At 44.6% G+C, this 70,710-nt stretch overlaps 3 protein-coding genes across 4 annotated transcripts; 2 read left to right on the top strand and 1 right to left on the bottom strand.

Moving 5' to 3' along the window:
• Positions 1-2,337: 2,337 nt before the first annotated feature.
• MON1B (MON1 homolog B, secretory trafficking associated) lies at positions 2,338-17,692 on the top strand. 2 transcript variants are annotated; one of them, XM_065925060.1, is made up of 6 exons: positions 2,338-2,486; positions 2,901-3,058; positions 6,242-6,562; positions 7,098-7,917; positions 8,292-8,439; positions 11,110-17,692. In XM_065925060.1, the coding sequence occupies exons 2-6, from the start codon at positions 2,911-2,913 to the stop codon at positions 11,317-11,319; spliced, it is 1,647 nt and encodes a 548-aa protein (XP_065781132.1). In that variant the 5' UTR covers positions 2,338-2,486; positions 2,901-2,910; the 3' UTR covers positions 11,320-17,692. The 2 variants fall into 2 exon arrangements, with proteins under 2 accessions (XP_065781132.1, XP_065781133.1); XM_065925061.1 differs by lacking the exon at positions 2,338-2,486 and adding an exon at positions 2,615-2,684.
• Positions 12,670-24,670, top strand: SYCE1L (synaptonemal complex central element protein 1 like). The gene is made up of 11 exons (XM_065919326.1): positions 12,670-12,730; positions 18,467-18,529; positions 20,170-20,229; positions 20,423-20,497; positions 21,050-21,097; positions 21,349-21,403; positions 22,932-22,995; positions 23,823-23,892; positions 23,978-24,065; positions 24,196-24,280; positions 24,456-24,670. The coding sequence occupies exons 1-11, from the start codon at positions 12,670-12,672 to the stop codon at positions 24,555-24,557; spliced, it is 771 nt and encodes a 256-aa protein (XP_065775398.1). The 3' UTR covers positions 24,558-24,670.
• A 1,511-nt stretch (positions 24,671-26,181) lies between these two features.
• Positions 26,182-27,000, bottom strand: LOC136160864 (peptidyl-prolyl cis-trans isomerase A-like). Its single transcript, XM_065925062.1, has 2 exons — positions 26,897-27,000; positions 26,182-26,829 (listed from the first exon to the last, which is right to left on the bottom strand). Exons 1-2 carry the CDS (start codon positions 26,963-26,965, stop codon positions 26,404-26,406), a joined length of 495 nt encoding a protein of 164 aa, XP_065781134.1. The 5' UTR covers positions 26,966-27,000; the 3' UTR covers positions 26,182-26,403.
• Positions 27,001-70,710: the final 43,710 nt, after the last annotated feature.

The following is a 70,710-nucleotide window of genomic DNA, read 5'->3' on the forward strand; positions in this document are numbered from 1 at the left end:
CTTTCCATAGATCAAAGCAGTAGACATGAAGAATAAGTAGTTAACAGGTGACCAGATCTCTTCCCTAGCTTCCCCTTCAGTAGTCTGAACACACTGTGAACAAGATTAACATCTAGGGGAAGATCACGAGGAGTCCACAAGCCTGCACACAGTGCAAGACTCTTACTCCCTACCTCAGTGATGAACTGAGATTACTTCCGTTTCCCTTTCAAAACTTTCAGGGCTGAAGAGAATCTTCGGAAGTGGCTTCCTGGGGACGCTGAGTCCACCTTCTCCCCAGATTGCTGCCATTCTGATTAAAAGCATTTTTTTCTCTCCACCAACATTTGTGAGCATTGATTTTGTAAGGAGTGAGCAGCAGGACCTGATTCACTGGGTCACTACTTTGGGGAAACCTTGGCTAGGGACCTTAGAAACTTAATACTGGACAAAGGACTCTTACTCCAATATGTGGACAGTTTGCTCACAGCTAGCTCTACATATGAGAAAGGTCTACAAAACACCATCAGAACTCTGAACTCTTTGGCCAATTCTGGATATAAGGTCTCCCAGAAAGAGGCCCAGACATGTCAGCAACAAGTTACCTATGCAGGCCTTTTCCTTTCCTAAGGACAGTGGGACCTTTCGCCCAACAGACAACGGGCAGTTCAGACTGAAGAACACCCAAGACCCACAGGCACCTGAGGGTCTTCCTGGGAATGGCAGGATTCTCTCAGATTTGGGTCCCAAATTATGGGCTCAGAGGAACACTCTTCTATGAGGCTTGAAATGGACATGATCTTGAGTTCCTTATTTGGACTAAAGAGTACCAGACAGCCTTTGAAACAACAAAAACAAAGTTAGCCTCAGCCTGACCTTTCAAATTGTATGTCTAGAAGAGACAAGGCCTGAGTCTTGGGGGTGTTAATTCAAGTCTGGGGAATGACCCCCTGCCTACTTCTCAAAACAACTAGCATAGACTGTTAAGGGGTGGCTCCCTTTCCTTCCAGCTGACAGGCTTCAGGAAGCTGAGAAGTTTACCCTGGGGCAATCCACCACTGTGAATGTCCCTCCTCACATCCATTCTTTACTGGAACGAAGAGGGAGCTATTGGCTGACTTCTGAGAGAATTCAGGAGTATTCTCTTAGACAATCCCAATTTAAGACTTTACAGAGGTCACTTCAGCCTGAAATCCAGCCACATTGTTCCTGATTGATGCTTCACACTCCTCAATGCACAACTGCCTACACGTCATTGAGCTAGTGTACTGTAGCAGATGGAACTTAAGGGACCAACCCTCCACTGAGCCTCATGTGGGACTGATCAGGGACGGAAGCAGCTTCATGGACCAGAAATCATCGCTCTGACAAAATCCCTCCTAAGCACTGAAGACAAGGGAGTAAATATACACACACACTCTCACTGTGCATCTCCCTGGTGCACACTCAGGGCAATCTGGAAAGAATAGGGGATCCTCAGTCAAACCGTTAAGACAGAAAGCATGCTTCTGAAATCCTGTCACTATTAGAAGCGGTCCATAAGCCCTCCCAAGTGGCCATAAGGCCACCAAAAGGGTAAAACTCATACAACAGAGGGCGACTGGTTAGCTGCCCAAGCTGCAAAAAAGCCAGCAAAGGTGATGATCAAGCTTTGATGAGGTCAAGGAGGAATCAGGAGTCTGCCAAAGGCACGCCCACAAGCGCCCGGGTTAGGCCTGGGCTCCTAACCTGCATAGTCTCGCCCACAGAGCCCCATCCTCGGAAGTGAGGTCACCTCCGCCTTTCGCGGGGTTTGGGCAGGGCCTGGTCAGCCAACACATTGCCTTCGCAAACTCACCCCTCTGCGCCACGAGCTTCCCTTTTTCCAGAGGCCGCCAAGCCCTTAGGCTGCCTGAATCCCGACACCCACCAAAACTTCCTGCCTCTGAGAGGTCCGCCTTTCGCCTTAGCAACCGAACCCCTTAAGGTGGTCAGCCTGCGCACGGCACTCCGATTGCGGGCGGCCCCTGTCCGTCAAGCATTTTCTCTCTGTCCAGTGTCCACTCCACCATCCTGCCCCTGCCTTTCCTGGAGGATAACGGAGGATGAAATTTCCTCCATTCTGGCGCTCCCCATCTATCAAGACTTAGGCTGCGAGCTTCCTCCAGCGCAGAGAGGAATAGGCCCCAGCCTTCCATTGGGTCCGGAAAAATGTCAGTCAAGGGATGGGCGGGTCCAACAGCGACCTGACGCAAGGTTTCTATGGAGACACTGCTCAGACGGAATGGGGCGGGACGACCTGAGGGGACCGGCTTCGCTATATTGGGCCACAGGCGAGGCAGTCCGCCTTCCGTACTCCGGATTGGCTGAGCATGAGCCGCGCCCTCCCTCACGCCGGCGGCTTTCGCACGAGAAGTGGGTCCATTTCACCCCAGTTGTAGCCACACGTGCCCTCGCGGTGGGAGTGAGTGCAGTCCGGGCCGGCTAGATCCGTCTTAGACCCAGGAACAGCGCGGGCCTCTTCAACGGTAAGGGAACTCGAGTGGGCGTCGGGAAGGAGGGGTCCGGCGCCCGGAGGGCGACTAAAGCTCCGCAACCGGAAGTACCTTCCGAGCGGCGTCGCACCCGGAAGTGTGGCAGGACGGCAGCCACACCCGGAAGTGTGGTGCTTCCGGGGCTACGGGAACTAATGGTACCTGGCCAATTGAGATGCAGAGTTAAAACAGGTGTTTGTATATCTTTATTTGCTGAGGCGGTAGAGCCTTCCTTTGCGGGAAGTGTTAGAGGCTGCAAGTATGTGGTCGTGTTTTTGAATGTTTCATCCTGTTAAAACGCCAGGGGAGAACGAGCCCCAGGAGTGTGTGCAAGGAAGGCCAGGCTGAGTAAAAGCTTTAAAGAAGTTTCTTTTGCTGCCGGTTACCCTCCATCCCCCCCCCCCACAGGGATGTGCAGATGGAGGCCGGAGGAGACACTGCTGCCCCAGCCCCTGGGGATGCGGAGGACTTGGAGGAGATGCGGTTCCCCGGTGAGGAGGCTGAAGACGGTGGAGGGGTTCACAAGAACTTACCCGATCCTGGAAATGCAAGCTTGGAGGAAGGAGGTATACATTCCCTTCACTAGGGTATTGGAAGGAATTCCTCGGAGGTGTTATTCTTGGGGAAGTTTCTTGGGGTCCCAAAGAGGGGTCTTTGGGACTCGGGGAAGTAGTTTAAACCATACTTTGGGTTAGTGGGAAGTCATTGTGGGCTCAAGTTGTAGTTTAAATAATTGAGGAGTGAAAAGGAAATAAGTGTCAAGGGATGTTCGCTGGGGAGGTGGTGTGAACATAGGCCATTGAAGAATCAGAAAGGGATCAATTGGGGTTAGAGAGGGACCCTGGGAGTTTATGCTGTTTAGATCAAAGATGACCAAAAGAAAGTTAATATGGTCAGGGAAAGTGAAAGTCACTCAGTCGTGCCCGACTCTTTGCGACCCCAAGAACCATACATACAGTCCATGGAATTCTCCAAGCCAGAATACTGGAGTGCATAGCCTTCTGCTGGAGTCCAGCCCCAGTGGGTCCAGGAGTACCCAAGGGATGAGTGGCGTCGGCAAGGAAGGAGACAGACACACACAGAAGGTTGTGTGGAAGAAAAAGCCTTTTTTAATTTTAGGACAGCTCAGTTTTTATAGAATGAACATTATGTCCCCCTTAAGTCGCCACATATTACATCAGATATTGGTTTTGTGCTTCTGTCAATATTTTTCTTCCCCATGTTTTTCTCCTATGTATTCATCTAGAACATTTCCGATTACAGGGTTTTTTCTTGAATGTCCCGTACATTAGTCTTCTTGCCTCAATCGCCTAACATTTTCACTCTAACAAAAACAGTGTTCCACAAAATTCAGGTATATTATGAATTCTTCGGACAATAAAACAATACATGGGAAGGGCTACACAGACATGTTTGACATTTCTGAGAATAGTACCATATGAAAGCCCTGATATTTTTCTTTACCTGAAACTACAAAACCTCAGTCTACAATGATTAACTATGAAGCAGCAAAACACCTCTATTAATGGTGAGGTAATGGCAGTGAAGCTGGTTAATATAAATCTTCTATTGAAATCCTATGTAACACATTTCCTAACTCTGCAAAAATAGCCATAATATTCCATGTTATTTAAAGGAAGGGAAACAATGGACAAATCGCAAGGAAATAGCAATAATGAAGACCCTCTCAACCAAGGAGCAGGTAAACTGAAGCAGTACATCTTCTAAATCTAAATGCCTCTACTCTTTTCTATTCTAGAACATTATAATCTTTTAAGCAAGCAGCCAAACTATTCCTGTGGCCTTTTCCTTTTTGACTTGTTGTTTATGGTCGTATCCTGAGCCAGAGCAATCATGAGCATTTCTAAATAGGCTTGGACTTTTCCAGGGAGGCCTGATCACTATATATTACATTTCCAAAAATTAATCGAAAGCCCAACAACAGTAAGACAGAAAGAGGAAAGGGACATACCGGGCCCCCAGGACAACCCCAAGGGGAAGAGCTGCCTTGCAGGTTCCTCTCTCATCCTGTGACCTTGTCATGGATTGGGCGCATCCCGGCGGCTTCTGACAGCCCTTCCCTTCTCCAGGGGATCTTCCCAACCCAGGGATCGAACCGAGATCTCCCGCGTTGCAGGTGGATTCTTTACCAGCTGAGCCACAAGGGAAGCCCTAATATGGTCAAAGGGGGACTATTTAGAAGTTAGTCTGTTGGGCTTTAAAGTTAGTTTGGGGGCTTTAAATTACTGAAGTGGGAAAGGGGATCTGTGGAAGCCAGTGGACACTCAAGAGTATTTACATCTTTGAGGAGTTGATGGCAATTGTTGGAGGGAATCTTTAAGGAGCCAGATCTTAGTGGATTTAACGGTGATCATTGTTGGGGAGACAGTGGACATCAGTGAGACAATTAGAGAGTCAGAGGACCAGTAGGAAGATCTTTAAAGACCCCAGTGTATATGTAGTGGTATAAAGTGGAGGATTAGCAGAAATCATTGGGGAATGAGTGCTCATTGACAGCTTTGGAATTAGTGGATGTTGATGGGGTCGTTGGGAAGGATCATTGAACATTACTGAAAATCAGTAAGGGTGGTTGTCTTTGAGAACTTGGGAAGTATTTGCATGTATTGGGAGGAGGTAATTGGGGACTGTCGTTGAGAGAGCGAGGGAATATGAGGTCATTGGGATTTTATGGGAAAAGTATTGATACATAGTTGCCAGTGGATAATACGGGTTTTCAGTGGGGATCAGTGGACATTGACTAAAATAAATGGGAGGGTAGTCAGTAGAGGGCAGTGAAATTGTGGATTTCACTGTTGAATGTTAATGATGGTCATGGGGAAGGGCAATAGAGGTCATTAAAGTCCTCTGTGTTAGTGTATATTTTTACGGTGATTATTGTAGGGAGGGGGTGGATATCAGTGAGGATAAAGGGGAGTCATATCAATGAGAATAAAGGTCAGGCAAGTCAGTAGAGGTCATTGGAAGCCTTGGCTGTTAGTGGAGGTCAATGGTGGTCATTGTTGGGAATGCAGTGGACATGGAGTAGATTAAATTGTGGGTTGGGGCAGTCATTGAAGGTCTTTGAAGATCTAGGTGTTAGTTATGTTAATGTGGGGTCACTGGAATGTTACTGAGCAGCAGTGGGAACAAATAGGAAGTTGGGGGAGTGCTAAAGATCTGGATATTAGTGGATAATCATGGCAGTCTTTGGGAGAATTAGTGGTCTTCCCCAAGAATATAAATGGGTGACCAGGAGAGTCAATAGTGTCCTTAGGATCAGTGGACATCAGTGAGAATAAATAAGGGGTTAGGGTAGTGAGGGTGCATAACTGCTGACACAGCTGTTAGTAGGTATAATGGAGGCCGTTAAGTAATGAGCAGATATCAGGAGAGTAAATGAGGGGTCAGATTAAATGGGGGTTCACTGAAGATGAAGATATTGATGATTATTCACAGGTGTTGGGGTGCTTTGCAAACTTGGGAATGACAGTTATTGAAAGGGGAATAATTATTTGGTAGGGAAATAGAGGGTTCAGTAATGAAAGTTAGATGGGCTTATTGGAGTTTTTGCAGGGGAGGTCATTGAAACCTAAGTGTTAGTAGATGTCATTGAGGGGCAGAGGAGACACCTGGAGGTGTGTGTCAGTGGCAGGGATCACTGCAGGGCTGCTAGGGATTTGGTAATTCTGTGGACACAAGGGGTTTGGGGGGGTCCGCAGGTAGATGACTTACTGGAGGCTCCCTTTCAGGATCCAAGACCAAGGACCAGTCACCTAGCCTGCTGCTCCAGTCAGAGGCTCCATCATGCACCTGTGGGCTCTGGAGCCCCGCAGCCTCCGAGGGCAGTCCTCTGGGCTGCCCTGAGACTGGCTTAGGGGGCCCGGGCGGGGACCCGAGCGATGAGGACTGGCGCAGCAAACGGAAGCACGTGTTTGTGCTGAGTGAGGCCGGCAAACCCATCTACTCGAGGTACGGCAGCGTGGAAGCCCTGTCGACCACCATGGGTGTGATGACAGCCCTGGTGTCCTTCGTGCAGAGCGCAGGAGATGCCATTCGCGCCATCTATGCTGGTGAGCACAGGGGCAGGAAGCAGGCAGGCGACAGTGACTGGGACCTTGGCTGTCTGGCAGGAGGTCTGTCTGGCTGGCTGCCTGCCTAGGGGACTATGGAGCTAGTTAGGAGTGCGTCAGTGTGTGTGGAAGCTGGCCAGGCATCTGTCCAGGGGGTCTATCTGTCCTTTTACCCTGCTGAGTTCTGATTGATCAACTCACTGGGATGTAAGTAACTGGCTGGATACTTCCTTGTTGCCTGAGAGCCTGAGGGTGGGGGCTGTGTGAGTTGGATGTTTTTCTACCTCTGTTAGTTTTCCTTTCTCCATCTTCCCCACCGCATGCTATATGCCTGATTATTGACCATCCCATCATATCTCTGCAAATGTCCCAACTCCCCCAGTTTGTCCTTACCCTAGTCCTGGTGCCCCTGGAGTGACAGAGTGGGCTTGGACCAATTGTGTGTGCCTTTCAGGGGGAAGGGTGGAAGAGCCCCACGTGACCCCCTTGTGTCACCACTGACCCATCTCCCTCGACCGTCCCTTGCCTCCCCCAGAGGACCACAAGCTGGTGTTCCTACAGCAGGGCCCGCTGCTGCTGGTGGCCATGTCAAGGACTCCTCAGTCAGCCGCCCAGCTGCGTGGGGAGCTGCTGGCTGTGCACGCACAGATCGTGAGCACCCTGACGCGCGCCAGTGTGGCCCGCATCTTTGCGCGCAAGCAGAACTACGATCTCCGCCGCCTGCTGGCCGGCTCGGAGCGCACCCTGGACCGACTTCTGGACAGCGTGGAGCGGGACCCGGGGGCCCTGCTGCTGGGCGCCGTGCGCTGCGTGCCTCTGGCTCGCCCGCTGCGGGATGCGCTGGGCGCGCTGCTCCGACGCTGCACGGCGCCCGGCCTGGCCCTCTCGGTCCTGGCGGTGGGCGGTCGCCTGGTGACAGCCGCCCAGGAGCGGACGGTGCTGGCCGAGTGCCGGCTGGACCCCGCCGACCTGCAGTTGCTTCTGGACTGGGTGGGGGCGCCGGCCTTCGCCGCGGGCGAGGCCTGGGCGCCCGTGTGCCTGCCTCGCTTCAATCCTGATGGTTTCTTCTACGCCTACGTGGCCCGCCTGGACGCCATGCCCGTCTGCCTGCTGCTGCTGGGCACCGACCCCGAGGCCTTCCATGACATGGCCACCTGTCGGCGCCTGGTCGAAGAAGGCATGCACTCGCTTGGAGCCATGCGTGCCCTCAGGGAGGCTGCCAGCTTCTCGAATGCTGCATCGGCCAGTGCCTCGGCCTACAGTGTGCAGGCTGTGGGTGCTCCCGGCCTCCGGCACTTCCTCTATAAGCCGCTGGACATCCCTGACCATCACCGCCAGCTGCCCCAGTTTACCAGGTGGGCTCTGCCCCTGTGGGCAATTGGCTGGGTGGGGAGGCTTATCTAACTAGAAGGTTCAGCCACTCAACAGACAGGACTCTGGAGACAGAACCGGCCGTGCTGTCTAGAAATGCAGTAGAATGGGTCTCTGCCTGATGTGGGAGTCCCAGCCTCCAGCCTCCAGAAGTCCCCTGTCCTGATGGAGAGGAACTCCCCAGGACTCCAGGAATCCCCATGTTTGATGGGAAGGTTAGGCCCTAAGAAACCTCTAGACTAATGGGGGAGGAGGCTCAGCTCCCTAACTTTTATTGAACTCCCTAGACAGAGGGGAGATGGGCCAGCCAAGAGAGCTCTAGACTGACCCAATCCCCCACTCTCCTTCGTCACTGCAGCCCCGAGCTGGAGGCCCCCTACAGCAGAGAGGAGGAGCGACAGCGCCTGTCTGACCTGTACCACCGCCTGCACGCCCGGCTGCACAGCACCTCCCGGCCACTGCGCCTCATCTACCACGTGGCTGAGAAGGAGACCCTTCTGGCCTGGGTGAGTTGAGCAGGGCTCTGAAGGAGTTGATTCCCGCACTGCAAGCCTTCTTTCCCTCCACTGTGTCCCCTCCAGCCACAGCAGCCTCCTTCAAGCACACCACAGCTTTGCCTGGGCTGTGGTTTTATATCCAACACTGTCCCTGTCGCTCCGCCTGTCTTTGTTTTTAAATATTTACTTGGCTGTGCTGGGTCTTTGCTGTGGCATGCAGAATCTTTCTTTAGTTGTGGCCTGTGGGATCTAGTTCCCTGCCCCGGGACCGAATCTGGGTCCCCAGCATGGGCAGCACAGAGTCTTAGCGACTGGACCACCGGGGAAGTTTCCCACATGTCTCTGAATCCCATCAGCCTCCGTGTCTGAAACCTCTTAGACTCATCCTCCTGTTGACCATTCCCTCATTAACCACCAGTAGAGTGCCTTCCCCTCTCAGGGTCCCATTAACTATGATCACTTTGCCTGTCAGTTTCACATCAGTCCCGCCCTCTGTGGCCGTGGGAGCCGGTTGAGCTTTGACTCTGTGTGTCCCCAGCACTTGAGCACTGTAGGCTTGGTTCCATTCTGTGCCTTCCACTTGGGGTATCCTTCCCTGGGGTCTCTTCAGGGCTGCTGTCCACACTTCTACTAAAAGTCAGCTATGCAGGGGGGTTGGTCAATGTGACTCCGTTGGAGATGGCACTTCCCTTAGATTCTGACATTTAGTGCACATTTTTAACCTCATCTGTTGCATGTCTATTATGTATCAGGCATTATTCTAGGCTGAGAATTTTATTAAAAAGGTTTTTTTTGGTTTTCATTTTCAAGCAACTTTAAACTCACAAAGAAGTTGCAAAAAATTATGTGAAGTAGGTCTTTGACCTAGTTTCTCCAGATGTTAACATAATCAGAGGAACTCATCAAAATCAGGGAATTAACATCAGTACAATCACAACTTATCCACTGGCTTCATTCAAACTTCACCAGTCGTCCCACTCATGTCCTTTCACTGGCCTAGGATCCAATCCAGGAGCACATGTTCAGATTGATTGTGTCATCCTAGTCTCATTTATTCTGGAACATTCCCTTGGTCTTTTTTTGTCTTTCACGACCTGGGGATTTTTAGAAGTACCAGCCAGTTAGTTTGTAGAATGCCTGTCAAGTTGTTTTCTTCTAATAATGTTGTGTCAGGTCACACATCTTGAGCAAGCCTCTCACAGGAGTGATGTTGTGTCCTCTGTGTCGGATCAGGAGGACCACAACATCACTGTGTCCCACTGTTGACACGACTTCTGTTCACTTCATTAAGGTGGTATCTGCCGGGTTTCTCCACTTTGTAGTCAGCCTTATCACCATTTGTAATTAGTCAGTATCTTGTGGTGATTAGGTCAGTGTTCTCTTTTTCACCATATTTTCATCCACTAATTTTAATATCCATTAATGATTTTTGCCTGTGACAGCTGTTTCTCTGGCATTTACCATATGGTGATTTTTCTCATTTCATCCTAACATCTATGTTTATTGGTCGAGATTCTGCCGTATGGAAGAGCTTTCCCTGCTCCTGTTTATTTGTTGAATTTTAAATTGCATATCATGGATTTTTCTTGAATTCAGTGAGCGAGAATCTTTTCCTGTCTTTTATTTTTGTGCTCAAACTCTCTCTTATTTAGTCAGTGGAAGCCCTAGATTAGGCAGACTGGCCCCTATATATTTTTACTTTTTTTTTCTTTAAATAAATTTTTTGACTGCTCTGTGTGGGCATGTGGGATCTTAGTTCCCAGACCAGGGATCAAACCCATGTTCCCTGTGGTGGAGTATGAACCACTGGACCACCAGGAAGTCCTCCCCCTGTGTCTTTTTGACACATCTGTATCACTGCTTAAGTACTTCTTACTTTCTGGCCCAAGATAGTCCAAGCTTATTTTGTACTTTCTCTGTGCCTGTCCTGAAATCCACCATCTGTCCAGGGGGTCCTTGAACCTTTTAGTAGACGATGGTATTTCAACGCCAGGATCGGGTAGTCCCAGGATTTTAAATCGGGTGGTCAGGAAGTACCATCTAAGTGCAAGGGGAGGTCACAGGGCATGTGGGTATCACGAGGAACAGCACACCTGGCAGAGGGAAAGGACTGTGCGAGTGCCATGAGGTGAGGTGAGCCCGACTGTGTCTGAGGAACAGCAGGCAGGGGCTACAGTGGCTGGAACAGGAGTGAGGGGGAGAATGAAGAGGTGCTGTGGAAAGGTGCTGGTGACGGGATCCGGTTAAGCCTCTCAGGTTGGTATGAAGATTAAGTTGAATTAATCCTCATATTACACCCAGCCTACAGATGATAAAAACATAACTGTGTGGAACTTAAAACAGGACTTTGTATTCAACAATTACTCATTACATGTTAAGCACTGTTGTCACTGTCTCCAGTCCACAGATGAGTGAACTGAGGTCCAGAGAGTGTACACACACACACACACACACACCCACACACACCCCACCCAGCTGAAGCCACTAGATCCAGCTGATCCCCCGGCCCAGTCATGATACAGTAGCATCTGCTTACCTGCTTTCGCCCAGTGACTATGTTGGAGCTGCTACCAGGTGCATTTTCCAAACAAGAGGCAGGTATGGGGCTAGGGTAGGATGGACAGCACTGAACTTGGCCAGCCCGGGACCATCTGACTATCCCTCCTCTCAACCCCGCAGGTGACCTCCAAATTTGAACTGTATACCTGCCTCAGCCCCCTGGTGACCAAGGCAGGCACCATCCTCGCAGTGACCAAACTCCTGCGTTGGGTGAAGAAGGAGGAGGATCGGCTCTTCATTCGTTATCCACCCAAGTACTCCACACCCCCAGCAGCCCCCGTGGCTTCCACGGACCAAGCTTCCCACAATGGCTTGTTTACTGGTCCTTGAGAGGCAGAGCTCCCAGACTGGGCAGTGTTGAGAACCACCACCTTGGGCTTTTACCTTCTGTCTTCACCCTGGAAATGGGGCAGGGTTGGGGGGTTGGTGGCGGTAGTATGTCTGTGTGTGCTCATTCAGTCACGTCCAATTCTTTTGCAACCCCACAGATGGTAGCCCACCAGGCTCCTCTGTCCATGGCGTTTCCCAGGCAAGAATACCCAGGTGGGTTGCCGTGTCCTATGGCTGGTCCCTGTCTCCCTGGGCAGTGCAGCAGGATCTGGGGGGCTGCCCACCAAAGACACATGGGTGGCAGTGTGATTGCACACAGGTGAGCAGGCTGCCTCCCCAGCCCCCTCATGCCCCTCCACCTCTGGGGAAATCCTTAAGACTCCCTCTCCCCCTCCCTCTGCCTTCATCTCCTCCACTTGGATGGTGTTCCAGCCTCTGTCAGGGACTGTCTCCTCCTTTCCTGGACATCACATGCTCAGTCCTGCGTCAGGGGCCTGCCTCCTCCCTGGGATCTCAGCCCAGAGTGTCTAGGGCTGGCCAAGGTCTCCCTTGGTGGCCCACGGCAGTTCTGGAATTGGAAATGTAGGACCAAGTCTGTGCCCTGAAATGACCTGAGGATATTTTAAAAGAAAAGAGAACTGCACATAAAAGGCCTAAAACCGATATCCACAAGGACATTCCTTTGCCCTTCATGTGCTTCATCTTTACCCAGTAAAAAATGACCCCATGAGTGCTGGCTGCTGCTAATATTAAGGAGAAGGTGACCTCCAGCGTCTACCTGCCAATGTAACCCGGGGCAAAGTACCTGACTTCACACAGTGACTGAGATCCAGAATTTTTATGGATTCACTTAGCTTCCACGGCCCATTCTATTCATTCATGAGCTGGAGAAAACTAACTGCTCATAAGCTGTTAAATGAGGATTTGTGAACGAAAGGGGACTGCACCACTTGCCTACCACCGCACAGCACCTGCACAGTCGTCCCAGACTTTCACAAACCACACAGCCCAAGCAAAGATGAGAGGGAGACAGCAAGACCTGCCTTTAATTTCTACGTGTGTGTGCAACATTCAACACCCCAACAACCAAGACCATAGTCCTGCCTTGGGTTTTGCTAAGCTGGAGCTTGGAACCTCGTGCTGCACGCGTGCGCTGTCGCTCAGAGATCTCTGGGTGGCCCACTTCGCTGAGCTGATCACCCGTCGCTCTTCAACTGATGCGTCAACCGATGCGCAGAGGCGCACTGGATGCGTGCGCGCTGTACCACCTTTCTGCCCTCGCGTGGTATTGTTTTTTTTTTTTTTTAAACCAATCACCAAAGCGCACGCGTATCAGCTGCGTGCTGGAAAATGGCGGGGAAGCTGGAGCTTCGGGAAGTGAAATCGCCGGAAGTCGTGGAGGACGGTGAAGGTAGTGAGGGCAAGGGGCCTCTGGCATCCAGGGTCGAAGGGAGGGAACCTTCGTCCCCTTGCCCTAGTGCAGTGCGTAGTCACTCTGTCGTGTCTGAGTTTGCAACCCCATGGACTGTCGCCCTCCAGACTCCTTCGTTCAGGGGATTTCCAGGCAAGAATACTGGAGTGGGTTGCCTTCTCTAAGGGATCGTCCCGACCCAGGGAGGAAACTGGGATCAGCATTGCAGGTGAATGCTTTGCCGTCTGAGCCACCAGGGAAGCCCATTGTCTCTTTACAATAATGAAATACTGGTACCAGTACTACAAAAAAAAAAAAAAAAAAAAAAATTAAAAACTGCTGTACCGCAAAGTGGAGATAAATAATAACATGTATAGCCTCAGCATCTAGATTAACTTGTCAATTTTATTGGTTATACGTGTGTTAAATAGATTGAATACATCAGTATTCATCTTTTCAAACAATTAAGGGGCGGATGATCTCACAAAACCCACTCAACTGCTGCCATATCTAAGAAAACTTAACAGTAATTCCAATATCATTTCACACCCTCCCAGCACATGCTACACTTTGCATGGACTCTTAAATCTTAATTGTGGATGGCCACTCTCAAGAGAGCTGCTGTTCTCCCGGGCATTTTGTTAATAATGACGCCCCCACCCCAGTGAGGGGAAAGATAAAATTGTTCTAGAGGGAGTTGGAAATTGCAGTCTAGGCAAAAGAAGAAAATTGTCTTAAGACAATGATCCCCCGCTATGCCACTAGCACTTTTTTTTTAACTATAAACATTTTCAAAATGTACCTAAGCACAGAAAATATAATGAATGCCCATGTACCATTCACTGTGTATTAAGAGTTGTCAACGCTTTGCCCTCCTTTCATCTATCTCTGACCTTCCTACACACTCTTTAGACCACCTTACCGATAATAAACACTTTGGATTACATCTTTCCAAACATATCTGTGCAGATGACAACAATGATTATGTACTTGAATATTGTCTGTCCTAGGATGTGAGCTTTTTGAGAACAGACCATTCATTACCATTTCCCCAGCACCTAAAACAGTGCCTACTTGGCAAAAGTAGGTGCTCAGTAATTTTCTTTTTTTATTGTATGAATAATGAAATAACACTGCGAGTTCTCTTAGATTATGGCCTCATGTTGAGTGCAAGCTTTCAACAAGAAGATGCCAATAAATTGCCCTTATTGCACTTAGTATAGCTGCCACCGTGGGGGGAAAAACTCTAGTATTTTTAAATTTTTTTTAAAAAAGGAAGTTATGATTAACTTCACCAGCAATGGAGAAAATTGAAAAGCATATCAAGTTGCCATTTCTAAACCATCCAAATTGGCTTTAGAACAGGAAAAATACCTGCTATTTATTATTCTGGCAGAACAGGACTTCTTTTGCCTTGATAGTAGAAGTGGCCAGCAAAGGCTTTGCTGGAGGCAGTTTGTCAGAATACGCAAAGCATCTAAAACGCTATTTCTGATCTTTGGTCGCCATGCTTGAGAATCATGGAATATACAGATGTGTGGACCAGGCAGGGTCATTGGAATGTTGTTGATGGCAGCAAAACGCAGAAACAATCATGGAAATGACTAACTTTAAGTATACACAGGCATTATGGAATGCCTATGTGGTGGACATTTTTTTTTTAAGAGGCAGGAAAAAATAAATTTCAATTTGATTCATTACACTTAATTTTAAAAGAAGATTATATGAATTCCCTGACAGTCCAGTGAATTAGGACTCAGCACTTTAACTGTTGTGGCTACAGTTCAATTCTTAGTTGGGGAACTAAGATCCTCCAAGCCGTGCAGCACGGCCAAAAAAAAAAAGGGTGAACACCGTGATTCGTTAACACAGAGTAAGCTTCATAGGGATCATATTCTTATGAGGGAAAGCAAGTTGGAATTAAGAAAAAGAGGCAGTTCAGTTATACGATTATAGCTCTATTTGTGTTACATAGAAAAATGTTTGAAGGCTAAAGGCCTAACTGGTGACTCTGAACAAGGGACTTGAATTTTGGAGGTTGTACAGAAGTGAAAGCATTTTTTTTAATTTTAAAGGAAAATGCCAGTAGTACTGAATAACTTTAAAATATAAGAGGAAAAACTGTTGATTGGCATCTGGGGATTGTACATTAATATTGGTCAAGTTATTAACATCTCTATTTTGATGGTTATACTGGTAGAGTTCCCTTATAAATTAGAAATATGTACTGGAATATTAATAAATAGTGGGTTATGATGCCTGCAATTTGTGTGCAGAAATGCTCCCAAATGTGGAATCTGATATAGGGGCAAATAGCACTGTGGCCTATTTCTGCAGTTTTCATGTACGTCTGAAATTATTTCAAAATAAAAGGTTTCAAAGGGGCTCATACTCCATAGGCTATTTTGTTTTGTCACGTTGATTTTTTAAAATTTTTGTCAAGATGTTACTTGAACTATTTAAGAGATTTACTGATCACTCATGATCTTACTGTGTGACTAGGACTAGAGATGCTGTGGAGAGAAAAAATGGAGCTTTCACAGAAATGGTTGAACAAGCCAGCTGTTAAGAGACATATGGGGACAATCCTGGGAAACCACATGTGTTGTGGGCATTTGATGATAAATGATCCCGTGATTAATGATAATTGTTAATCTTGGTGAGACTCTAGAACTGCAGGCATCTAAGAAAATGTCTTCTAGTAGTTGAGACTGTTTTTTTGAGACTCTTAATTAATTTCATCTAGGGATGAAATGTCATGAAGTCTGGGACCTACTTGAAAATATTTTAGCACACACATACACACACACAATAGCTGAAGCAAATATCAGTGGATATTAATGATTGTTAGATCTGGGCAATGAGTAAACCAGAGTTCATCATGGTATCCTATCTAATTTTATGTGCATTTGGAAATCCTCATAATATTAAAAACAAGTAATCACAAACACCTCCCTTTATTATTAAAGTAGATTTAATTTTTTTGTTGTTGTTTTATTCCAAATACAAAGAGTATATGAAGAACTTAAAAGTATCCAGAGGAGACATACCAACCAGTGAAACCAGAATAAGACAATAAGATTTAGAGTTAAGAAGAGAAGGGAGTTGCATTTAATTTCACATATCTCTGTAGTGCTTGAATGTTTTTAGAATGTTATTTGGGTAAGTGAAAATTAAAGCAATAGATGCGGTAGTTCTTACCAAGCTCTAAGTGTCTTCCCCAAACTTGGAGTGACTTGGATAAGGGACTGTTGGTGAGAGGAGACTTTTACTTTTTACTCCTTGTTCTTCTACAGTTGTTTATTAAGTAATTTAAAAATTCAAATGCAAAATTAAATGAATACATCTAATATAAGGAAAAAGGATGTAAAGAAAGTGAACATAATACCAAATATTTCAGCAAAATTTAATAAGCTCAGGTTAACAGCCCCTGATTTACAGCGTGAGTTTTAATGGCTGCAAAGAATTTTAGCCTATGAAGGTGCTGTAATCAACTAAGGTATCTTTAAGTTGCCTCCATATTTTAAGATTATGGACAGTGAAACAGTCTTGCCCACCATCCTTAATTATTTCCTAAAATAGATGCCTTGAGGTGGAATTTCTGATCCAGAGGAGTTGAGTAAGTTTTTGGTATTTACTACCAGAAAGTTTGAAATGAAATACTGTTTTTGCCTATACGATTGGCAAAAGTGACAAAGGTTGAAAAAATATTTGAATGATAAGAGTGTGAGGAAGGAGTCTTCCATGGGCCTCTAGGGGGAGGGCAACTTTAAAATATCAGATTTAGTAACATACATGCCCCTTGATCCATCCAGTAGTCTTCTAGGAATTCATTCATTAACATTCCCATGCATGCATAAAGAAGAATGTACCAGGATCTTACATTAGATTGAATTGTGTCCCCTTAAAATTCATGTCCACTCGAACTTCAATATGTGACCTTATTTGGAAACATTTGAGACTGTGTTAAGCGTCGTGCAGAATAAAGGTGTACCCTAATCTAAAAACTGGTGTCATTATAAGAAGAGGGAAATTTGGACATACAAAGATAGAATTTAAGGTGAAAGACACAAAAGAAAGACCCACGTAGAGGTACTGTTATGGCTTCTCAAGAAAACTAATACAGATAGTCACTGTGGCATTATTTGTAACAGCAAAAGCAGCAATCTAAGTGTCCATTAATAGGGGGCAACTTTAAAAGATCATTAGTATATATATATTATCAAATAGAAAAATGCAGGGTCTTCTCCGGCGATCTACTGGCTAAGTCTGCATTTTCCCAACACAGGGGGCCTGGGTTCAGTCGATCCCTAGACAGGGAACTAGATCCCATGTGCCGCAGCTAAGAGTTGACATGCTGCAACTGAAGATCCTGCATGCCACAACTTTTTAAAGCAGATGCCACATGCCATAACTAAAGATTGCAAATGCTGCAATGAAGATTGAAGATCCTGCGTGCCACAAGAACTGATGCAGTCAAACAAATATTTTTTAAATAAAAAGGAAAGATATAAACTGTGAAATGCCATTTAGGACATGACACAATCTTTATCAGAAAAGTGGGCATATGCTTGTATGTGATTTGAATGATCACTGAGTACACATAAATAACCTGTCATACAGGTGGCCTTGCAGAGGGTAGCTGAGGAACTTAGGTCTTGAGGGAGGGACTTTGCACTGTATACCAAAGTGGGTAAGCATTTCTTCATTTACTCTTTGGCTGTCATATGTGTTTTGTGAGCTTCTTTTCATCTTCTCTGCTTAATTTTTCTTGGAGAGCAAGCAATGAGTCACTGGGAGTTGCCCCTTTCTCACTGATTTTACAGGAGTTTAAGATGTTGGTGTTTTTGCTCTTTTTGTTGTTGTTATAAGTAACTCAGGCTCACTTTAAAAAGTACCTAGAAATATATGTGGCAAAATTACGTTTGAATCAAGACCTAAATAAAGTCTGTTTTCATTAGAGTTGTTTGCTATATGTCTCATCTCTTAATCTATAGTTTCCTCTTCCCCTCTTTTCCTTCTTTGCAGTTTATTTGTTGAAGAAACCAGGTTGTCCTGGGTGTGGGATTTCCCAGCATCTGGATGACGCTGACTTCATCCCCATTGTGTCATTTAACATGTTTTCCTGTTCCTCATATTTCCTCTGAATTGGTATTTAGAAACGGAAACCTGATAGTATTCCTTTTTCTTTTTTCTTGGTTGGGGTCAGGGACAGGGAGCAGAGTCCTTCACAGGTGGTGGTGTGTTCTTTCATCAGGAGACTTACAATATCAAGGTATCTTTTGCGGGTGTTAGCAGCCATGTCCTAAATCTGTTGCTTCTTTCAGAATTTGCAAATTGTGGCCTACAGTTATTGGAAAGAAATTCATATGAAATCATTCTGTCCTGTCGCATTGCCTGCAACTTCATGCTGGTTGAGAACAGCAGCAACAAAAGTGTGTCATCTTCTCTCACCCCTGCGTTTTGCTAAGGGTGGTGTTCCGCGACCTCCTGGGGAGAACTGACCCGTAGAGATTCTGATTCACCCACCGCACTCGGCCTCAGAGACAAGAGACAGGGGTCCTGTAGGGACCCTGCTCTGGCTGGAGAGCTGCCCCTCGGCCGATCCTTGGTTCAGCCAGGGGTGCTCTCAGAACCTGCTGAGACTTTCTTCCTCCCTTCCCAGACAAGCGTGGCCCTTTCCTCAGTCGCCTGTTACTCTCACTGCACGCTGTAATTCTGGTTTTCATTCTACAGGTCAGACCGAGTCTTCAGAGAAGACAAAAGACTTGCTGGAAATGGTGAAAAAGCTGCAGAAAGGTCATGTGTCTCCTTGTGTCTGAGGCTTAGCCCAAAGAGGTTTTAAGACAGGAAGATGTGGCCCAATCTCCAACCCCTCAACTCACAACCTTGGGAAATTATCCCATTGCACTTTCTCCCTCTTATACTGCTTCTTTCAACCTAAAGCACAGCTTCGAAATTCAAGACATATAAGCTACTCCCCAGCACACAAATGCATGTATGCATATACACACACACACACAGCCATCCATTTCCCTGACCCATAGGCCAGCAGCAACTATTTTTAAATTCTCTGGTATTTTTCTGGAGATTTAAAAAAATTCCATTTTGGGTGTATATTCTTTATCCTTTTTTATATGCAAATGGAAGCTGGCAGCACAAACAGCTTTGCACCTGGCTTTGCTTGTTGATGGGAGACTGGGAGCCAGCCTGCATCCAGTACCTACATCAGGGCTGGGGCAGAGTACTGACTGGGTTTGAGGTTGGATCTCCCTCTCCCCTCGTCCATCAGCAGCTTAAAATACTACAATCCACTGGTCTGTTCCAAATAAATGAACACCTTCCCTCCCCTGACTCTGTGGCTACAGCATTGCAGTTGCTGCCCAGGCTAAAATTAGGTGGAGGAATTGGGGATTTTGAAAATGCAGAGTGACCCTAACCATCCCCGGTAAAATGAAGACCTTGGGGAGTCATGTCCTAATCAGCACTTCGGAGAGCACTCAGTCTCCAAGAAGTCACAGGAGCTGGGGATGGTAGCCTCCAAAAAATCCAGAAACTGAACTTCAGGATGTCTCGGGGTGGTAGTGACACCCAGCAAAGGTTGGGCAGATTTTCCCCTTAACTCTGTGCTTTCAACCTTGAAGCCAGAGAGGACGAGGAGGGCTTCCGCATTCGGAGCACTGGAATTTGGACTGTGTGAAGTTAGAGATGACTCCCTAAAGAGACAGTGATCTCCCTGTCATTGGAGAATTTGATAGCTGTCAAAATGCAAGTGGCATCTTCCTCATATTTCAACATCAGAGTCCAGATATGCAGAAGCGACAACCCACCCTGCCAGGCTTTCCATGTGGTGGGGCATTAGTTTTCAGGAGGTGTCTACTGTCTCCCACCTCATTCACAAGCCTCTGCCATGGCCCAGAAGGCCCTGAGCCATCTGCTGCCCCCACATCTCCACCTTGCCTTCTGTTACCCGTCCGCTAGCTCACTAGACTCACACCAGCCATCCCAGACCCCTTGGCCGTATGTTTTAGGCATATGTCTCAGTCACTGCAGGGGCTCTGCATACATGGTCCTTCTGGCTGGCATGTTCCCCCTTCCATGTTCCCTACGCCCCGTACCCCAGAAACACAGGGTTCCTTCCTCCACATCATTTGGGGCCTTTCCATATCTCAAGAGGCATCTTCTTTCACTCTTCAGCCCTTTGTTCCACTTTTATTTCCTTTCGCAGCATTCACTGCCACCAGCATTGACATCTTGAATCTTTGCTCAGTGTCCATCTCTCCCACCCAGAACGCAGGCCCTGCAAGGGTTTCTCTCGCGTGCTCCATAAATGCTGATCGACAGCAGCAGAGACACAGTGCCAATACCCACCCCACTCCTTCTGCCCAGGACAGCCAGGCACCTGCTGTCTCTGGCTCAGTCTTTCTTTCCTTCTGCAGAAGGAAGCCTGGAGCCACAGGTTGAAGACCTGATTAACCGGATTCATGAGCTTCAGCAAGGTAAACTCCGGGATCTAAGATGGCCCGCTGGCCAAGAGGGGCATGGGCTGAGGAAGCCTCCACTGCATCACCTGTAAGATCCAGGCCCCTCTAGATTGTCTGAAGGTGGGTATGCCGTGTCCCAGTCTACGGGAGAATACAGCAAGGCTGGAGGCCACCCTCATACCCTGTCTTCTTCCTTTCTCTGGCCCAGCGAAGGAGAAATCCAGCGAGGAACTGGGAGAAGCCCAAGCTCTTTGGGAGGCCCTGCGTCAGGACCTGGACTCCTGTAAGTGAGACCAGCAGAAGGGCGCAGAGAGCTCGTGGCCAGTGCTGACCTCAGGGTCTTTGCACAGGCTGCTCCTCACCCCTGAGGCTTTCGTCCTACATAACCCACAATGCCTCGCACTATTTTGAGTCACCTTTCAGCTCTCAGTTGAAACTTCACCCCAACAGGTCTCCCTTGACAGCCCCCTCTAAACATCGAATACCACATCATCTCACACACCCCCCACAGCTTGATTTATTTCTTCACAGCCTTTATTCCTGCTTGTCATGGTGTACTTTTGCATTTCTAATCCTCTCCACATTCTATTGTGCACATGCTACACAAGGGAGCCCTGCGGTCCTTCACCCCTTCACAGGGTGTGTGGGCTCCCAGAGGGAAAAACTGGACCAAGATGGTCCCCAGCAGGAGGTGGGTGCAGGGCCTATGAGCAGACACCGCCCTCCCCTGAGGGGGCTGGACCTTCTGTGTGACCTGGGGCCTTCCCCTGCATGAAGTTGCAGTCTGGGCAGAGGATGAGGCCCCGGAGACTCAGAGTGTCCCTGTGTTTTCCAGTGAGTGGAGAGAAAGTGCACCTGGAGGAGGTTCTGAGCAGAAAGCAAGGTATTTACCAGCTGCTTCATCCTCATCATTCTACCCAGTCCCCCTACAAAAGCCCGAAGTTCTCAGGCAGCCAGAGGAATCCCCCTGAGATCAGAGGCGGAGTGCTTCCCTCTCTGCTCAGATCTGCCCCTCAGCCGCCGTCTGACTTGGAGTAAACACTGAAGTCCCCTCAGTGCCCCCAGTGCCCAGCGTGCTGAGGCCCCTTCTGCCCCATCTGACTCCTCAGAGCCCCCTGGTCCCTTTCCCCCCAGAGGCACTGCGGACCCTCCAGCTGCATTGCCAAAGGAAGGCGGAGGAGGCACAGAGGTAAGAGGTCCCACCCAGCTCTCCCCACCTCATTTCCTAGCCTGAGGGAGGAGGGGGCAAGAGCTAGGGAAAAGAAATCTTGAACACACACTCATTTTCCCTTTGTATAAAATCGAGTGAGCCTTGCCTCCTCATCTTTGATAAGTGGTGGCATTAAGATGAACTCATTTAATCATTCATTGTTAGTTTATCAAGTGGATACTAAATTCCATCCACTGGTATTATTTTAGGTCTTCCTCTATGGTTTATCCAGCTCTTCTGTCACCCTTTCATTTGTTTATCTGTCTGCTCATGTATGCCCCCAGCCACCCATTTACACACCCATCCATCTACCGACCCATCCATCCACTCTCCCATACATCCAACCAACTATCCAACTCTTCAGCCAGTCAGACAGTCATTAATCTCTCCAGCCTTCCATCTAATCATCTTTCATCCATCCAACTATTCTTTCTTTTCTCCACCTTTCCAGTCATCCATGTAGCCATTCATTTCTTTACTCAGCCATCTATCCATCCAGCTATCCATCCTTCTGTCAGTCTTTCCTATATCTCTCCATCCATCGATTATCCTTCCACTCATCATTTCTCTAACCAGACATCATCTCTCCAGCCTATCACTCACCTATTTAATTCACTGTCCAGCCATCTATCCATCTATCTCTCCATCCTTTGAACCTTTGCTTAACACATTCTTGTGACCAGGGGTCTCACACCCTTGGGCATCAAGATTTTAATAACGTGGGAAAACCTGATGACAGATAGTTAAAGTGTATATATGCTTAATCACACCACACCTACCACGGTCTGAGGAGCAGATAGTGTTCAGTTATCAACCAGTCCTCACAATGACAGTCCCACCATTTTACATGTGAGGAAACAGACCCACAGAGGTTGAATAACTTGTATAAGATTATAGTGGAATAGCAGATCCAGGCTTCAACCCTGGACTTTAGAATGTGTGAAACTAAACCAATGTACCCATCACAGGGATTTCTTGGAAAGGCACGGTTTGATGGGAGACAGAATGGACAGGGTGAGAGTGTCAAGAAAGGCTTACAAGGTTCCCATTTGATTAAAAAAAAGGAGAATGTTAAGGTTCTGAACAGACTCCCAACCCCACTCCGGCTAGAAGGCTTGGTGGCTCATTCAGAGACTGTAACTGAGGGTTTTCTTTCCTTTCCCAGGAACTACTTGTTGACGGAGCACACAGAGCAAATTTCTATCCAAAACTCTCAGGTCACAGAGAGTCAAGGACAGAGGAAGCTGGGGTAACCCTGGGGTGACCCTGGGTCTAGGGCTTGGAGTGGCCTGGTGTGGGGGATGGGAGTGGGGCTTGCCTGAGGGAGAGCTTGTTGGAAGGCAAGCTTGTTGCAAGGCAAGCTGTTGGAAGCAAGCCTTGGAGGATAAAACCCATGAAGGGGCTCCTAGCAGAGGGAGCCCCAGGCCCAGATCTGAAGCCCCAGACTGGGCCAGACTGGGTGTCAGTCCTACCCTGTGCTTGCTTATTCCTGGATGTCGGCCCCTAGGTTGCCCATGGAAGAACAGCTGGAGGATTTGATAGGCCCGCACAAGGACCTCTGGGAATTCCAAGTGAGCCATTATCATTGCCTCTGTTGGAGCCCCTCCTCCCCTGGCTCCAGCATCTCTGCTGATGGGCCCAGGGTCCTCCTACTGCTCAGGCCCAATGCCAAGGGGTGGTCCTCGACTCCTTTCTTCCAGTCACCCACTCAGCTCAGTCCACCCAGCCGCCTCTCACCATCCCCCACTGCCGCACTCAGCCTCCGTTGCCCAGACTGTTGCCCTGGCCTTTGCTAACCTCACACCCCTCCTGCTCGCCTGGAGCACTCATCCTGCAATGGCAAATGGGAACCCCGATCCAGACACGGCCAGGCCATCCCTTCGTTCAGCCAGTGCCTCTGGATGTGTCCAGTGGCACTCCAGAGGGGCCAAGTCTTTGCGGTCCCCAAGCTGGTTAGGGGCATGGGGAGGCATGCCCAGAGTCTAAAACAAGTCGATAGATCCTGTAATGCCAGTGGGGAAGTCCTCTGTGAGCAGGTGTCATCTGAACCCAGACACGCATTAATAAGCGAGGAAGCCATGCAGGTGTCAGAGTGCAGATGTCCCTGGGAGGGAACCGTGCCTGGTGTATTTGAGGAAGAGCAAACCGTGGGGCTGGAGGATGAAAGAGTGGGAAGAGGTGAGGTTTAAGAGGCACACGGGGACCTGGGGAGTGACTGAGGGGGAGAGGGTCTCTACCCGAGCCACCCCCGGCCCCAGCAGAAGCTGCACACCAAATGAATGGGTAGCTGAATGAAGGCATGAACCCACTAATTCGGATGAGGACTTTTTGAGAGGAGCGGAGGAGGAGGGGGCCAGGAGAAGAGCTGCAGGGACAGGGCTCCTCTCTCTCCTCGCAGATGCTAAAGCGGCGACTGGCCTGGGAGATCCGTGCCCTGCAGAGCAGCCAGGAGCAGCTGCTCACCGAAGGTGGGACCTGGGCCCGGGGCGGGGGCGGGGCCGGGGCGGCCCGCGGGAGCCCCGGCACCGCCCACGACGCCCCGCCCGCCCCCAGAGAGGCAGGCGCAGGCCCGGCTGGAGGACGTGGAGCGGCGGCTGCTCGCGCCGCCCAAGGCCCCCGCCGCCCGGGCGGTGATCGGCGGGTGAGAGCGCCGGGGAGGCGCGGAAGGGCCGAGGCCCGCCCCCAGCGCCGTCTCCCCGGAGGGTGGGGCTCCCCCCGCTCCCGGGCCTCCCGGCGGGCCCCGAAGGATCCTCAGCGCCCCTTCCCCGCAGGCTGAAGGCGGAGCCAGAGAAACTCGCGGGGGAGGCCCCCGCCCAGACCCAGAGCACCCCAGAGGACCGGGCCGGCGCTGAAGAGGTAGAGAGCCGGCAGGCGCGCCGAGACAGAGCGGGCGGCGCGCGCCCGGGGTCCCTGCGGGAGGCGCGCGTGCGGACGCAGGGCGTCCTCGGGGGTGGGGACCGGGCCCGCCCCAGCAGGCCTGCCCCCCGCTCCCCCTCCCAGCAGGCCTGACTCCCGACCCCCGCCCCAGCAGGCCAGCCCCCAGCTCCCCAGTGAGGGCGACCTGGCGCGGCCGACGGAGCTGGTCCCGACGCTCCACCCGGCCCCACCTTCCTTCAAGCTCGCCCGGGAATAAAGACCACGTTTGCGGACCGTGCTCCTCCTCCGCGGGCTCAGTCTGTGCGCCGGGGTCTTTGAGGGTCGGGGTCGGGGTCGTGCCCCGCTCCTCTCTCCGCCTGAGGGGATGGGGCGGCCAGGCAGCCGGGGCGGGGCCTCGACGGACTCCGCCCACCAGCCACCTTGACGGGCTCGGGCCGCCTCAGCTCTGCAAAGGCTCGGGACGGCTCAGTGTCTGCCTGAGTGTCAAGGCCACTCCATTTCCATGGCTTCATCTCGGATTCCTGAATTTTACCAGTAAGGGCTAAGATGTGTGCTTAGTCTGTCCGACTCTGCAACCCCATGAGCTGGAGCCCACCAGGCTCCTCTGTCCATGGGATTTTCCAGGCAAGCCAGGGGATCTTCCCCAACCACGGATCCAGGGAGTCTTGTGCGTCTCCTTCTTTAGCAGTCGGATTCTTTACCACTGTGCCACGTGGGGTGTTCAGAGCACAATCCCAGCCTGCAGAGCCCCTGCATTCCCCCACAGCTTCCTCCCAGACCTCACCTTTCACTTCCTCACATGTGCGCTTCTAGCCGCAAAGATGATTTTCCACCCTTCTCCCAGCACTTTGTCATCTCAGGGCCTCTGCCCTGCTGTGTCCTCGTCTGGGGTGCCCTTTCCCCAGTCTTCTCAGACCGCAGAGCCCGTTAAGGATATCAGCTGTTCAGGAGGCTCGCCTCGGGGACCCAGTTGCTACTTAGCAAGCACGTGTGGGTTTAATAAGCATTTGCTAAACATCTGCTTGTGCACCAGGCACTGCTGTAGGCCCTGGATTTTAAATAGCAGGTGGGGAAGATCTCAGTGAGGAAGTGGGCCAGATGAGGGAGGGTGCCCTGGGCAGCAGGGACTGCGTGCGCTCCGGCTGAGTGTTTGGGGAGAGTGGGGGTAGCTGAGTTTGCTCTGTTGGAGGAACATCTGGAGGAGGCCAGTGTGGTGACGCAGAGGGAAGTGAAGAGGGATGGGAGATACTGTCAGAATCCCTGGGGAGCCAGTTCAGCTGGCTCTCATCTCTCTAGTTTGTTCTGATCACAAGACATGGTGCCCAGCAAACGTCAGTAAATGTTGGTGATCACTTATGACGATGGTGAGTCATTATATCCCAACCCACCTATGTCACACAAGTGGGGACAAAATGGTGATAAACTTGGTCAACTCCTCCTTCCAAAATCACCCCTGAACCCCCAGTTAAGCGAAATTGCCCCTCGTGTGAATACAGTGCGATACACGGAGGTGGTTTGTACGTGGGACTTCCTCTCTCAGATTGAACTCTGAAAGTGGAGACTAACTCGACCCAATTGGAGGAAACTCACATCTCAAAAGGCACAGAGAAAAATTCAAGTTCCACCACAAATGGCTTTTCTTTGCTAAGTTCAAAGATTTTACAAATATCAGCAAGGTTTCTGAGATCAATAGGGAATGTTTGGGACTTGGTAAGAAAGAATAGGTGGGCTTTGAATTGTTTCTGGAGCCACATGTCTGATGTTGTGAAGACCAGATTTGTAAGAAAAGTACAGTTTTTAATTCCTCAAAGGATTGGGCCCTCCTGAATGATATGGAAGTTGCCCTACTCACCCAACTACATTATCCTCAGTTTGCTTCCTTTTTTTTTTTTTGATAATTGTTTAGTTTTTATTTCATAATCATAAATTTAACTTTGCAATCCAGCTAAACTTGGAGGGGGATAAGGAAAATATGGAACCCAAAGAACTGTAGCGAGAGCACAAAGATTATGGGATATTTCGAGCAGATGGGGGTGAAGGTGTGCTCTCCTGGGCTACAGAAGGAACGGTCTGGTGGTTAAGTAAAACACAAGTCAAATTTATTAGATTTGTCCACAGTCAGCAATGGTGATCTTCTTGCTGGTCTTGCTATTCCTGGACCCAAAGCGCTCCATGGCTTCCACAATATTCATGCCCTCTTTCACCTTGCCAAAGACCACATGCTTGCCATCCAACCACTCAGTCTTGGCAGTGCAGATGAAAAACTGGGAACCGTTTGTGTTGGGGCCAGCATTTGCCATGGACAAGATGCCAGGACCTGTATGCTTCAGGATGAAATTCTCATCGTCAAATTTCTCGCCATAGATGGACTTGCCACCAGTACCATTATGGCGTGTGAAGTCACCACCCTGGCACATAAATCCCGGAATTATTCTGTGAAAGCAGGAACCTTTATAACCAAATCCTTTCTCCCCAGTGCTCAGAGCACGGAAGTTTTCTGCTGTCTTTGGAACTTTGTCTGCAAACAGCTCCAATCTGTTAACATAGCTTTACGGATTGGATGAGCAGTCACTTCTTGGTTTCCAGGTCCCTTACCTCAAAAGAGACGCGGCCCAAAGGCTCGCCGCCGACAGCGATGTCGAAGAAGACGGTGGGGTTGACCATGGCTAGACAGCAAGGAAGGCTCTGAGGTGGCGGCGTCTGCGCTCAGTTTGCTTCTTTATATCAGGGAGAAGATTTTCAACTAAGATGGAAGTCAGAAGATTACCTTGTCCTAGATTTAGAGCTTTGTGTCATGGGAATGTTTTAGTAACCCTTCCACGAAGGCTTCAGAAGGTTTTTCCCTGCTCTGGGTACATGGTTTCATTTTAGCTTAAAGGAGAAAGCCTTGGGGGAAAAAAACTCCTATCAGGCTCTGAATATCAGCTTCCAACATGGTCAACTTCTGACCATTCTTTAAAAAGAATTCTCTCAAATACCTTGTCAGATTTCAGCCGAGACAAAAAGCAAATAGTCTTGGCAGTATTGCACAGTTGCTTGGATATGTAGGCTTGGAAAATTCTCCACCTTCTTCCCTTCTAGGTTCTTTGGCTAGCCTAGTAATTAAATTGATGTGAGAGAGTAATAGGAGAAACACATTTATGGAGCCCCATAAAGATATGAAAACTTAAAAGACAGACAGGTAACAATATCCTATGTAACACCAGAGTTAAGGAGAGGGGTAGGGGTCTGATGATACAAAGGGGAGGAAGGTAATTCACAGGAAAGCAGAGATGTTGCAAAAACAAGATTGCCTGGTTAGCATGTAAGTTTCTTAGGTAAAACTGAAACCACACACCTCAGATGGAACTCAAACCAAGCCAAAACTCAGATTAGGTCTTGAGACTCCAGGCTAGGATTCAAACTCACTGTCTTTCAATTGAAATCCCACACCGGTCTTAAGACAAGCTCGAGTTCTTTATGTCTCATTGCAGAAAGAATTCAATGAGAGGCAAAGTGATAGATAAGAAATGAATTTATTTAGAGAGATACACATTCCACAGACAGAATGTAGTCTATCTCAAAGGTCGAGAGTGGCCCCAAAATACGGGGTGGTTAGTTTCTGTGGCCTGGGTAATTTCATAGGCTAATAAGTGGGAGGATTATTCCAACAATTTGGGGGAAGGGACGGGGATTTCCAGGAATTGGGCCACCACTCTTTGGCTTTTTATGATCAGCGTCCGAATGGTCATGGGACCTGTGGCTGTATCATTCAGCATATGCTAATATTTACGATGAACACATAATAAGGCTCAAAGTCCACTGAAAGTCACATCTTCCACTATCTTGTACCTCACTGGTTCTGAACAGTTTATGTTGTATCCTCACCAGCTTTGTCATTCTTTTGAAAGTTGTTCCCAGCCCCTTCCCTCCTGTTTCAAGATGCCATCTTTGATAATACTTTTCTTTGTGGTACAGGCCTTCTTTCCAATGTAAATTAGGCAGTGGAAGGGAAGGTAAAGAGCTTTTCCTGAGTCTACTGAGCTCTTGGTTGCCTTTAGCTAAATAATCCTCATGTGTAACTGACATATTTTGGGGTGGCAAAATCCATTCCCCTTCAGCTGCAAGAGACATTCCTAAGGAGAGTGCAGAAGATACTACCCTCCCAAGACCCAAATCATTCCCAAAACACAGCTGAGAGAGAGATGTAGATAGTTGCCTTGAAAGCTGGCAACAATCAGTAGAACTTTAGTTGCCACTGGCGTTTCTTTCTGCATTTCTACCCTGCATTTCTTTCTGGTCACATCTTGGGGCCCCCAACTTGATTGTTCCAAGGCTAAGGTCTCAGGACACAAAATCAGACAAACAAGAAAAGCAAAAGCTGTTCTGGGAGAGAAAGGTTCAACAACCAATGGGTACTAACAAAATGAAGGATAAAAATCATGATCATTTCAATAGACACAGAAAAAGCACTTGACAAATTTCAACATCCATTTATGATAAAAATTCTCAACAGAGTGGGTATAGATTGAGTGTACCTCAATATAGTGAAGTCCATATATGACAAAACAACAGCTAAAATTATACTCAGTGTACAAAGCTGAAAGCTTTTCCTTTAAGATCAGGAACAAGACAACAATGCCGACTCTAGGCACTTTTATTCAACACAGTATTGAAAATCTTGGCTAGAGCAATTAGTCAGGAAGAAGAAATAAAAAGTAATGAAGTTGAAAAGGAAGAGGTAAAATTATTATTGTGAACAACATGATTTTGTATATGGAAAACCCTAAAGACTCTACCAGAAAACCATTAGAACTAATATACATATTTAGTAAAGTTGCAGGGTTAAGAAAAATCAATGTATAAAACCTGTTGTGTTCTTAAATACTACCAACAAACTATTAGAGAAATCAAGAAAATAATCTCGTTTATAATTGCATCAGAAAGAAGAAAATGCATAGGAATAGATTTAACCAAGGCAGGTGGCAAAAGATCCATACACTGAGAACTGTGAGACATTGATGAAAGAAGCTGAAGAAGACACAAATGTATTGGAAAAAATAATATTGTAAAAATGTCCATGATACCCCAAATGATCTACAGATTCAATGCAATCCTCATTGAAATCTCAGTGGCATTCTCACAGAAATATTTAGAACACATAATACTAAAATCTGTATGGAACCACAAAATATCCTGAACATTGAGATATTGAGCCAAAGCAATACTGAGGAAGAGGAACAATGCTAGATGCATCATACTTTCTGACTTCAAACTGTATTACAAAGCTGTAGTAATCATGGCACTGGCATAAAAACAGACACATAGATCAGTGAAACGGAATAAAGAGCTCAGAGATAGACCCAAGACTGTATATTAGTTAATTTACGACAAGAATATACAGTGGGGAAGGGACAGTCTCTTTAGCATTATGTTAGGAAAACTGGGCCACTATTTCATACCATACACAAGAGTTAACTCAAAATGGATTAAAGATTTGAATGTAATACCAGAAGCCATGAAATTCCTAGAAGACAACATAGGCAGTAAGGTGCTTGACATTGTCTTTGTGATGTTTTTTTGGATCTGATTGCAAAGGCAGTGACAACCACCACCACAACAACAAACATAAATGAATGCAACTTCATTAAGCCAAAGAACTTCTGCACAGTGGAAGAAACCATCAACAAAATAAAAAGGCAGCCTATCAAATGGGAGAAGACATTTGTAAATCATATATCCAGTAAGGGGTTACTATCCAAAATAGATATAGAGCTCTTGGAACTCAATAACAATCCAACTAAAAAATAAAGTGCACAATAATTGTAATGCAATTGAATCATCCCAAAACCATCCCGCTCCTCCCTCATCAGTGGAAGAACTGTTTTCCATGAAACCAGTCCCTGGTGCCAAAAAGGTTGGGGACCGCTGCTTCAGGGCATCTTGTAAATGGATAAACTTACCTAAGTTAAAAGTTCCCCACCGATTATCTTTGATAGGTTTGCCCCACCTTAAGTCAGATCCACTCTGATGCCAGACACTCTCCTTCCTGCGTCAGAGCAGGCAGCCTCCAGCAGGTTTCCTGACCCAGAGCAGAAAAAGAAATGCTCAGATGGCCTGGAAGCTCAAGAAGCAAAAGCTGCAGATCCAGGACCAAGTGGACTCGCCCAGCACTTCCAGGGACAGCGAGAGAACAGCAGGTACCCGCCCTGGTTGCTCTGGGATCCTGGCAGCTGTCAGGGGAGGGGAGTCTGTTTGGGGTGTTGTAAAACCTTTAGAGTTTGAGCAAAAATTGATTTGAATCAGGCAGTATCTTGAATCAGTCAAGTAGGTGGAAAGAAACTTTGAGAAGCTGTACAAAATGAAAGAGTTTTATAGACAGAAGGGAGCGGGAACAGGGAGGTTTTATTCGTCAAAAAAAGCTAGTTGGTTATTGCACAATTATTTCCTTTAGGGCAGCAATCCCCAACCTTTTTGGCACCAGGGACTGGTTTTGTGGAAGACGGTTTTTCCATGGATGGTGGGGCGGGGCGTTGGTGGTTCAGGCGGTAATGCCAGCGATGGGGAGCCGCTCACCTCCCACTGGGTGGCCCAGTTCCTAACAGACCATGGAGGAGCCTGGTAGGCTACAGTCCATGAGGTCGTGAAGAGTCAGGTAGGACTGAGTGACTTCACTTTCAGTTTTCACTTTCATGCACTGGAGAAGGAAATGGCAACCCACTCTAGTATTCTTGCCTGGAGAGTCCCAGGGATGGAAGCCTGGTGGGCTACCATCTATGGGGTCACACAGAGTCGGACACGACTGACATGATTTAGCAGCAGCAGCATGTTAATGTACCCCAGACTCTGTCTTCAAGTTGGTTCCGCCAAATGGCTCAACCTATTTGACAAACTGGTGTGTTATACTCAGATACTGTTCCCCTAATCAATGTAAACGAAACTATTTGTATGGTAATCTGTCCTTCTACAAGATTCAAGTCAATCATTTTATGGCCTGGGATGAATTATCTGGTGCCATTCTGAGTTTTAAGACAGTCTTTTCTTTTCACTAACAGACTGCTAATGACTATATAACATCCAGCTGAAGACTAGCAGGGGGGTACTCTCTCTGCCCCCTTCCGATGCCTGTGTCAGAAGCTTTCTCTATCTCCTTGATACTTTAATAAAACTTTATTACACAAAAGCTCTGAGCAATCCATCCTCGTCTCTGGCCCCGGATTGAATTTGTCTCCTCTGGAGGCCAAGAATCCCGGCGTCTTATCCTTCAGCAACAACCTTTCACCCTGACTGGTGCTGGTCAGGGGGTTTCTGGTGGACTTACTGAAGATGCTGTCTCTGGGAAAGCTGAAGCTGTCTCGGTTTGGTGACACGGGACTTAGGATAAGTGACTCTCTTCTGGGCCTGATGTCTTGTTTTTAAGAAAGGCTCGGGGCATTGTTTATATCTTTGTTGAAAACGTGGGGTGGAGGTGACATCCCGGGCTTTGAAATGGCAGATGCAAGTTTAGTCTCTGGGTCCTCTTTGGCGCGCGGGTTCCCAGGGTTTCTGCAGACTTTGCGAGAAATCCAGCTGGTTGGTTTTGCTTTGTGTCCACACCTGAAGTCAGTTGTTAACCGTCAACATCGAAAATACTGCTTTCATTAAAAAGAAGCTCACATCAACCGTTGCAACTCTTTCTGTTGAACGAAGCCGCAAAGATTCTTGTGCTTCTGGGCACATAAAAGCATCTTGCTGGAAGGCTGGGCTCCACTGGGAGTGAGATTTTGTTTCCTTTGCCTTCTCACTTCCTTAGAAAATTTAGGAGTAGCTTCTGAATAGATACAGCGGGCAGCAGATGTTTGTCATAAAAATGAATTTTAATTCTCATGTTCAAGCCAAGGCAGCAGTGCCTGGGAGCTGACTCTAGGTGCGAGCTAACTCCCTGTTGCACGACCCTAGATGGCTTTGCTTTTTATACACTTGCTTAATGTGTTAGTGAAATAAATAGAAGGAAAGAAAAAAAGAGGAAAGGGGAGGGGGAGAAGGAGTAGGGAGAGGGAAGGAAGGATGGAAGACCCTGAGTTCTCCTTTCTTAAGGAAGGATTATTCAGTAAACAGTGAACTGGCTAGACGGACCATGAGGGGGTTGTGCATTTCTCACGGTCTCAGACCCCATCCTGTGTCTAGGTGTAATGAGGTCTTTAGGGGGACGTGGCAGAAGTTACAAAACCAAAGCAGCGTCCGAGAGGGACCTCCATCCTGGGTTCTGAGCTAGGAAAGGAGCTGTGTGTTACCAGATATGCGAATTTGAGGAGGAGCAGAGGTTGTTAAGGATAACTTCAGAACTTCAACCACTTGTAACTTTTTACAGAGTAATTCTTAACACTATAGACTTTATATATATCATGATCTCATTGAAGTCTCAAAATAATAGTGTAAATAGGTACATGTGGCAACCACAATGAGGTTCCCCTTGTAGTAGGGAGAATTCTAGCCGGAGCCAATGATCCAAGGCTGCTTGAAATCCATCCAGATTGGGGGCGGGGCCTGTAACCATAGAGACACACATGGGGCGGGGCCTACTTGAGGTGGGAAGGTGTGGAAGGGGGCCCAGATGATCCCAGGGAGGGTGAGTATCCCTGAGCCTCTCAGCTGAGCCCCTGGAAGGCACTGGGTGCTTCCTGGTGAAAGAGACTCAGATCCTGAGAGGGGTTCAGCACTGTTAGGGTTCACAAGGGGCTCATAGCTATAGTTAAAATATGGCCCATTGTGGCGACCCGACAAGCAAGGGATGAAGTCACGGCGGCCCCCTGGCCCTGGTGGGCCTCCTGTTTCTTCTTTAAGGTGGTATCCTGTTTCTCTCTGCTGGTGCCAGTTTCTTAAGACTGTGACCACCCGACCGTGAGACCCCTTCCACTACGTGACCACAAGACGCCAGCTGCGGGCTAAAGATAAACTGAGGCCCCTCCCTCCGGGGCACAATTCCCCATCGATAGGGTATAAGAAGGGTTGGCTGTAAAAGGAGAGCGCTGGTTTCTCTCTAAAGCCAGTCACTTTATCTCTCTCTTCCTGTACTAAATCTTTGTCTGCCTGACTGCCCGGCTTGCTCTCTTTTTGTCCACGCTCACCTTACAAGCACAGTGGCTTAGAAGCTCAAGGGGCCACAATGACAAGGAAGGAGGCTGCTTCCATCCCCTGGGGGTGACAGCCAGTGAGGAGGCCTCTCAGTTTCATTTACATTATTAAATGCTCTCCATCAGGTTCAGAAACATTTCTTGCAAAAGTCATACTGGTAAATACTTATGGCTTTGCAGCCATGTATAGTCTGCCTCTGGCACGTTTTCTTTCTTGCTTTCATGCTTTTGCTCTCCCTCCCTCGTTTCCTTCCTTGCATACTTTAAAATGTAAAAAAAAAATCACTCTTAAAGACTGAACCAAAACAGGTTCTGGGTGGTTTGCTAGCTCCCGGTCTTAAATAATCAGTAGAACAATAATTTTAGGCCTGAATTGGTGTTTGCCATGTTTTGTATCAGGCTTCCTTGATAGCTCAGTTGGTAAAGAATCCGCCTACAATGCAGGAGACCTGGGTTCAATCCTTGGGTTGTGAAGATCCCCTGGAGAAGGGAAAGGATACCCACTCCAGCATTCCGGCCTGGAGAATTCCATGGACTATATAGTCCATGGGGTCACAAAGAGTCGGACACGACTGTGACTTTCACTTTCATGTTGCGTAGTGTTAACAATCCACCGTGATTGATTTCAAGCTTCGATGTGAAGGCTCTTCACTGTCAGAAAGGCCTGCAGAAGCAAGGGGTGATGTGTCCCACGCAGAGACATGACGAGTAAATAACCAGAAAACAGGGCTGACAGTGATATGTGGTTCTGTAAACAGGAAGGGTGGAGTTCTGAGCATCTGTTGCCCTTGTTTTTAATGTAATTTGTGAATATCTATAATTTAATTTTTAATGAAGACTGTGTTTAACAACCAGCTCCTGTAATTCCTGAAAACTCGACAACTGGCTCTCCCGGGCTGGCTCTGACCACCCCCAGCACAGCGCTGCTCATGCCCTTGGGGGCGGGAGGTCTGTGTTCCCTCCTGTCACTGGGACGTGACCCCCCAGTGGGATCGTGGGCCTCCTTTCACGTTGAGGATGTGCTGTGTCCTCACTGATGGAGAGCGAAGCGGAGCCTGAGCTCGGACGCAGGTGGGTCAGGCGCGGTGTCTCTGGAGTCTGCTGCAGGCACCAGGGGACGTCACTTCTCCCTTGCTTCCCCTTCTGTTTAGAGTTCCGTTACAACAGTCGTCTCTGTGTTCTAACTGAATGTTAGAATTCCCTTGTCTGAGCGAGGTAACTGACGCTCGGATAAAACGATCTTCCTGACATCACAGGGCTGAACGTCTCTGACTCAGCACTGAAACCGCGTCTTGAAGGCCAAGCCCGCTGTGGTTCCATGAGATGCTGTTGCAGCTGCAGTCAGTCTCACTAGGCTGTTCAGGCCCCCAGCACTGGATTGAGCAGATACGAGGCTGCTCTGGACTGACTGACTGCAGCCTTGTCTCTGGAAGCGTTTCACCAGTGAGAGGTGTGGTCTGGAGAAGGCGCCCGTGAGGGGTGAGAGCGGGGCCCCACCTGGGCCGTCAGGGGGACGGAGGTGGCCGGGGCGCCTCCCGCATCTGAGACTTTATTGAGCACAAACACGTGACACGTTCCTGCACTGAGAGCTACGGGAATTGCAGACCTAGAGAGGGGAAGGGGTCCAGGATCCGATACTCGCATGTCCCACATGGATCAGCTTTAAGGTCCTCATATCAGCGTACTTCAGGACCACTTCTCATGGTGATAGTCTTGCAAGATCCCAGGTGCCCCAGGACCCAATTCATTCACAGCTCAGACTGACGCATAGACATGCTCTGTGAGAAATCATTAAGTCCTTTTAAAACAAGTACATAATAAAATATTAATGTCAGTATTTTCTTATGCAGTTAAGCAATTGAAAACACTGGGATGTATCATTTAACATGGCTTTCCCTTGAATAAATGTTCTTTCCCTCTTGTAGGACTATGTTTATTCATCAAAGGTAATAGTAATCTTTCCCCTCAAAATAACTTCTCTCAGCCTTTAAAAATGTCGTACATCCTCTTTATATTTTGTCTTGGTCATCTTAAATTAATCCTTAATCTCAGGGCTTCACAGGTGGCTCAGTAGTAAAGAATCCACCTGTCCATGTAGGAGACACAGAAGATGTGGGTTCGATCCCTGGGTGAGGAAGCTCCCCTGGAGGAGGAAATGGCACCCACTCCAGTATTCTTGCCTGGGAAATTCTATGAACAGAGGAGCCTGGTGGGCTACAGTCCATGGGGTCGCAGAGTCGGACAGAACTGAGCACCCATACTAACCTCAGGGTAGGTGAATTTAATTTTCACTGTTGCTTCTTTAAGCTCTAATCAGCTACAGGCAATTGGTTTGAGGATTCCCTTTATTAAATATTGTGATTGTATTCTGCTTGCTCTGTTGGGAGGGCAGGTGGCTGTATATTGCAGTGACATACACTCAGGGGCACTTCAGCTTCCTGTTTTCCCTTTTGGAAGAACTTATTGTCTTCAGGATGTTTTATCGTGTTGTCAGTTTTCCCAGCTTAAACGTGCGTGGGTCACGTTTCTCTTGGCTTCACTGTGTCTTGGGCCCTTGGCTCCTTATTTATGGAGAGCGTCCCAGCCTTTGCCGCCTCCTCCACACCACGGCCCCTGCCCCATCATCTAACAGCGCAGGTGCTGTTGTCCTCCTCCTGCCCCCCCTGGGTGAGTGCTGGCATCTGGAAGGACCCCTGTGTCACCACTGGTGGAGACACAGAAGTTCCAGCATGCACCACCCCCCTCTGCCCCCTGCACCCTGATGGATCCCCTGAGGCTGATTCCTCCCGTCACTTCCCGGCATGAATGCAGGGCTGTGGTCCAGAGTGTGCCGTGTGGTTTCTTCATCTGGGAATGTCTGAAATGCTTGGGGGACACCAGCTGGCACTGAGGAGTCAGGTCCTACTGGGCTAGACTGCGACCGGTGAGACAGGAGATGACCAGGAGCTGGGGGTCCGTGGCCTCTCTTTGTCCGCTGATGCTGGACACAGTCCAGAGGTGGCTGCTAGCTGGGCCTCCATCTGTGTCTTTGTGAAGCAATGGCCTCTGAGTAATGCAAGACTTGCCCTCTGCTTCCAGACATTCCCTGCCTCTCTTCTCCTTCCCCTCACTTTTTCATCCAGGGAATTACATCTCCTCTTAAAACCTTTGCTTTATCTGAATTTTTTTGTTGTTGTTGTTTTAAATTCTTGAGCCTTGATTTGAGTTTTACAAGGCATCTGAGCAAAGACAACAGAGGATCATTGGCAAATGACCTCTCAGGTTTCCTTGTGAACATGGCACAAATGAAAAATAAGTCCATCCTTGTGTGATTCCAGTTCAATTTATAGCATGTTGACGTTAAGTAGGAATCCACATGGAAGAGCAGAAATAAATTCGGTGGTTCTTACCAAGGCCTCAGAGACCCTGCCACATACAGTCCCTTGCTACCTCCTGGACCCACTTTTCAGCCTCTCTCCCTCTGTCCACTCAGCTCCAGTTTCCCCCTCAAGGCTGACAATACTTGTGCCTCAGGGCCTTTGCACTTGCTCTTTCCTCTTCTTTCTTGATGACTAATGACTTATGTGTCAGCTTTAACCCTTAAGTATTTCATATGTTTGATCTTATTATCAAGAATACTGTTTTTATGTTTAATTTTGATGTCATAGATATGTGGGTTTATTTCTGGGCGCTCTGTTCTGGTCATTTAACCTCTGTGTTTGTTTTTGTACCAGTACTGTAGTGTTTTGATTACTGTGTAGTATAGTCTAAAGTCAGGGCACCTGATTCTCCCAGTTCTGTAGTTCTTTTCTCAAGATTGTTTTGGTTATTCAGGCTCTTTTGTGTTTCTTTACACATTTTTAAATTATTCCATCTATATCTGTGAAAAAATGCCCTTAGTATTTTGATAGACATTGCTTTGAATCTGTAAATTGCCTTAGGTAGCATTGTTAGTTCGTAGAGACAAAGAAATATAACATTATTTCAGCATATCGATCCTATATCAACTTTGCCAAACAGAGTTTTCAGAAATTTTTGTGGGTGTGTATTCTGTAGAATTCTCTATGTAGAAGTGAATTTGAGATAATGTGTATTGTGCTATTTTTGGTCCAATGTTCTATAATTGTCAAGGTCAAGGTGATTAATAATGTTGCTTGTCTTTTACATTTTCCTGATTTTCTGTGTACTTTTTCTGTATTGAAAAAGGATTGTTTGAATATTTGACTATAATTTGAGTTTGTTTCCTTTGTGGTTCTATTATCTGTGCATTTTCAGGGCCTTTTATCAAGTGAATAAAGATTTAGGGTTATATACTCTTCATGAGCTTTTCATTATGACTGCTTTTTGATTACAAAATGACCCTCTTTTTCCCTGGTGTATTCTTTTCTCTAAGACTTAAATTATCTGATATCTTTTTCTGTACTTTTAGTTTCAAATTATCTGTCTTTATATTTACTGTGAGCTTCTTGTAGGCACCCTACAGGTGAATGTTGGTTCTTTGTCCAGTTGCCTAGTCTGTCTTAAATAGCCTGTTCAGACTGTCTCCATTTAGTGTGATTATTTTTATGGTTGGGTTTAAATTCACCATTTTGCTCTTCTTAAAAATCAGTATCATTTGCTTATGTTTCCCTCTTTTTGTAATTTCTTTGGGAAATGGTGTATTTCTTTTTTCCTGGTTATCTTTATTAGTCACATGGTTTGTTTTGTTATCTTAAGTGTTATTTAGGGTAAATAATCCTAAACAAATCCTAAAAGATGATGCTGTGAAAGTGCTGCACTCAATATGTCAGCAAATTTGGAAGACTCAGCAGTGGCCACAGGACTGGAAAAGGTCAGTTTTCATTCCAATCCTTAAGAAAGGCAATCCCAAAGAATGCTCAAACTACTGCACAATTGCACTCATCTCACGCTAGCAAAGTAATGCTCAAAATTCCCCAAGCAGGCTTCAACAATATGTGAGCCATGAACTTCCAGATGTTTAAGTTGGTTTTAGAAAAGGCAGAGGAACCAGAGATTAAATTGCCAGCATTCACTGGATCGTCAAAAAAGCAAGAGAGTTCCAGAAAAACATCTATTTCTGCTTTATTGACTATGCCAAAGCCTTTGACTGTGTGGATCACAGTAAACTGTGGAAAATTCTTCAACAGATGGGAATATCAGACCACCTGACCTGCCTCTTGAGAAATCTGTATGCAGGTCAGGAAGCAACAGTTAGAACTGGACATGGAACAACAGACTGATTCCAAATAAGAAAAGGAGTACGTCAAGACTGTATATTGTCACGCTGCTTATTTAACTTATATGCAGAGTACGTCATGAGAAACACTGGGCTGGAAGAAGCACAAGCTGGAATCAAGACTGCCTGGGGAAATATCAATAACCTCAGATATGCAGATGACACCACCCTTATGGCAGAAAGTGAAGAAGAATTAAAGAGCCTCTTGATGAAAGTGAAAGAGGAGAGTGAAAAAGTTGGCTTAAAGCTCAACATTCAGAAAACTAAGATCATGGCATCTGGTTCCATCACTTCATAGCAAATAGATGGGGAGACAGTGGAAACAGTGGCAGACTTTTATTTTCTTGGGCTCCAAAATCACTGCAGATGGTGACTGCAGCCATGAAATTAAAAGACGCTTACACCTTGGAAGAAAAGTTATGACCAACCTAGACAGCATGTTAAAAAGCAGAGACATTACTTTGCCATCAACAGTCCATCTAGTCAAGGCTATGGGTTTTTCAGTAGTCATGTATGGATGTGAGAGTTGGACTATAAAGAAAGCTGAGTGGCAAAGAATTGATGCTTTTAAATTGTGGTGTTGGATAAGACTCTTGAGAGTCCCTTGGACTGCAAGGAGTTCAAACCAGTCCATCCTAAAGGAAATCAGTCCTGAATATTCATTGGAAGGACTGATGCTGAAGCTCCAATACTTTGGCCACCTGATGCAAAGAACTGACTCACTGGGAAAGACCCTGATGCTGGGAAAGATTGAAGGCGCTAGGAGAAGGGGATGACAGAGGATGAGATGGCTGGATGGCATCACCAACTCAATAGACATGGGTTTGAGTAAGCTTTGGGAGTTGGTGATGGACAGGGAGGCCTGGCATGCTGCAGTCTATTGGGTTGCAAACAGTTGAACACGACTGAGCAATTGAACTGAACTGGGGTAAATAATAAAGCTTTTCAAGTTATCTCGATCCAAGTGATATTATACTTCTTTGCATAACAGGTGGTTATACTGGAGTTCTACCCTTTTAGAGATAAAGAAAGCTGAAATTCCAGAGAAGTGATGTGACTTGTCGGTGGCTAGAAACTTCAGTTAGGGGCTAAAATAGGAATTCTAGTTTACTGACTTCAGACCTGGTGCAACACTAGCGTGAGTGTCAGTGCATTTTCTTTGGAGAATACCAAGTCACCACAGTTACAAATTATACTTATAAGTACCAATGTGGAAAATTTGGGAATTATTCTTTATTAGGAAAATACATGTTTTAAACATCCAATAAAAAAGCCCTAACAGTTCCCTTCAGACCATTTGGATAGGTGTCGCACAGAACCACTAGGTAAATACTCAGAGATAAAACAAGCCAGTTTTTAGTTGAGACCCTGGAGCAGAATTTGGTTTCCTTTGGCTCTTCACATTAGTCACTCTGGGAGAGTGATTCACATCCCATAAATCATGTTCTGACTGTGACCGGGAGGGTTGTCTGAAATTGTATTTACTCATCTTATTCTCTGTGCCAGTTCTGAGGAATATCTGAGACTGTCATCCCGATAGGTACCTCTTGTCTAGGCCTGGTTATGTAAAAACTGAATTTCTTGCATTTGTAACATTATAATTACACAGGTCATCTGTTAATATGTTTGATTTCAGAAGATCAGATTTTATGTTCCATTGAGCCTCAAAGGAACAAAGAAAGAGTCTCTTAATAATACAAATGAAGCTTCCCTTGTGGCTCAGATGGTTAAGGATCCACCTACAATGAGGGAAACCTGGGTTTAATCTCGGGTTGGGAAGATCCCCTGGAGGAGGGCATGGCAACCCACTCTGGTATTGTTGCCTGGAAAATCCCCATGGACAGAGGAGCCTGGAGGGCTATGGTCAATGGGGTCACAAACAGTTGGACATGGCTAAGCGACTAAACACAGCACAGGAATAATATGAATATATTAATGTTACTTTTAAACATAAGTGTGACATAAACAAGAACCAATATTTACTAAAATTCAAAATAATTATCTCAGATATATTTTCCTTAGTATAATTGGATTTATGGGCAACTTTATTCCAAGTGTTATATATTTATGTACATGTAATACATATATATATATATAAGATTCAAATGAAGTGCTCTTCTGGTATTTATGCACCATTATTTTTTGTTACTATTCATGAGCTCTAAATAGCATATACTTACTTTTTGAACCTAGAAAACAGGTCATAAATGTAATCAGTTGTTATAACTAGTTTGATTTCTGGTTGAAGATATAAAGAGTAGAATTCTTGGGCTGAAACAAACTTTATCAGACTAGGAATTGATGTAGGATGTGTGTGTGTGTGTGTGTGTGTGTGTGTGTGTGTGTGTGTATGTACGTGCTTTCATTCATTTTTCAGAACTTGTTTTTTATTTTTTTCAGAACTTGTTTTTTTAAAGAATATCAGTGATGCCAAAATGCCTGGATCTCGCTCATATAAGAATGTTATCTGTATATTTCTTATATACATATATATATATATTTCTTAAAACTTTTAGAGTAACATTTATATAGCCAGAAGAATTCTTAGGCTTAGTAAGGCACTTGACGATCTCTATTCGGAAGCTGAAGTTCTCACTGTATCGGGGGAAGAAAGAGGAATAACCAGGGTCGGGGGGTTTCCCAAGCCCACAGCAACAGCTGTGTGTGCACCGACGGATGGTCATCACAAACAGGCCTCCGAGGGCAGCGTGAAGAAGGGTTTCTGTGCTGGGGTGTGAGAGCAGACAGTGGAAAGGTGAACGTGGAATGCGAGGACTGACAGACGGAGGCACTTAGCCTGCTCCAGTCACTCTTGACAGCTGTGCCACTTCCAGACCAAATGCAGCTCTTTTCAGGCTTTCCCATACGGTTTAATAAAAACAAGTTCCTCAGCATTCTGCACTGCAGTCATCTATTGGAAGAGATGTTTAGCTGGCAGTTTCACTCTCTCATTTCTTTAAAAGAGACATGTTCTTAGTGTTCCTTTCATCTCAGTTACAGGAAATCACTTTATTTCCTACTCCCTACCATCCTAGACTCGATGATGGCAGGTTATTGCCCTGCGTGTCCACTGCATATGGTCATGATGAGTCCCATCCTGGACATGGCCTGACTTCATTTCCTAAAATGTGCTTGAGATCACTGGGGTGAATAATAACACAAAAATTCTGTAAAGCTGGATTCAATGGTTTACTCAGGAGAATCAAGACTGTAGGATCAAGTTTTGTAAAGGATTAGTATAAAAAGATTTGGTTTGATTAATGAGATGTTCATTTATTTGGAAATATTTCTGAATGCCCTCCTAGTCCCAGGTACTGTATTATGCTTGGTAAATTGAAAAAAAAATGACACTGTCCTTGGAACTCAAACTGGGAGGGAATCAATAAATAAGAGGACAAATAAAAATTTAAATTCTGTATTATAATACAATTATATTTGATATGTGCTATGACAGAGAATAATTTAATTTGGCTCCTATTCAGAAGTCCCCCAAGAATTAGTATTTAAACCAAGACTCAGTGATAGATATCCTCGGTGGTTCAGTGGGTAAAGAATCTACCTGCCCACGCAGGAGGTCCAGCTTCGCTCTCTGGGTTGGAAAGATCCCTTGGAGAAGGAAATGGCAGCCCACTCCAGTATTCTTACCTGAAAAATCCCTTGGATTGAGGAGCCTGATGGACTATAGTCAATGGCGTCTCAAAGAGTCAGACACGACTCAGTGACTAAACAACGATAGATACTACCAGTCCACCCTGTGAAAATTTGGTGACATCATTTTGGAGAAATGAAGTAACATGAGCAGAAGTCTTGAAGATGGATAAAACTGAGCATATTTGAGAAAGGGCAAAGGGAGCCAGTAGCTGGGGAGAAGGCAGAACTGAAGACAGGAAAGATGTACTGAGTTGACCAAACAATTTATTTGCATATTGGGTTTTCCATAATGTCTATGGAAAAACCCAAATGAGCTTTTTGGCCAGTCCGGTAGTTTGGGTTACTTAGGACCTCATAAATCATATTAAGGTGTTCAGAGTTTAGATAAAAATAGTTCAATATTTTAGTTCCATTTCTTCTTTACTAATTGGTATTGTTAATTAGTATAAATTGTTGAACAAACATAAATTATTTAATAATATATTAATTACTTTATACCTACTTTAATCCTGAAAACAAATGATCTGAGATCGTCCAATGGAAAAGTATAGGTATTGGATAGGCTGATGTGTTGAAAGAAATGATAATGACTTTAAAATGACAAGTAGACTAAGGTTAGCTGGTAGAAGCAGATTTGGAACCCAATTCATGTTTAATATTTAACACAGTTCTGTCAAGCATCAGTGGAGTGAAAAATGAATCCTGGATATACTGATGTATCATGATAAAATGTGACAAACATACTGTATGACAGAAGATTCAGGAATGGATAATATAATGGAAATGGAACAGTTTTCTAGTTTGGATGTCTATACTTCTTAAAGAAGATGGAAATGAGTGGAAACTTAAAATATCGTAAATGCTGTAACCCACTTATGTATCAATAATGTTAAAAGTAAGAGCTGGACCAAAACTCTCTGCCATTATGTGGAGCATCTTCGTTACAACAGTAGCTGGGAAAGGCATGAAGGACAGGTCAGTATTGTGCATAGAGCTGTCATCTAAAGCAGTTTTCTGTAATGATTTGTCTGCCATACTTTCAACCTCAAAATGTATTTTCTTTCATTTTGAGTTGCCTTTTCATGTCTTCCAGTCCCTTTGGCCCTTCCAGCTTTTGAGTTCTTTCGATAGACTGCTGTCTAATAAATCCCTCACACAGTAATTCACCATTTAAAAAATAATTGCTAGAGCACCTGTCATGTAGGACATATAGTAAGATACTGCCCTTCCTCTCCAAATGATGAAACTGGATCAGTAGGAAGAAATATTTACGTTAGTAACCAAATGCAGGAAAAAAGTTGTAGCTGGTGCTAGAGAAATTAAAAACATCTGAGGAGGGAATTCAGAAGAGAAAGTGACAACATTTAGTTGGGAGGGGGCAAGAACACAATTACGGAGGCAGCAGAAGCTGAAATGATACTTTGAAGAGTGGGCGTTATTGTGCATGTCAGGAAATGGGTCCTGGTAAAAGAGACGCACGCATGCGCACTTCCTGAAACCCATGTGATGCCACCAACAGATGTTTTGGTCAAAGGCCTTTGTTTCCTAGCTTGATCACTTACTTTGGTTCATCCTGTTGGCTTGGTCAAAAGGTTTGTTTGAGTTATCCCATAACATCTTATGGAAACTTTTTGGCCAACCCAAAACTTAGCACCAAATGACTATTGGTTATTATCAGAAATAAACCCACCTAGTAAGATAAAAATATGTATTCAGATAAGGTTCACATGTGTTTGTTTTATTGTGGGAGCCAGGTTCCCTGCGATACTCTTGTGTAGTTCACCACATGTTGCACCAAGCTTGGTCTGCGGGACAAACATGACGCAGAAGAGAGGATGGAAAACAGCTTCTGAGGTGAGGTTGTGAGATACTGCTGCTCCTGGTCTGGTGGTTTTCTTGCTCCCTCTTGGGTCGCTCACTCAAGGAAGAGCCGGCTGCCGTGTGATGAGTTGCCCTGTGGAGAGGCCTGGTACTGAGGACCTGAGGCCTCCAGCCAGCAGGAGATGCTGAAACTCCAGGGAAGCCTTGGGAAGAGCAGGGCCTAGTGGCCATCTTGATGGCCACCCCATGAGAGTTGATACACCTGGTGGCTTAGATGGTAAAGAATCCGCCTGCAATGCAGGAGACCCGGGTTCAGTCCCTGGGTTGGGAAGATCCCCTGGAGAAAGGAATGGGAACCCACTGCAGTATTCTTGCCTGGGGAATCCCATGGACAGAGGAACCTGACCTGCTACAGTCCATGAGGTCCCAAAGAGTTGGACACGACTGAGCAACTCACACTTTCACTTTGTTTCTTTCCCTTCTGAGACCCTGAGCCAGAGCCAGCTAAAGTGCTTCTGGATTCTCAACTTCAGGAAATGTTAGTGAATGGCTTTAAACTATTAGTGAATGGTTTTAATGGTTTCCCTCCTGGCTCAGTCTGTAAAGAATATGCCTGCAATGTTGTGAAGTAATTAGCCTCCAACTAATAAAAATAAAAAAATTAAAAAAAAGAATATGCTTGCAATGCAGAAGACCTGGGTTCCATTTCTGGGTCAGAAAGAGCCTTTTGAGAAGTAATCGGGCTTCCCTGGTGACTCAAATGGTAAAGAATCTTCCTGCAATTCAGGAGACCCGGATTTGATCCTTGGATTGGGAAGATGCCCTGGAGAAGGGAATGGCTACTCATTCCAGTATTCTTGCCTGGAGAATTCCATGGACCGAGGAGGTTGGCAGGCTACAGTCCTTGGGGTTGCAAAGAGTCGGACACTACTGAGCCAATTCCACTTTACACTTTAAGCTGCTGAGTTTGAAGGTAATTTGGTTAAGAATGAATAGGCAGCTAATAAAATCCCCACCATGTGGAATAATATCTGATATATAATGAAAGATTTTCAATAAAGGAGACAATATATTTAACATATAAATAAATGGAGTGTTACTTTTTATACCGGGGACTTTAAAAATTAAACAGAAATATATAAGCCTTTATGTAGAATTCAAATTAGAGTATTTTATGTTTCAGCTGATTTTTTAAATTAATTTTTACTGGTATATAGTTGCATTGCAATGTGTGTTAGTTTTACTGTATAGCAAATTGAATCAGCTATGCATATTCATATATCTGCTCTTTTTTGGATTTATTTCCCATTTCGGTCACTACAGAGCACTGAGTAGTATTCCCTGTGATATAAAGTATGTTCTCCTTTGTTGTCTATTTTATACATATTTTCAATAGTGTATACATGGCAATCCTGATCTCCCAATTCTTGTCCCCTGTCTGCCTTGATATCCATGTGTATTTTCCATGTCTGTGTCTGTATTTGTAGATAAGTTCATCTATACCATTTTCCTTGATTTCACATATATATTATCTTTGTTTTTTTCTGACTCATCACTCTGTATGACAGTCCATATGACCCAATTTCTTTTTATGGCTGAATAATGATCCATTTTATATATGTACCACATCTTGTTTAGCCATTCCTCTGTTGAGGAATGGTTGCTTCCTTGTCCATGTCCTGGCTATTGTTAAATAATGCTGCAATGAATATTGGGGTTCATGTGTCTTTTTGAATTATGATTTTCTCTGGGTACATGTCCATTAGCGGAGTTGCTATGTTATATGGTAGTTCTATTTTTAGTTTTATAAGGCACCTCCATACTGTTCTTCAAAGTGACTGTGTCAATTTACATTCCCACCAACAGTGTAGAAGGGTTCCCTTTTCTCCAAACCATGTCTGGCATTCTCCACAAACCCTACTTGTTGTTTGTAGATTTTTTGATGACAGCCATTCTGGCTGGTGTGAGGTGATACCTTATTGTAGTTTTGATCTGAATTTGTCTAATAGTGATGTTGAGCATCTTTCCATGTGTTTGGCCATCAGTATGTCTTCTTTGAGAAATGTCTAGTAATCTTCCACCCATTTTTTGATTGAATTTTTTTTCTTTTTTTTTGATATTGAGCTGCATGAGCTGTTTATTTGGAGTTTTGTCTGTTGCTTCATTTGCAAATATTTTCTCCATTTCCAAGGGTTGTCTTTTCATCTTGTGTATGATTTCTTTTGCTGTGCAGAAGCTTTCAAATTTAATTAGGTCCCATTTATTTATTTTTGTTTTTATTTTCATTACCTGGGTCAGGAAGATCCCCTGAAGTAGGAAATACTGGCAACCCACTCCAGTATTCTTACCTGGAAAATTCCATGGACAGAGGAACCTGTCAGGCTACAGTCCACGGGGTTGCAAAGAGTAAGACAGGACTGAACATGCATGCACATACAAAAAGATCTTGCTGTGATTTATGTCAGAGTGTCTTTTCCTATATTTTTCTCTTCAGTTTTATAGTGTCTGATCTTACATTTAGGTCTTTAATCCGTTTTGAGTTTATTTTTGTGTATGGTGTTAGAGAGTGTGTTTTAATTTTATTCTTTTACTTGCATTTGTCCAGTTTTCACAGCACCACTTTTTGAAGAGACTTTTTTCTCCAGTGTTTGTTCTTGCCTCCTTTGTCATAGATGAGGTGACCATAGGTGCTTTGGCTTATCTCTAGGTTTTCTTTCCTGTTTCATTGATCTGTATTTCTGTTTTTATGCCAATATCATACTGTCTTGTTTACTGTAGTTTTGTAGTGTAGCCCGAAATCGAGGAGCCTGATTCCTCCATCCAGCTCCGTTTTTCTTTCTGAAGATTGCTTTGACTATTCTGGGTCTTTTGTGTTTCCATACAAATAGTAGAACATTTTGTTCTAATTCCGTGAAAAGTGCCATTGGTAATTTGATAAGCATTGCATTGACTCTGTAGATTGCCATGGGCAATATAGTCATTTTCACAATATTGATTCTTCTCATTCAAGAATATGGTATATCTCTCTGCTTGATTTCTTTCATCAATAGCTTAGTTTTCTGTGTACACGTTTTTTCCCTCCTTAGGTAGATTTATTTGTAGACATTTTATTCTTTTTGTTGCTATGGTAAATGGGATATTTCTGTATCAATTTTGTATCCTGCAGCTTTACTAAATCCATTGATTAGCTACAGTAATTTTCTGGCGGCATCTTTAGGATTTTCTATATATCAAAGGAGGTTTAAAGAATTTTAAAATATGAATTTGTCATCATTCAGTACACTAGTTACTTACTCAGAAATAAGTCCCTGACATTTAAATATCAATGTTGGCTGCAGGTTAAGATTTAATTTTGGCAGTTGGCTCCATTTTATATAAAGGCTATGATTTTTGTTTGTTCTATTCTCCAGAAACAAACTAGGAAAAAAAGTTCACAGGAGTGTTGATTTTTTAAAGCAAAACTCCTATGTAAACATGTAAAAATAATCAGGAAACTTAATTTTTAAAAAGATCTCTCTAAAGTTCTCTTTAAAAGCTCCTTGTTATGAGGATATATAGGATTACAGTGGATAATTATTGAAGAACCCTTTAATTTTTTAAAAGGTATTATTTTCTTAGATCAATTCAAGGCTCACAGCAAAGCTGAGGAGAAAATACAGAAATGTCCCATATAACTCCCCACCCTCCCCCTGCATAGCATCCCCCATAGTCAACATCCCCCACTGCTGCTGCTGCTGCTGCTAAGTCGCTTCAGTTGTGTCTGACTCTGTGCAACCCCATAGACGGCCCACTAGGCTCTGCCGTCCCTGGGATTCTCCAGGCAAGAACACTGGAGTGGGTTGCATTTCCTTCTCCATCCCCCACTAGGATGGTTCATTTGTCATAACTGATGAGCTATATTGACATCATCATTGTTTACAGTATATGGTTTACATTAGGGTTCATTCTTGGTGTTGTACATTCTATGGGTTTGGACAAATGTATGAAGACATGTGTTCATCATGATGGTAACAGTAGAGTGCTTTCACTGCCCTGAAAGTCTTCTGTGCTCTGCCTGTTCATTCCTCTCCAGTGCACAACCCCTGCCGGTCACTGATTTTTATACCGTCTCCATAGTTATGCCTTTTCCAGAATGCCATATAGTGGGAATCACATAGTAACTAAGTGATGCCCAGGAGTGGAATTAATGGATCATTTGGTAGTTCTATGTTTTTTAAAGGAAGCTCCATACTGTCCATAGTGGTTGTACCAATTTATATTCCCACCAACAGTATAGGAGAGTTCCCTTTTCTCCACATCCTCTCCCTCATTTATTGTTAGTAAACTTTTTTTTGTTATCTTTTTGCTTTTTTGTTAGACTTTTTGATGATGGCATTCTGACTGGTGTGAAGTGGTATCTCACTGTAGTTTTGATTTGCATTTCTCTAATATTTAGTGATGTTGAGCATCTTTTCACGTTCTTCTTGGCCATCTGTATGTCTTCTCTGGAGAAATGTCTAGGTCTTCCCAGTTTTTGACTGTTTTTTTAGTGTTTTTTTGATATTGAGCTGCTTGAGTTCTTTGTATAGTTTGGAGATAAATTCTTTGTCCACTGCTTTGTTTGCAAATATTTTCTTCCATTCTGAGAGTTGTCTTTTCATCTTGTTTATGGTTTCCTTTGCTATGCAAAAGCTTTCAAGTTTAATTAGGTCCCATTTATTTTTGTATTTATTTTCATTACTCTAGGAGGTGTGTTAAAAATGATCTTGCTGTCAAAGAATGTTTTTTTGATTTATGTCAAAGAATGCTTTTCCTATGTTTTCCTCTTAAGAATTTTATAGTGCCTTTCATCTTACATTTAGGGCTTTAATCCATTTTGAGTTTATTTTTGTGTATGGTATTAGAGAGTGTGTTGTAATTTCATAGGTGCATTGGTTTCTCTCTGGGTTTTCCACCCTGTCCCGTTCGTTGATCTATATTTCTTCTTTTGTGCCGATATTATACTGTCTTGTTTATGTAGCTTTGTAGTGTAGCCTGAAGTTGGTGAGCCTGATTCCTCCATCTCCATTTTTCTTTCTCAAGATTGCTTTGGCTATTTGAGGTCTTTTGTATTTCTATATGAATTGTAAAATTTTTTGTTCTAATTCTGTGAAAAATGCCACTGGTAAATTGATAAGGATTGCATTGAATCTGTAGATTGCTTTGGGTTGTGTAAGTCATTTTTAGGATACTGATTCCCCCCATCCAAGAACATGGTATATCTTCATCTGTTTGTGTCATCTTTGATTTCTTTAGTTAATGTTTTATAGTTTTCTGAGTACAGTTTTTTTTGCCTCCTTAGATAGGTTTATTTGTAGGTGTTTTTTTTTTTAATGGTAAATGATCTTTTTTCCTTAATTTCTCTTTGTGATCTTCTGTTTTTAGTGTATAGGAATGTAAGAAATTTCTGTGTATTGATTTTGTATCCTGCTACTTTTCCAAATTCTGATTAGTTTCTGGTGAAACTAATAAGATTCTGATAGTTTCCTGGTGACATCTTTAGGATTTTCTAGGTATAGTATCATGTCATCTGCAAACAGTGACAGTTTCACTTCTTTTCTAATCAGTATTCCTTTTTTTTTTTTTTTTTTCTTCCTGGCCATTGCCATGGCCAGGACTTCCAAAAACTTTGTTGATTAATAGAGAGTGGATATCCTTATCTTGTTTCTTATATTAGAGGAAATGCTTTCAGTTTTTTTGCCATTGAGAGTGATGTTTGCTCTGGGTTTTTCGTATATGGGTTTTATTATATTCAAGTAGGTTCCTCTTTGCCCACTTTCTGGAGAGTTCTTTTTTGAAATTGTAAATGGGTGTTAAATTTTGTCAAAAGCTTTTTTTGCGTCTATTGAGATGCCATGGTTTTTATTCTTTAATTAGCTAAAATGGTGCATGACATTGACTTCGTGGATATTGAAGAATCCTGGTATCCCTGGGATAAATCCCACTTGATTATGGTGTATAATCTTTTTAATGTGTTGTTGGATTCTAGTTGCTAGTATTTTGCTGAGGATTTTTTGTGTCTATGTTTATCAGTGGTATTGGTGTGTAATTTTTTTTTTTTTTATATCTTTATCTGGTTTTGGTATCAGGACGATGGTGGCCTCACAGAATGAGTGTGGGAGTGTTTCTCCCTATGCAATTTTTTTGGAAGAGTTTGAGAAGGATGGGTGTTAGCTCTTCTCTAAATGTTTGATAGAATTTGCATGTGAAGCCATCTGCTCCTGGACCTTTGTTTGTTGGAAGACTTTTAATTACAGCTTCAATTTGATTAATTGTGATTGGCTTGTTTATATTTTCTAATTCTTCCTGATTCAGTCTTGAAAAGTATCTTTCTGATAATTTTTCTGTTTCTTTCAGGCTGTCTATTGTCATATATTTGCTTGTAGTACTTTGTATTTCTGCATTGTCAGCTGTAATTTCTCCTTTTTCATTTCTAATTTTACTGATTTCAGTCCTCTCTCCTTTTTTTTCCTTGATGATTCTGGCTAAAGGTTTATTAATTTTGTTTATCTTCTCAAAGAACCAACTTTGATTGATCTTTGCTGTTTGCTTCATTTCAGTTTCAATGATTTCTGCTCTGATCTTTATGATTTCTTTCCTTCAACTAACTTTGTTCCTTTATTTAGTAGCTTTAGGTGTGAGGTTAGATTTTTTAAAAATCTGTTTTAAATTATTTATTTGACTGCACTGGCTCTTAGTTGTGGCGTACGGAATCTTTGCTCTTTAGTTGTGGCATGCAGGGTCTTTAGTTGCGGTCCGCAGGGTCTTTGTATGTGTGTGTGTGTGTTGCAGTTTTTTCCTTTTCAGTTTTCTAATCTCGTAGCATTGTGGTTGCCAAAGATGCTTGATACAATTTGAACTTTCTTAAATTTTCGAAGGCTCGATTTGCGACCCAAGATGTGATCTGTCCTGGGGAATGTTCTGTGTGCAGTTGGAGAAAGTGTGTTTTGCTGCTTTCAGGTGGCATGTCCTCTAAATACCAATTAAATCTAACTGGTCTATTGTGTCATTTAAACCTTGTGATTTCTTCTTTATTTTCTTTCCAGATGGTCTGTCCATTGGTAGAAGTGAGGCATTAAATTCCCTGACTACTATTGTGCTACTGTTGATTTCCCCTTTTATGGTTAGCAGTTATCTTATGTATCAGGTGCATGTTGCTGCTGCTGCTAAGTCGCTTCAGTCGTGTCCGACTCTGTGCGACCCCATAAACGGCAGCCCACCAGGCTCCCCTGTCCCTGGGATTCTCCAGGCAAGAACACTGGTGCATAAATATTTATAATTGTTACATCTTCTTCTTGGACTGGTGCCTTAATCATTATATAGTGTCCATCCTTATCGCTTAATAACAGTTTTTTAAAGTCTATTTTATCTGATATGAGTATTTGCTATGCCTTTTTATATTGATATTTATTTATTTACCTATTTTGACTGTGCCAAGTCTCAGTTGTGGAATGCAGGATCTTTAGTTGCAACATGTGGGGTCTAGTTCCCTGACCAGGAGTTGAACCCAAGCCCCATGTGTTGGAGTGTGGAGTCTTAGCCACTAGACCAGCAGGAAAGTCCTGGAAGATATTTTTAAAAACAGATAAACAGAAAGCAAATGAAATAGAAATTGTTTTTTAAGAGGAAGAATAAAGAAAGGAATACTATGACCTAGGAGAGTTTTGAGGTGAAAATAATCAGTGAACAAAACATGTTTAGGTTCCTGACTTATGCTCTAACAAGATTACAAAGCCTGACGAAGGCAGCATATCGCTTCCCCAGGTACCCCGTGACAGAAGTGTGGACCGTGGGTGAACTGGGCCTCATAGAGAGAATGGCCTTTGACATCGACAAGGGCACATGCTGAGCTTTGATAGGTCAGTATAATGTCTTAGCCACTCTGTCGTGTCTCTTCGCCACCCCATGGACTGTAGCCCACCAGGATCCTCTGTGCATGGGACTTTCCAGGCAAGGATCCTGGAGTGGGATGACATTTCTTCTCCAGGGGATCTTACCAACCCGGGGATTGAACCTAGGTCTCCTGCATTGCAGGCAGATTCTTTACCATCTGAGCCATCAGGGAAGCCCAGGTTAGTAGTATAATAAAATCATATATTTTGACTAGGAGGAGAGTGAGAAAAAATTCTAGACAGGAAAGCTGGATGACCAAGAGTGGAAAAATGAGAAAGTATATTGGAGCATATGTCAAAAATTTAAAAAGTTAAAATAAATGCAACAGTGAAGGCAGAACAGAGGAGGAGATCTCTGTGCCTCTCCCTGCTCTTGAAAGTCAACATCATGACCCTAATCTCCTAGGTCTGAAACCATTTTCACACCAAGTAGGTTCTTTTGCTTTAATTGTAGAGATGACTAAATAGCTGAAGTAAATACACACTTCCTCACTGAGTGAGACCAAATCTGTTAAGTTCTTCTCATCCTTCCAGGACATTTTATTTTAGTGAGCTCTATGCATGGTTCATTTGGCTGCTAAATATCCAGGTAGGGCTAATATTTGCACTTATCAAAGTGCTCACCACAGACCACTTAGCACAGCAAAATCTTAGTAAGTAAAGTTGAGAATCCTGGTTCTGAGGTTCTGGGAGGGGATTTAGGTAGAAATAGCTGAATTGGTGACTTGTTCTTGGTGGGAGCAGGATGGGCATTTTGAGCACAATTGGGAAGCACAACACAGGAGTCCAGGTTGTGTGTATTTTATCACTTTGTCTCGAGCAACCCCTGGAAGTGCTCTTGAGCAGTGGAGTGGTCATAAGTGGAGCTTTTACTCTTTGAAAAATTCAGCTGAATAGCTCAATAGGAGATTGAAGGAAGAATAATGTTTTGGAATCTAATCTAATAGTTTAGGAGGAATCAGAGGCCTAACCCAGGCATTTGGAATAGCAAGAAAGAGATGTCAGTGAAACCATTAGGATGTTGTTTCAGGGGCTCTGAATAGCTCCTGTACCATATGTCCTGTCCTTTATGTCATAGTGCAGAAAGAATTCAGCGAGAGGCAAAGTGGTAGATAAGAAGTGGCTTATTAGAATGAGACACTTGTGAGGCTTACGAGCAAGCTGGTAAGAAATGCTGTGCCCTGAGATCTTACTGGGCTACGCTTTTATAATCAAAGGAAAAGTGGGGAGGGGGAGGAGAACATCTTTGTCTTTCTTGAGTAGACGTTAAGCTTCCATCATGAGCTTCTCCTCCAGGTTGAGCAGGGGAGTTTTCTTGTCCCGACATGCCCCAGCGAGGTCCACAGATTATTGTTTTTTTATGTGTGCAGTGAGCATGTCCTAGGGTTGATGAACTTACTGAGCTCACTGGGCAGGATGTGGGTCTCATGCCACCATTGTTTGGCATGTGCTTTTGTGTCTTGTGCTTTTGTGGCATGGTTTTGTTGCTAAGCAAGCTTGCTTGGTTTTGTGATTAAGCCAACCTGCTTTCTTGAGTAATCATTAATTTACAGGGGTTTCCCACATCTTTTCTACTTACAGTTTCCTAGTGGGATTAACTATTTAATCACCAGCTTTGTCCCTTTAGTCTGTCTCTGTCATTGATACTGAGATCTAAAGAACAAGGGGCAGAGAAGTTCAATTCTAATTCCTTCTTTGAGATACTCCAAAGTGTGAAAACCCAGTCGTTCTGTTCCTTTGATTGATTGATTGATTTGACTGTATTGGGTCTTAGTTGTGGCACGGGGGATCGTTCATTGTGCACAGACTCTCTAGCTGTGGCACAGGCTCAGTAGTTGTACTTAGTTGCTCCTAAGCACGTGGGATCTTAGTTCCCTGGCCAGGGATCCTACCCACGTCCCCTGCATTGCAAAGCAGATTCTTAACCACTGGACCACAAGGAGATCTTGGTAGTTGGGTTCACCTGCTTGTTGATTTCCAAAAGTAATGTCCCACTACTCTCTCTGGATGGAAGACATGTTGAGTTGGTTGTTGGGGTCCTGCCGTTGGTCTGGTGGAGCTTTCCCAGCACCTGATCCCTGCCCATATCAGGGAGCGTGTGGCACACACAGAGGGAGATGCCAAAGTTCTGCGTGGACCACCTGGGCTCAGATCCTTGCCTTCCCACCTGTACCTGCGAGTTCATTGCTGACCCTCCCTGCTCCCCGCTGATTCAGGTGTTGGCAGGACTGTGAGTGCAGTGTGGCCTCCGTGGGGATTAAGGGATTTCCGTGATGCACTGAGCATAGTGTCTGACCCACAGGGAGTACGATGCTCACTCACGAGTGTGCAAACTTCTCAAGGCTCATGATTCCTAAATGGATCATCACACTTTGTAAACAAACCAAGCGGTGTGTGTCCCACTTGGCAGGGTCTGCCCATGTGTATTGGGCTCACAGTTATTTTTACAAAGGAACCTATTTAAACTTATTTTCTTAAGAACAAAATTGGTATGCATTGCCCCTTTTCAGTGAACAAAATAGAAGATTCACTTTTGAACTGTCTTTTGAATAAAAGGAAAATTGCCACACGAACTATAAATTTAAGTGATAGAATACACTCTGGAATTTACAATAGATGTCAGGCATGTTCTTGCTCTTTCTGAAGGTGTGAAATTTGTATTTAATTGCTTTGTTATCAATTTTAAAGAGCAAAGAGTTCATAAGTAATGTGCTTGAGTGGCAGTTTGCAAAGGCTCTAAATCCTCCCAACATAGTTCTCATTGCCAAAGATGTAATTCTTCTGAATGTTGATTATTCCCATGAATTTTAAAATGCTTTAAAATACCCTACAGACACTAAACAGATGAAAATGACCTTTGAAATTCCCTTTTTCAGTGAGAAGGATCCTATCTTTGGCTTCCTATGACATGTGCATCCTTTATCTAGATATATTTCTTTAAAATGTAGGTTTTTATAATGAAATGTAAATTGTGAAATTACTACATCTTAACTGTAAGTCATGAGTACATTTTCAAAATTTTTGGGTTACACACTATGTGTGTGTCTGTATGTTCTTATGTATGCATGTGTATACACACTTAAGAGAGTATTTCTTCCTATCTGGTAGCTATTTCTTCATTGGAAATATCAAGCATTATGTGACAACATGATCTACTTAACATCTGAAACTTTTCTGGATTACAAATTTCACCAGCCATTAAAAAATACTTACATGTGTGTTTAGTACTCTGTTGTCATTCAGGTAAAAACCGAATAAACATACATCATTTTGGGCCCCTTCCTGTAACTGAAATACAGCCTCTGTACCAAGTTGAATCTTAGAGACAATTTTGGGTGAAGTAGAAAGGAAGAACATTACTACTTTGCCTGACACAAGGGGCCATATTGGGATCAGTCAGTCAGTTCAGTTGCTCAGTCATATCTGACCCCATGGACTGCAGCTCCCCAGGCTCCCTGTCCATCACCAAATCCTGGAGCTTGCTCAAACTCATGTCCATCGAGTTGGTGATTCCATCCAACCATCTCATCCTCTGTTGTCCCCTTCTTCTCCTGCCTTCAATCTTTGCCAGCGTCAGAGTCTTTTCCAATGAGTCAGTTCTTCACATCTGGTGGCCAAAGTATTGGAGTTTCAGTTTCAGCATCAGTCTTTCCAATGATGTTCAGGACTGATTTCCTTTTGGATGGACTGGTTGGATCTCCTTGCAGTCCAAGGGACTCTCAAGAGTCTTCTCCAACACCATAGTTCAAAAGCATCAATTCTTCAGCACTCAGCTTTCTTTATAGTCCATCTCACACCCATACTGGAAAAACCATAGCTTTGACTAGATGGACCTTTGTTGGCAAAATAATGTCTCTGCTTTTTAATATGCTGTCTAGGTTGGTCATAGCTTTTCTTCCAAGGAGCAAGTGTCTTTTAATTTCATGGCTGCAGTCACCATCTGCAGTGATTTTGGAGCCCCCCAAAATAAAGTCTCTCACTGTTTCCACTGTCTCCCCATCTATTTGCCATGAAGTAATGGGACCAGATGCCATGACCTTAGTTTTCTTAATGTTGAGCTTTAAGCCAACTTTTTCACTCTCCTCTCTCACTTTCCTCAAGAATCTCTTTAGTTCCTCTTCACTTTCTGTCATAAAGGGTGGTGTCATCTGCATATCTGAGGTTATTGATATTTCTCCCAGCAATCTTGATTCCAGCTTGTGCTTCATCCAGTTCAGCATTTCTCATAATGTACTCTGGATATAGGTTAAATTGTGAGGCTGCCAGGGTTAATACCATGACAGGCAGCCTGGACCTAAGTTTTAGCTTCCCCCGAAATGGTAAGATTCCCTACCCCCATCAGGTAACCTGGAGCCAGCCAATCAATATGCGCCCAGTAAGAAACAAAGGGAGAGCTGAAAAACCCGCGAACGCCCAGGATTGAAAAAGCCCGCGAAAGTCTGTACCAATAGAATTGCTTTGCAAACATGTAACCAATCCGTTTAAGCCAGCTACTAATTGCTTATGCATATCTTATAAATTTGCATAACAGCTTGGGCTCAGGGCTTTTTCTGACCCTGCACCACTGTGATGGGTGGGGCAGAAGGCCCTGGCTCAAGTCAGTAATAAACTTACCTTTTTTGCGAGTTGCATTGTCTTGGAAGCCTTCTCTCTTCCCGCTCGGGGAGTCAGGCATCGGGCATAACAAAATAAGCAGGGTGACAACATACAGCCTTGACATACTCCTTTCCTGATTTGGAACCAGTCTGATGTTCCTTGTCCGGTTCTAACTGTTTTTTCTTGACCTGCATACAGATTTCTCAGGAGGCAGGTCAGATGGTCTGGTATTCCCATCTCTTTGAGAATTTCCCACAGTTTGTTGTGATCCACACTGTCAAAGGCTTTGGTGTAGTCAAGAAAGCAGAAGTAGATGTTTTTCTGGAACTCTCTTGCTTTTCTGATGACCCAGCAGATGTTGGCAATTTCATCTCTGGTTCCTCTGTCTTTTCTAAAGCCACCTTGAACATCTGGAAGTTCATGGTTCATGTACTGTTGAAGCCTGGCTTGGAGAATCTTGAGCATTACTTTGTTGGCATGTGAGATGAGTGCAGTTGTGCAGTAGTTTGAGCATTCTTTGGCATTGCCTTTCTTTGGGATTGGAATGAAAACTGACCTTTTCCAGTCCTGTGGCCACTGCTGAGTTTTCCAAATTTGTTGACATATTGAGTGCAGCACTTTCACAACATCATTTTTTAGGATTTGAAATAGTTCAACTGGAATTCCATCACCTCCACTAGTTTTGTTCGTAGTGATACTTAAGGTCCACTTGATTTCACATTCCGGGATGTCTGGCTCTAGGTGAGTGTTCACACCATCATGGTTATCTGGGTCATGAAGGTTTTTTTTGGTGTAGTTTTCTGTGTATTCTTGCCACCTCTTCTTAATATCTTCTGCCTCTGTTAGGTCTATACCATTTCTGTCCTTTATTGAGCCCATCTTTGCATGAAATGTTCTTGGTATCTCTAATTTTCTTGAAGAGATCTCTAGTCTTTCCCATTCTATTGTTTTCCTCTATTTCTTTGCACTGATCACTGGGGAAGTCTTTCTTATCTCTCCTTGCTATTCTTTGGAACTCTGCATTCAAATGGGAATATCTCTCCTTTTCTCCTTTGCCTTTTGCTTCTCTTCTTTTCTCAGCTATTTGTAAGACCTCCTCAGACAACCATTCTGCCTTTTTACGTTCCTTTTTCTTGGAGATGGTCTTGATCACTACCTCCTGTACAATGTCAGGAACCTCCATCCATAGTTCTTCAGGCACTCTGCCTATCACATCTAAACCCTCGAATCTATTTGTCACTTCCACTGTATAATTGTAAAGGATTTGATTTAGGCCATACCTGAATGGTCTAATGGTTTTCCCTACTTTCTTATTGGGGTAACATCCTCAAAACTGTGTGTCCTGCCCTAGAAAGGGTCGTGAGGAGTTTTATAGTAATGGTTCTAGGAGGAGCGTGTGATCAACTCATGGACATTCTTCTGAGTGGCTGGTGGTGAGGCAGCAGGAGTCAGCATCATCAACCTTCTGGTTCCAACTGGTCTGCTGTAGGCAGCATATGGTTAACTTCTCCCACCTGGTGGGGGTTTTAATATCTGAAAAACAGCTCAAAGATGCTGTGATGTATATCCCTTGAGGGGGAGCCAGTATCCCCCCCCCCCACCATCACCACAAGACTGCACTATTGTTTCTTGACTCTCTTCCTTTGTTTCTGTATTCCCTCTCTTCCTTGATTAGCAACTGCTTGAATCTGACCTTTGGAACTCAGGGAAGGTCAAGGAGGCTGAAGCCTTTTTTCTACAAATTAGAACCTGAGGGCATAGAAAGGATTTGTACCAGGGAGGGCCCCACTTGGCCTTGCTCCATTTCTGTTCCCTTTATTTAACTTTTAGTAAACCTTGGTAGAATGAAAGTATCATATTTAATGCTGATAATTCTAAAGACATGAATGTTTTAAATAAATCAACAAACTTAAACTAGCTTTTATTTAGTGAATATCATCCTGGATCATGTGAACTTCTGAAATATTTGGGTTAGTTTTATATTTCTGAGCATATACTTGACTTACATAAACACTTTTTTGTCTTTCAGACAATTAAATTGAGCTACTTACAAATTAATTTTAGTAATACCATCCAGAGGTACAAAAAAAATCACACATTTTATAACGTACATACAGAAACCAACAGATGAAAATAGATATTTTATAGATTTTGTCTTAAAATTTTAGCCATGAGACAGGTACAGTAATGCAACATCCACTTGTTAATTTTTTTTTGAAAAAGTTGATTCTGGCAAAAAGAATGAGTTAAGGTTATCTGCTCAGATGGCTAAATCTTTTTACTACTATATGTGGAACAGAAACTTTGTTTTTCACTTTCTTAATTTCCAAATAGCCTCCTCCCACTTTTTCCTCCTTCTACTACGAATTTCTTAGTAGAAATTTCCTGAAGTTTGCATTTCAAAGAGATGGATGGCCTAGATCAGAGTGCTTGGAGAAAATTGGTAGAACATTTCCAACTCTAAGGCATGGAGTAATAATACAGTTGTTCGAAGAAGGACTTTTCCTCCCTAAGGCCAGAATTTTTACAGTATCTACAAGACTTTGGGGAGGACAGAGGAGCCTGGCACACTGCTGTCCATGGGTTCATAGAGTTGGACATGACTTAGGGATTGAAGAATAACAGCAAGCCTTTGAGATGAGTCAAGGAGGTTGGCAGATTGTGGCACTAGTGGTAAAGAACCCACCTGCCAAGGCAGGAGACATAAGAGATGCTGATTTGATCCCTGAGTTGGGAAGATCTGCCAGAGAAGGGTATGGCAACCCGCTCCAGTATTCTTGCTCGAAGAATCCCATGGACAGAGAAGTCTGAAGGGCTATACTCCATGAGGTCACTAAGAGTTGGACATAGCTGACGTGACTTAGCACGCACACACACACACAACATGATAGATGGGCATTGAATTGCTTTCAGAGCTGCATTTCTGTTACTGTAAAGAGTCAGTCTTTAAGGCAAGGACAGTTGTTTTTAATTCCCCAAAGAACATGGAGGACTTCAAAAGCCCCTCTCCTTCCCATTCTAACTACTTCAAATTGCTTCTTTATATCAAGGAGATCTTCACTAAAATGGAAATCAAAAGATTGCCATGTTCTAGATTTAAAGTTTTGTCTTTGAAATGCTTTCCCTCCCCCTTTCATACAGTTAGCTTAGGAGAGAAAACTTAAAAAAATTTCCTGTCAGGCTCTTCTGCTGGTTTTCCTAGGATCACGCCTGCAGGCTCCAGAGTGAGTGGAGTTTAAAGTAGAAGATAGCTCTGATATCGTCTAGAATTTGGCAAGATTTTCCATTAATTTTAATTTTAGTTTCCCCTCTGCCAGCAGTTTACCAGAGGATCCCTTGGTGTTCCATCATCTCTGAGCAGTCCATATGGAGCTCTTCCATAAGAGTAGATAGGAACTTGTCTGTAAGACCACTAGCTTGGTGGACCTTTTTTTAATGGTCTTGTAGTTGCTTCAAAGTGTAAAAGCAATTCAGGGAGAGGATTCATGGACTCTGAATATTCAGGTAAAGGAGACTAGAGAGTATAATAGGAGTCCTGTAAATCTGAGTCTTTTAAGTACCTCTTCTGTCTTCAGTTTTTTATTAGCCTTTGCAATGAATCTTTCAATGAAGCTACTTTGGAATATTGAAGGCTTTTGCATGCCAATTAAAATAGGTATCTTATGCTATTTGTTTGATTTGGGAGCCCTTACCTTTCAAGTGCACTTTTTAAATTGTCAACTTAAAAATATTCACAACCTAAAGGAAAGTTATGACCAACCTAGATAGCATATTAAAAAGCAGAGACATTACTTTGCCAACAAAGGTCTGTCTAGTCAAGGCTATGGTTTTTCCAGTAGTTGTGTATGGATGCTTAGCTATAAAGAAAGCTAAGCACTGAGGAATTGATGCTTTTGAACTGTGGTGTTGGAGAAGACTCTTGAGAGTCCCTTGGACAGCAAGGAGATCCAACCAGTCCATTCTAAAGGAAATCAGTCCTGAATATTCACTGGAAGGACTGATATTGAAGCTGAAACTCCAGTCTTTTGCCACCTGATGCAAGGAACTGACGTATTTTAAAAGACCCTGATGCTGGGAAAGATTGAAGGCAGGAGGAGAAGGGGATGACAGAGGATGAGATGATTAGATGGCATCACCGACTCAATGGACATGAGTTTGGGTAAACTGGGAGTTGGTGATGGACAGGGAGGCCTGGCGTGCTGTGGTCCATGGGGTTGCAAAGAGTCAGACACAACTGAATGAATGAACTGAAATGAACTGAAAGGTTGAGAGTTATATTTTATATGGTAGGAATTTTTAGGACTTAAGCCGGGGAGTAGCAGGAGTAACCCTGAGAGAATTGCTTCGAGGAGGTGAAGTGGAGGAGAGACAGATTATATAGAAGTTTTACAACAAGGGCAGGTAGTCTGAACATCAAAAGATTATTGATAATTAATGGAAACCAGATATCTCAAGTTATGGAATTTAGCACTTTTCTGTATATGGGAAGATGCAAGAGTCTGGGCTCACTGAAGTCATTCCTTTGATAAGCACCTCACCAGCATCCTGTGTTTTCACATCCTGCGTTCCCTCAGGGCTCACTCTAGGGAGTGGTTGGGTCTGGTGGCTGCTAGATGGCAGGCACTCGTTCCCTGCTGCGTTCCCTCAGGGCTCACCAGCTCACCACCTATGGTGGCTGCACTCTCTGACGACTCTGACATCCTTTGTTTACTGATAATTCACTGTGATTCTAGGTTGTTTCAGTAAGATTTTGCCATTTTTATAGATATCTAAGCTTCTAGGGCCTCAGTTCTTAGATATAATAGAAGCAATTGTTCCAGATGATGCCCTGCTCAGTTCTTTGAAACTTGAGGATTCTGTTTTTGTAGCTAAGTCTGAAGTCTCTCCTAAGACAAACTGTTCCCCGAGAGGGATGTGCCACTCAGCTGGGGATTGTCTGGTGTTTTACACTGTAGCTCATGGCATGGACGCTTTTATGAGGTTGGCCAGTAACCGAGTGTCAATCCATCTTATCCCATGACTGACTTACTATAGCATGCAAATCTTAGAGTCTGGTGGCAGGTGCTACAACAGCTTTTACCTGCTCAGTCCACGCCCACCAATTTTGTGGCTTTGGCTTCTGAGATTTCTACTAATAATAGATGTGTTATTCCTGCACCTCTTGTCCCCATGAGCAGAAATCAGGAGTAACCAAGGAAACGGAACTGTGGACCCCAGCAGTAGCCAAGGAGACGGCCCTGTGGACTGGTCAAGAGAAGGCCTTATGCACTTACCACCAATAGTTCCCACAGTGGGACTGCGGACGGAACCAGCAGAACCCAACAATGGGAACTGCGGACGAGCCAAAGGCGGGGACTCAGCTTCTGGGTGGAATGGTCTGCTAGCTCAGGCTGCCCCACTGAGCCCTGGACTAGGATGGTGCCCTAACCCAGGGCTAAGGACTGGTGCTGGATTAGAGCCACCTATCAGTCTAGACTGACTGGTTAACCCTGGACTGGAAAGTCAGGTAGGTCAGGAGCGCAATACACAGACAGCTGAGCTCTGCTCTAAGAGGAACTGACCCTCAGCCCTTGGCGATAGCAAAAAATACAGAAAGCTCAGAAGGTTCACTGGTACCAATGCCTGCATTTCTTATTGTCCTCAAAGCCATCAGAAGTGTCCAGATCCCATCACTGCCACTAAACTGTTAAAAAAAATCAGCTGAGTACATTTGAAGAGTAGCTTTACTCAATGATTCTTGAATCAGGTAGCATCTGATCTAGCAGACAGGAACTTCAAGGAGCTATACAAAACGAAAGACTTTTATGCGCAGAAGGGAGTGGGAACAAGAAAGCTCCACAAGACAAAGAGCTGGTTATCGGAGGGTCACTTTCCTTTGGTTACCTAACTAGTGCCTATCAGGTGACCCCTAACTGACTGCTTTTAGAGTCCATTTCTGGGAGAGCCAGAACTGTAATTACATCTCAGTTTGGTGCTGTGGGGCTCAGCATAAGCAACTGTGTCTGAGCTTGTCTTGTCACAATCTTGTGAGTAAAGATCACAATCCAGTTGACTTAATTCCTCCAAGTTCAGCGGTTCAGCTTGCACTTGAGTCTCGGCCACATCCCTGACTCATTGTGAGTCATTGGGAAAGCAACAGAACATGCATTAGTCACAAGTTCTGCTCTCAAGGAACTTACAGACTCACTGGAGGGAGCAAAGACTTCACAGTCAACAGTAGCAAATGTAAAACGGTACGCCCCTGTGGGGCAGAAAGGATCAATTTTCCTCTTCCCTTCTGGGTTCTTGGCTGAGACACCCCCTGTACTAAATCAACATGACAGAAAGAAGAACTTTAATAACATGTATGCCTCCTGTATACATGAGAGATAAACTGAGTAGCTCCTGTAAATGACCCATCACCACCATAGCATCCCCAACTAAAGACAAAGAAAGGAGACAAATATTTAGAGTCAGCCTCTCTTCCTGGTGTAGAGAGTGGTGTCTTTAATGTTTACAAACAGAGATGTTCTCTATAAATGTCACTGTCTCTTACAAAAGGATCAGGTCTACTCAGTTTTCAGAGCATCTCCTATTGATGCTGAAGCTATGTCTCTGGGTGCCGAATCAAATCTTAATATTTTGGGTGAAAATAGAAAATGATAGCTTTATTGCTTTGCCAAGCAAAGGACGACACAGTGGGCTTGTGCCCTCAAAAACTGTGTGTCCCAACCTGGCGGGGGTGATTTGGTGAGGAGTTTTATAGTAATGGTTCAAGGGCGGGATTGCTGATAAACACCAGGGTGTGTGCAGGGCCTGTGCTCCTTTAATCTGGCCTCAGGTGGTTTCCTGATGAGCTTCTGTGGTTCTTGAGGTTGTCAAACTGTGACTTTCTCTGGAAAGAGGAGCAGACAGAAAGCAGATAAACAGTAAGTCATCCTCAAATGGCAGGCTTGGCAGCACCATTTGTCCCATGCAGGTCAGCCTAAATTCATTTGGTGACTGGAGTGACCCTCTGTGTTAGCTAACTGGACTTATCCAAAGGGAAATCAAGTGACTGCAGGTTGTTTTGGAACAGGGCACCTGCTGAAGTCAGGCTTCAGCCTTCTCTCAGAAAGTGGGAGCTAGAGCTGCTATCTTCCTTAATGGTGATGTTTCAAAGGGATGGTTCCCAGGTTCTTGAGAAAGACATTCCTGGGTCATAAAGGTGGTAAGAGTCTTATTTAGTTTTTAGTAAGATATATATGCTTTGCAAAGAAACATAGTTAGAATGGACAATTTTTCCAAAGTAGATGCTGAAAGAAGAGGCAAGGGAAGTCTCGTTTCTTATTTTCAACAGGAAGAACTAAGCCTCTTATTTATTTAATTTTTTACAATGACTTTCATGTTTATTGTCTGGAAGGACTGAAAAATAAAAGCAAATATTAAAAATAGGCTTCCGGAGGCTGATGCAGCTGCTTGCTCCAACACCGCAGGAAGGCTGTGTGAGCTTCCAGAAGCCCTTGTGTGTTATGGTCTGAAGCATTTACCATGAAAATTTACTGTCCAAGCTGAACTGCGACAATGACTGAATTCTGCGAAGACATTTGCTCTGAAATGGTCAGAGCTACGCATTTTCTCGTAAGCTGGCGGTATCAACTTAAATTTTTTAAAATTGTAGTCATTCCCGAGTCATATGTCTTCTCCAAGGCCTAGAGGGAATAATAACCACATCTGTCTCCGCCTTCGAGATTCATACATTATTGATGGTGTCTTCCTGACAGGGAACATCTGGATGAAAGTGGACAATTAGGCATGGAGCTAGATTAGCAGTTGCTTCCCTGTAGGCCTGACTTTGCTTTAACCGAGCCCTCCATATGCAGACATATGATTGTCTTCAGGCTCTCGTGTGTGAGGCTGCCAGGCCTCTTTCTATCTGCTCTGTGGGCCAGTATGGGCTTAGTTATCTGGGTGATGAGCAAATACCCATCTCTTCTATTAGAGCCTCTGATTTTTAATGCGTATTTGCCCTTACAACCTTTCATCAATCACTTCATTAATGTCCGCTTTTTCCTCCAATGTAGGAAAAAGGGAAGGATGGATATCCGCATCTATAAACCACTTGCCCACCAAGTCTGAGAATTAGTGTATTACCACAAGGAAGAACTTCTGAATCCTTGTTCTTCATGTATATTTTGTGGTAGAATTAATCATGATAATAATGATAGTGATTTTAATAATGTTGGCAGCCTTTGAAGGCAGAACATTTCAAGTCCCAACCTGGGATCCTCAAAACTAAAAACGTGACCCAGGAAAAATTATTTTCCTAATTTCTGATTGCCTCACCTATAAATTGAGATAGTGGTTTGAATAAAGTTCTTTTAAGGATGAGGTAGCGTCAGCTTACCTCCCTTCTTTATGAAGTAGATCACTATTTCATGCAGGTAGATATGCAGTCTGTGTATTAATGGGAATGACAAGCATTTCTGTATATTCACCCTGAATTGCAGTTGTGAATGCTAAACACATTGGTCAAAATGTAATACATTTATTTTTTATATTTAGGGTAGCTCCTTTATTTTTGATTTTTAATTGAAGTGTAGTTGGTGTACAATATTGTGTAAGTTTCAGGCATACAGCCCCTGAGTATATATATGTGTGTATATATATATTCAGTTATATATATATTTCAGATTGTTTTCCCTTACAGGTCAGAATATAATATTCTTTATTCATGACTGAGGCCAGTGTTTCACCAAAGTGTGGGACTTAAATTACCTGTGATCTGTGTGGCCCAGGTGACCCATTTATTAACATTGAATCACAGGGTGGGGATGTTATTCCTTGCTTAGAAGTGTTCAGAAGAGTTAAATACATTAAAAAAAACTCCTACTTTGGTTTAAAATGCCTAAAATACATCTCTAAAATGTCTGATGCTCCCCTCTTCTTCAATCAAACCTTTGAAAGCAACTACATATTTCTAGAACTTAGTATTTGTTTAGCTACCCCCCTATTTATTTTTGTACTTTGTTTCTACGAACAAATAGTGCTAGGTTTTCATTCATGATAGCAATAAAAAAGAGGTTCTTTTAAAGAATATTTGGGCTTCAAATTATATTTTGAAGTACATTTAAGATATATACGTCAAAGTATATTTAAGCAAAAAAAATGAATTTAAAGAAATATTTAAAATAAAATGAGTGGGTTCTACACTCATTTTTATGAGTTATGACCAGTGAAGCCATGCCTGAAAATCAATATTTTCCATACTTCAGGGATGGGAAACAGAAACCACAGCCTTTAACTTACAATCACAGAGGAAGATGAGTAGATGGGAACTCTGAAAACAGAAGCCAGAACCAACCCCATTGTGGCATAATTGTGAATAATTTATATTCTACTGAAAGTCCAGGGTCAGAATATAGAAAATTTAGTAGAAGTTCCTATGAAAGAAATCTAGATTGCATAATAATGTTTATTAACCCTTTCAAACCACACTTTTGCTTCTTGAAACACACTGATACAACTCTGGTGTACAGAAAAAGGAGATCATGCTTATGCAGGTTTAGCCCTACTCAGGGCATTTTCTAAAATTCTGGTAAACTCAGTTGGAGATGTTATTAACAAATAACAAAATTAAGCACATCCAAATAAGGAGAAGAAGTATGATAAAGATTTGAAATCTTTATCATGAGAGTTGGGACTGAGGATCTTAAGAAAACTTACTCTGATGAACATGGAAATGGAAATCCTCTTTGTATTTCTCAACACATGACACGTGAAAAAGGAACCAGCTAGGCAAACGAGGACTTGCTATCAAATCATGTCCAACAGTGGTAAAGAACCCACTTGTCAATGCAGGATCTGTAAGAGAGGCAGCTTTGATCCCTGGGTTGGGAAGATCCTCTGGAGGAGGGCATGGCAACCCACTCCAGTATTCTTGCCTGGAGAATCCCAAGGACAGAGGAGCCTGGTAGGCTACAACCCATAGTGTTGCATGGAGCCAGACACAACTGAAGCAACTTACCACCCCCACACCAATGTGCAGCAGTAGAATCCACATACACCTTGGGTAGTGAGAGCTCCAGCCACAGAGGTAATCAAACAGGTCAGGCAGTAGCTGATGAGTTTGCAGTCACAGATGTGTGCAGTTGGAGATGTTAAGGTAAAATGCCTGTTTGGGTATGTTGTGTTGAGGCTGGGGGTTAAAAAGGGAGTTTTTAAGTGAAAAGAACGGCTATGTTACAAGTTACCAGCCAGTGTTTTGGATCGCCTGTTTTAGTGTATGAAGAACTTTTCAAATTTACTTTTACACGTGTAGAATCCCTTAACTCCCACCCCCAACAGCAACAACAGAATAGTCACTTAACATCAATGCTTCAGAATCATGCCCTTACACAGGGTCTTCAAAGATCAGTAGAAAAGCTAAGAGCACCAGCCAGTTTGCAAAGTGAAAGGGTTTGGGAAGGGGTAGGTCAACAAAGGTCCGTCTAGTCAAGGCTATGGTTTTTCCAGTGGTCATGTATGGATGCGAGAGTTGGACTATAAAGAAAGCTGAGCACTGAAGAATTGATGCTTTTGAGCTGTGGTGTTGGAGAAGACTCTTGAGAGTCCCTTGGATTGCAAGGAGATCCAACCAGTTCATCCTAAAGGAGATCAGTCCTGGGTGTTCACTGGAAGGACTAATGCTGAACCTGAAACTCCAATACTTTGGCCACCTGATGCGAAGAACTGACTCCTTGGAAAAGACCCTGATGCTGGGAAAGACTGAGGGCAGGAGGAGAAGGGGACGACGGAGGATGAGATGGTTGGATGGCATCACCGACTCAATGGACATGGGTTTGGGTGAACTCCAGGAGTTGGTGATGGACAGGGAGGCCTGGTGTGCTGTGGTTCATGGGGTCGGACTGAGCGACTGAACTGAACTGAGATTGGCCTAGAGTCTATTTGGAGGTAGTTGTGGGCTCTCTCAACAGCCAGCTTGCTTTTCCTTTGTGTTTTCGTGCCTTCCAAAAGCCGAGTTAGGGGCTTGAGATGCAACAGGCCCAGCCCTTGCCCTGATGGCTGCCAGCCTGACTTTGAACATTTGAGAGTTGCAAAGTGTGATTTTAACCAGCAGATGGCAGCATCTGCCTAGAGATGCACCAACCCGCGGGGCCCGCCTCACTACAGCATGCAAGGCGTTTACAGAGCACTAGAGGGCGCTGCGCCCCCACCGCTGGTCAGAGACTGGGCTGGTTCAGAGCATCTTACCCTCCTCTCCTTCCCCCCACCTACCCCTGTCCACAAAGAGGGTCCTGTGGCTGTCTGCTCGGGAGTGACTATTACACACACACTTACACACATACACACACAATTTCCAACAGGACCAGTGAGCTACCAAATCTGATTGTTGGGAGGAAGCTGTCTTGCCTTCTTTTACACTTTGGCAATTACAGGCAGTGTTCTGCATTAAATACCTGTTTCAGTGGTGGGATTTATTGGAGTCCAAGATCAACCAGGGCCCTAGATGGGCAGAAATTGCACCCCAGGAGGAAATAACAGCAAATAAGGAGCTAGACTCACCGGTGCTTTCATGTTGTGGACGTATATATGTCTAAAACGTCATTTAACACCTACAGTTTAATTCTGTGAGAGAAGTAACTATATCCCCACTTTAGACCTTGGGCAGCTGAATCTCAGTGTTGTTCTTTAGTTCCATCTGCATTGTCAGAGGCTCCCTAGTGGTGGCAAAGAGATTAAACCCCAAATTTATCTGATGGCAAACACTCTGTTCTTCCTGCAGCCTCTTTCTACAGTCCCCCCCCTGCAACACAGGGACCGCAAGAAATATTCAGTTCCCTGAAAGGAATTTAGTATCACTTCATTTGTTTTCCCTTTTCCAAATAGAATGCAGGTGAATTAAACAAAGCCTTCTGCCAAGTGCTAAATAGAAACTTTTCTACCAGAGGCATGTTCTCGTTCAATGGAATGTAATATAGGATTCTGCTTCACTTGAATTCACAGGAACGTTGCATAATATGCAGTTTTCTGTGATCACAGTAGCATCTGAAAAATCCAATTACCAAAGAAATGTTTAAATGGGACTAAATGAAAATTGTTCTACTTGTGTTGTCAAATGTTAATCAGTGAAAATCAGCTGTATGCTCTCAAGTCAAGGTGAGATGTGAATGAACCCTCATCCTCTTTTTCACACAGGCTGCTGAACATGGCAGAGCTGCCATAATCTCCACGGTGCATCCATCCAGTAAATCAGGAGGGGCTTAACATAGCATTAACAAAAGAATAGGGGCCTGAGGGACTTCCCTGGTGGTCCAGTGATTAAGACAGGGCACCTCCACTGCAGGGGGCACAGGTTTGATCCCTGGTGGGGGAATTAACATCTTGCATGCCTTTGAGTAGCAGAAGGTTCTAAACAAAAGATGTGGTAATTTTCTTCTATTCTGCCTTGGCCAGACCACTCCTGGTGGTGCTAAGCTCTTGTTGCAAGACTTTGGCAAGGGGGAAAATGTCAAGGGAGGAGAGATGGGGTGGTCAGGTACTACCCTGACCGAGACCTTTGCAGGGCTCTCAGCTGTTTCTTGGTGTGTGGGCTGGAGAAAAGATGGTTAGAGAGAGCAGAGAAGTCATATCCCAACACGCACACATGCAGGGGATGTTGGGGGCTCGAACTCTCGGTGATCACAGGTAAGCCTGCAAACAGAAGACAGACATAGAGGCAGAGTGTGTCCCATTTAAAGAAAAACCTTATCACACGGACCACCGTCCTGCGGTGGAATGTGTGGCCTGGTGAGGGCCTCGGTAAATGCCCGAGGAGCTGACGAGACGCACAAGCAGAAAATCCCACGCTTGGCACGTGCTAAACCAAAGCTGACAGTGCAGTAGAGGCTGAGGCAGGTTCTGTGCTTGCCTTGTGGAGCCTTTGGTTGGATGGGGAACCGGGCCCTGCGAGCTCGGGAGTGAGATGTACTCAGCACGATGCCCAGGAACCCAGCAGAGAGGCGGCTGACCGCATCTCAGGGGGCTGGAAAGAATCCCCACAGAACTACTGTCTCATCAGAGACCTGAGTAGTGAATAGGAGTTAGCTGGATAAAGAGAGTGGCAGAGAGAGAAACTTCCTTTGGAAATAACCCACCTTCCCCAAACGAAGTTTCCTATGACTTACTGTAGGTACGTGAACCTTTCTGAAACACCTAAAAAAAAATTTTATCTATTATCTACTGCTGCCTAAGAAACTACTGTAAAATGTTGTGTCTTGAAACCATGACTATTTCTTTTTTTCCCCCCTTAAACTTTTAATTTTGTATTGGGTTTTAGCTGATTAACAAACAATGTGTGATAGTTTCAGGCGAACAGCGAAGGGACTCAGCCGTACACACACACGTCCATTCTCCCCCAAGCCCCCCGCCCCCCAGACGGCCACACAGCCTGAGCAGAGTGCCCTGTGCGGTATGGGGAGGGACTTGTTGGTTATCCATTTAAAACACAGCACCGTGTACATGCCCCTCCCCCCCAAACTCCCTCACTATCCCTTTCCGCATGCTTCCCCAGCAGCCACAAGCTGATTCCCAAAGTCTGTTTCTGTTTTGTAAGTTCATCGGTATCATTTCTTTTCAGATTCCACATGTGAGGGATGTCATACAATACTTCTCCTTCTCTGTCTGACTTACTTCACTCAGTATGGCACTCTCTAGGCCGTCTATGTTGCTGCAAATGACACTATTTCATTCTTTCTAATGTCTAAGTAATAGCCCATTGTATGCATGTACCACACCTTCTTTATCCATTTCTCTGTCGAGGGGCATTTAGGTTTCTTCCCTGTCCTGGCTATTGTAAACAGTACTGCAATGAATATTGGGGTGCGTGCATCTATTTGGATTGTGTTTTTCTCTGGATATATGTCCAGGAGTGGGATCGCAGGGTCATATGGTAGCTCTATGTCTAGTGTTTTAAGGAACCTCCATACTGTTCTCCATAGTGGCTGTGCCAATCTGCATTTCCACCAACAGTGCAGCGGGGTTCCCTTCTCTCTACACCCTCTCCAGCATTTGTCGTTTATGGATTTTTTGATGATAGCCGTGTGTGAGGTGATATCTCATTGTCATTTTAATTTGCATTTCCCTAATAATTAGCAACATTTAAACATCTTTTCATGTGCCTACTGG

The sequence above is a fragment of the Muntiacus reevesi genome, chromosome 2 (assembly GCF_963930625.1).
Source record: "Muntiacus reevesi chromosome 2, mMunRee1.1, whole genome shotgun sequence".
In the NCBI taxonomy this organism is placed as follows: domain Eukaryota; kingdom Metazoa; phylum Chordata; class Mammalia; order Artiodactyla; family Cervidae; genus Muntiacus; species Muntiacus reevesi.

Excerpts from the sequence above, each read along its gene's own strand:
- MON1B (XM_065925060.1), top strand. The coding sequence starts at position 2,911 with ATGGAGGCCGGAGGAGACACTGCTGCCCCAGCCCCTGGGGATGCGGAG. Across the intron at positions 6,563-7,097 it reads CATTCGCGCCATCTATGCTG|AGGACCACAAGCTGGTGTTC; the intron begins GTGAGCACAGGG and ends TGCCTCCCCCAG. Across the intron at positions 7,918-8,291 it reads CAGCTGCCCCAGTTTACCAG|CCCCGAGCTGGAGGCCCCCT; the intron begins GTGGGCTCTGCC and ends TCGTCACTGCAG.
- LOC136160864 (XM_065925062.1), bottom strand. The coding sequence starts at position 26,965 with ATGGTCAACCCCACCGTCTTCTTCGACATCGCTGTCGGCGGCGAGCCT. Across the intron at positions 26,830-26,896 it reads TGGGCCGCGTCTCTTTTGAG|CTGTTTGCAGACAAAGTTCC; the intron begins GTAAGGGACCTG and ends AACAGATTGGAG.
- SYCE1L (XM_065919326.1), top strand. The coding sequence starts at position 12,670 with ATGGCGGGGAAGCTGGAGCTTCGGGAAGTGAAATCGCCGGAAGTCGTG. Across the intron at positions 21,098-21,348 it reads GGTTCTGAGCAGAAAGCAAG|AGGCACTGCGGACCCTCCAG; the intron begins GTATTTACCAGC and ends CTTTCCCCCCAG. Across the intron at positions 23,893-23,977 it reads GGAGCAGCTGCTCACCGAAG|AGAGGCAGGCGCAGGCCCGG; the intron begins GTGGGACCTGGG and ends GCCCGCCCCCAG.